Below are 72,089 nucleotides of genomic sequence, written 5' to 3'. Positions count from 1 at the left end.
ACAATATACTTAACCACAAACCATGGTTAACAAGCCACTGGCTTCATTCACCCACTACTTTGCACCAATCAAACTCTATTTTGGCTTAGCACATTGTGAGAAAATCCCCCACTTGATTGTCTTGTACTGATTTTGTTTCCAGCATCTATCATACAGTATATAATAGGTATCCTTTGAGGCTAATACTATAGAGATACTAGCATTTAGATTTAGTGAAGCAAAGGTTCATTACTGCCTAAATACTGTGTAAAAATTTGCATTACATTTCCTATCCAATTCCAGCAAAGGAAACAAGAAATAAGAAGCAAAAGAAAGCCATTCCCTTTTCTTGGGTTATAATTACTATTGGTTCTTATCCTGTTAGAAAGTAATAACAGGAAAATTAAGCAATTAACAGAATTGGGCAGTTAATTTTGTTAACTCGCGGGTCAAACATTGGTTTTAAAGCATTTACTTCCTTGAAACACTGAAAAAAGAAAGCCTAACCATTAACTAGGTTGAGATTGATGCTAATCATAGAAACAAATTCATTCACCTGGGGTCCTGCAACAATACAGGTAGTCCTTGATTTGTGACCACAATAAAGCACTAAATTCCTATTGCTAACTGAGACAGTTGTGATGTAAGTTTTGGCCCTTTTTACAAATTTGCTTGCCACAGTTGTTAAATGAATCATTGCAGTTGTTAAGTTAATCTGGCTCCCCCATTGACTTTGCTTTGTCAGAAGATCGCTGGGACATTGCAGCTATCATAAGTACATGCCAGTTGCCAAGCATCTGAATTTTGGTCACATGACCATGGGATGCTGCAACGTAGAATAGAATGAATGGAATGGAATGGAATAGAATAGAATAGAATAGAATATCTTTATTGGCCAACTGTGATTGGACTCACAAGGAATTCATCTTGGTGTACATGTTGTCCGTGTACATAAAAGATAGGTTAATCAAGTATAATAAATTAGTAACTGGTTCCTACTGGAACGGTAAATGATACTACACCGTAGTAAAGGTTGAGCTGTGCGCACACTTTGGGTGTCCTGAGTGTGTGCATGTACGTCCCAGCATGTTTTTGCTTCTATGCATGTGCTGAAGCAAAAAATCACAGAAATCCCTTCTGCGCATACGCAGAAGAAAAAAGTGGCCAAAATCTCACATGCACGCACATCTCCTCCCAAGATTTTGCTTTGTGAACATGCGCAGAAATAAAAACACACTGAGATACATCCACGCAAGCAGGACACCTGAAGCTGCGTGCGCGGTGCACCAGTAGCAGCAAAAACAGGAATCCGCCCCAATCATAATCATATTTGTAAATGTGAAAAACCATCATAGTTCATTTTTTTCAGTGCTGTCTCTAAATGAATAGTTGTAAAATGAGGACTATCTCTAGTATTTTTTAAATGAAATCAATTATTACAACCAGGGGTGGGCTACTGCCTGGATGGAGGTGGTGGTGGAATGCAGTAGGGTAGTAAAAATGGAGTTCCACCCCAGATCACCCAATTTGCACTGAAAGATGTTCCAAGAAAATGCAGGGTGTCCTGCATAAGCCACGCCCACAGTATGGTAGTAAAAATTTTGGTAGCCGTTCACTGATTACAACTTACAGAAATATTAAGAGAGCAATTCTAACATTGGGAACAGGAAGTTCCACAGACAATAAAATCAGCTCCAACCCTGACATATTTCTTCCTTCCTTCTGGATTTTATCCAGGAAATTGATTAATTATTTGATTGATTGATAATCCCACCTTTTTTCCTGGGACTCAAGATGGTTCTGTTTCCCCCAACATAAGACATCCCCTGATAATAAGCCCAATTGGGCTTTTGACTGCTTGGCAATAAGGCCAAGTGCTTATTTCAGGGTTCAAAACAATATAAGACAGGGAAAACATGGTATATGTAGCATTCCCTCCCTACATTTTTTCCCCACAGTCACAACTTCATGCAGTAGGTGCGGCTAAGAGCACAAACCCAAGGTTATCCAGGAGTCTTCCACAGCTGAAGGTGGACTTGAACTGGAACTTCCACAATTCAATCAAATGCCTTAATTGCAACCCTGTACTACCTTTCCTAGGAGAGCCAAGAAACCTCTTTGGAAAATACTTCTTTTTTGCAAACTCTTGCATCAAAATTCAATAGTGACTTCAAATATCACTTCAGTCATACCAAAAAAAGAAGGTGGGGCGGGAGCTAGACAAGTCAATTTTCTTGTTCTAAAGTGACTTAACAGATCTTGTTTCTAATTTAAAGGGAAGAGGAAGGGTAAACAAAAAGCCTTAGTAACCCCAAAATAATAAATGTAGTGCTTTAAATAAAAAGTATATGGTTCATGACATGGTTTTTATTTAGGGTTTTGGTGCTGCAGGAAAAGAAGAAATCACACAAGTTACAGAAGATTATCAAAATGATTCTTCAGGCATAATTATACCCTCAAATATTTAACAATGTCTAACCTAATAAATATTTAATTTATTATTTAATTATTAATAATTTGACCAATCAATATGGACATGAATCAGATAAAAGCCATCTTGATCTCGAATTTCAAACCATTACTTTTTCTGATTTAAATGAAGAAAAGCACAATTAGACTTTTACATTAAATAGGCTGGTCTCTTTTCTTACTTTAAAAGAAAGGGAAGTAGTCATAGAATCTAAAGAATCAGATAAATAGAAATTCAGCAGAATTTTTTTTCCTGGAGTGTTTTCAGTGAATCTGAGCTTATACAGTTTAGTAATCAATGTTTTCAGTCATTATTTCTTGCCCATCAATTAGCTGGTTTAGAAAGGAGGAAAGAAAGAACCAATTGTGTTTGGTGACTGTTTCCATGGAGATTCAGAAATTAACAAATAGAAAAGCACAGCATCAACCTGACCAGTGTCTCTTAATTTTGGCAATTTTAAAATATGTGGACTTCAACTCCCAAAATTCCCAAATCAGACCTTCATCTTGCACAATGCTTTGCATCACTCAAAGCTGCTTTAACCTTTACCTATTATGCTTATAAATGACATGATTTCTTAGAGACCAACAGTTGCAAATCACCGTAGTTTCTCCTCTCAAATTCTTGAGGGTTCCATCATTCCATTCAGCTATGATAGCCAACAATTGGTAAGACACATTCCTGTACATTTGACAAGAAAATACATGAAAATTATAAAGTAAATCCAAATGTTTATTTAAAAATATATATACTTCAAGAAATAGGCCATTCCTCATTGCAGTTTACACACACACAAACACACACAGTGTGTCCCCTAGCTATTAACAGGCTAGAATGCTGGTAGTAGTTGAATGTATAAACATTCAGCTTAATAGCAATATCTGGTTTCGTTAGTATTACATTTGCTTTATATCTTTTGCTTTTGCTGCAACAAACTAACATGGACAAGCCCTGGAAAGACTTTGTATTATGAAACATATAGATAATTGTGTTCTTATGAAAAAATATTAAAATGAAAGTATTTCTAATTTAGACGGGAATGTTGGGTTATTATTTAACAATAGTTAACAGTATGCATTTCTTGGGTATGCCCTTCTAAGATCCTGACTTAAAATAGTTGTATGAACAGTTTAATCTGTTTACAGATTAATGTTACATTTTCCCTTAATTGCCACACTGATTAATAGATGCAAGAATCAGTGAAAATAAAGTATTCGTTGACTTAATTCTTGAGGTCTGGTTCTATTTATAGCTGGCATACTTTTCTTTCACAATAATTTTTGAAGGCTTCCTATCTCCAAAACAGAAGGAAAATATAGAATCAATTTCAAATAATTTGTTTACCAGGAGCTGCGGAAAAGACTAGCATGGCATATTTAACCTTGAATAAACTATCTAATTCTGGAAGATGCAGTGGTACTGCTACTTAAGAACTTAATTTGTTCTATGACCAAGTTCTTAAGTAGAAAAGTTTGTAAGTAGAAGCAATTTTTCCTATAGGAATCAATGTAAAAGCAAATAATTCATGTAAAACCATTAGGAAAGAAATAAAAGTTCAGAATTTGGGTGGGAGGAGGAGAAAGAAGAAGAGGAGGAGGAGGACAGTCACTGGCAAAGGAAGAAGATGAGGTGCAGGGAATCAATAAAATCCAAAACTTTAAAGTTTTTTTTTTTTAAAGAGGGACTCTGAGGCCACACGAAGGAGCACGCGCCTCCCATACACCCAGTGCGAAGCTGCCTCCCATAGACTCCGCCATAGAGAGAAACGCAGGTGGGCGAGAGGGGGGAACCTCCCACTCCTTTGACCGGAAGGTGGCTGCTGCTGCTACCTGCTTCCTCTTCCTTCCCATGCTGAAGGGCTCCCTTCTCCTCTCGCTCGCTCCCTTTGTAGCCGGCGCCTTTCCTTTACTGTGGTGACTCCTCGGTTTGACTGAAGCCCAGCTGATCTGGCTGGGGCAAAGCACCACCTTTTGCCTTTCCACGCCCAGACGCTCCGGGTGGAAACTGTGCACCAGGTTTATGGGAGACAGCACAAAGCAGTCACCACAGCGAAGTGGTTTATTCCCTCTCCAAGCAGAGAAAGGAAAATGCTTCATTCTCTATGGACTGCCAAAACCTCCTTAAGCACCACCAAAAGGCTCCTCTGGCAGCCCAGAAAAGCCCGAGATGGTGGTATTAAAGGGGGAATGTCAGGAAACTAGGCAGGCCTTCGTGCCACTCTCAAATTTCCTGGGAATTTTTTCCAGGCTCAGGTTCTTAAGTAGAAAATGGTTCTTAAGAAGAGGCAAAAAAATTTGAACGCCCAGTTCTTATCTAGAAAAGTAAGTAGAGGCGTTCTTAGGTAGATGTTCCACTGTATTGAGGAATCAACAACAACAACAAAAAAGTCCAAACAATTGAATGTCTTTCTACATGTAAGTCCCACTATGTACCACTCTGCATGTATGATGTTCAAATATTTAGTTATACCAAAAAACATTTTTGCACAACTTTGTGGTTCACGAATGGAATCATTCATATCAAGACTTTGATGTACAAGCCCTATTGAAATGAACACGTATTTCTTCTATAACGCCTAGTCCAGCCTGACCACAGAATGACAGAAGAGAGACACAGAAAGACAGATAGTTCAACTGCAAAGAAGCCTGTAAATTGGATGCAGGCCAGAAGGTCAGCAGAGCACAAGAATGGATGAGATCATAATAGAGAGAATCATTTTTTAAGTCCCATAGCTGGAGGTGGGCTGTATTTTCAGGCTGGGCTTGCCCTTAAAGCTAAGAAATATTCCTCCTGAATACACTTCCAGAAAGTTCAGCATACATGTGCGAAGTCTAATAGACCAAGGATCTCCAACCTTGGAATCTTTAAGCCTGGAGAACAAAGAGCAAAGCTTGTGAGGGAATTCTGGGAGTTGAAGTCTGCCAGGCTTAAAGTTGCCAAGGTTGGAGACCTCTGTAATAGACCATCATATTTTCAGTTCAAGAGAAAGTTCTCCTAAAATTGGATTAGCCTAGAGGTCTCTTGTTTTCTCCTAAAGTGCTTCGGGTCCTTATTAAAAGTTTCACAATGTTTAAATGGTAAATGTAGAGAATTCTACTTAAGAAGGATTCTCAACTGCTTTGCTTTCAACTGTTCTGTGGTATATGTTTTATTGCATAAATCATGATGGTTAATTATGAAGAGATGGGTCATTTTTTCTCTGATGTGATATAGTCAACAATAATAAACACATTACCACAGCACGATGATGCTTTGGTGACATCAATTTTCCTGCTTGTCCTTATTTCATCTACAGCCCTTGAGTGAAAAAGACTTACGCTACCCAATATAAATGTGATATTTCCATCATATTGCCAACACCACCCGAAGGGAGTCCTGCGGTTTGTAAAATCTGTAATGCTTAATTACTTATGATCTGGAAAGTGGGGGCAGATGAGCTACTTTGGTGCAATCAAAGTTACATTTAGGGAATGTGAGAATGTGTGGACAAGCTTCCTCCCTTCTAGTCACATCTAATATCCATAACAACCCTTTTCCCTTTCAGCCTTTGCTTTTCTCATTAGCACTTTGTTTCTTGAATTCTTTTGACACTTGTCCTCTCCTTCCCTTCCATTTCTGAAATGAATTTCTTTCCAAGAAGAGAGAAGAAGAGAACAATCCTTCATTATTTCATTTGTACCCATTTCCCATTTTCCTGTCTTTATCAGTTTTAATGCCTCTCCTCTTCCCTCCCCATAGCTAATCCATTTGCCCTGTAGCTAGTCTATTCCTGATTTCTCCCTCTAAAGGAGCCAGATGCTTGCAGAAGCTTAAGATGGTCTATCTCCCATTTTCTCTTTAAGTATAGTGTTGGGCGAACCCAACGAAATTCAGGTTCGGCAGGTTTGTGTGAACTTTGTGGCTGGCTCGGGCAAGTTTGTGGAACCCGAACCCAAACCCGCTGAACCCTTCCGGGGGCGGGGCTTTGACATCATGGAGACATCACTTCCTGGCTTTCGGTGTGGAGGCTGGGGGAGTGGGGGTGGGGGTGGGGGATTCCCCTCTGCTTGCCACCGCCCCCCTCCCCTCGGAAGGAGGATGGGCGCACGGTGTGTGTGGGGAGCGTTTCTCCGTTGGGAAAGTAAGATGGCGGCAAATTTCTCGGTGCATTAAGGCTGCCGCCAAGGTGGTCCCCGCCTAGAAACTTGCTGCCGTCTTACATTCCCAGTGGAGAAACGCTCCCCACACACACTGCACGCGCCCATCCTCCTTCCGACATCAAAGGGGAGGGGGGCGGTGGCAGGCAGAGGGGAATCCCCCACCCCCACTCCCCCAGCCTCCCCACGATGGGATTCCAAGGGCGGGGCTTTGACATCACAGAGACGTCACTTCCTGGCCAGCTAAGGCGACCGAACGCCGAACGCGACCCTGAACTTTGCCCGAAGTTTTAAAAAAATTCGGGTTCGAGTTCGGCATGCCGAATACAGCAAAGTCCGCACAGACCCGAATTGTGCGAGTTCGGTTCGCCCAACACTATTTACATATCATTTTTCACATAATTGTAGACTTAGGCATATCTAATTTGCACTGAAAGATATTGAAATAAAATGCAAGGCATCCTATATAAACCACACTCACAGTGTGGTAGTAAAAAGTTTTGTAGTCCTTCACTGGCCGCGACCCCTTAATGCAGTTCTCACGTTGTGGTGATCCTGAACCATAAGTCAAGCACCAATTCTCCCAACAGAGATTTGGGTTTATTGGCAGGAAGGTCAGAGGGACATCCCGACTGCAAACACCTGATTAGTCAGATTGTAAAAATATGTTCCAAGGCACCAGAATAGAAGCTTTAGTTCCTAACACCATGGGAAATTTGCCTTTTCCCATGGTCTCAGACAACCCCTGTGAAATGGTCATTGGACCCCTAAAGGAGTCCCAATCCCCAGGTTGAAAACCACTGGTATAGTTCATGAACAAGTCAACAAACAATTGGGGTATGAACGTACCCGGTCAGGGGTCCACTTACCTTCTTCACCATGCTGAGTCTAATCTTTGGATTGATCAGAACTGGGATACCATGGGAGGATCCTGTGGTATTCAAATAGACTTGGTCCTCATTGCTGACGAGTGAGGACAACCCATCCTGACTACTGGCTCCTCCTGATGAGAAGAGACATATCAGGTAAGACCAACACCCCCTTTCCTCCAATGTGCCAGGCATAACAATGTTAAGGCTCCTGAGACCCAAGGCCAGATCAACATGCCGTAGCAATTGCAGGAGGGAGTGCTGAGAAGTTCATTGCCAGCTTGGTTGCCAATGTGACCTGTGATTAGGTAGGCAGTATCTAATCTTTAATTATACCAAAGCACAGGAATTATTCAGTGCTGGTTTCCCATTTGACTGTGCTGATGTGATGTACCCAATGAACAGGGTTTTTGAGATGTGATGTACCCAATGAACAGGGTTTTTGAGATGTGATGTACCCAATGAACAGGGTTTTTGAGAAAGCCAAGGCCTCAGAGTCTTGAATTGATTGGGAGCATTACTCTATTGGAAGAAATTACTGCCTGGGTTCCGTTCCAATTGGGGGGAAAGACACTGGAAACATGGAAGCTGTTTGGAAAGATGGTTTAATGGTGGATGGACCACATGATTTGAGGCCCTGGGAGAGAGAGGGAGAAAGAGAGAGGGAGGGAGAGGGGGAGAGAGAGGGAGAGGGAGGGAGAGAGAGAGATTTACTTTGGAGTTCCTGCTCCTGTGTAAGAAATGTATTCTTATTGGTAGACAAATTCCCATGGGGCCGTGCAGGAATAACTTTGTAGTGTCTTGAGTCCAAAGCTTGGTTGAATCTTGTTGAGTGATGTAATCTCCCCAGATGCCATGTGGTGAGTTCTGTTGCTAGATGGGTAGAGGGCTAATCCTATCATGTCTTGAGGGCTATGTCTATTTTGTTGTACATAAGCTGGCCTTTGTCTTGTAGGTAAGTTAGCACCAAAATATCTGCTGAGGTGCAGGGAGCTGAGATTGTGAGTTTGTCTTTAGAAACATGTTTCTCCTTTAGAGAAAATATAATATTCTGCCTTTTTAAACATTTCCTATAGTAGTTCATTTTTCTAGGAGAGGGTGGGTTCCTACAGAACCATGACAAATGGGATATTGAAATCAAACTAGAAAATATGGTCAAAGTTCTGGTCAGACTTTCCTCATTCCTACTGGAGCACCCCTGTTGATGGACGTTTCCTGTTGAGTTCCGATACTGAAGAGACAGGAGACTGGTAGAGGGATTTCAGATCTTAATTGGGTTACAGGGAGTGACTTCCAGCAGCAGTATACAAAAGGAAGGGGGTTTAAATACCAATCCAGCAGGGAAGCAATCAGAATTTTCCTCCTTTACTTCCCTGTCAGACTGGAGTGAAAACTTCCCAACTCCTTCAGGACATAACATTTTCCTCCTTGCCTTAAGTGGAAGAAGAGGGCAAGAAAGTCAGAGCCAAAACCAATCTTCAGCCTTTCAGGACAATACCACTTGGCAGAGATGCAGAATAGAAGTGGTAGCAGCTAGAGATTGGCAGCAGAAACCACATATGTTATTCTATCAATATTTTGGGCTAATTCAAGGATAGATTGATAGTGCTTTAAGTGATCCATGAAAAGAGACCCTTTATTTAAAATCAGCTTGGGAAGGAACAGAGTGATATATATAAACAAGAGCATCTATAATGCATGGACTGTCCTCCCCTTTAAGGTAGTAATTAATAACTAGGGGAAGATGTCTTCCTGCTTGTACTCAGTTAGCAGAAGTTTTACTATGTGTTCAATACAGGAGAAGATATTCTTGATACACTTGTACCAATTACATAATCCATCTTAGTGAACACTTTCTTAAATTAACTCAGTGCTCATGAGAATTTTGCTAAAGTTTTGAGTCTGTGGGTAGCTTCATCAAACAAGACACACTAAGAGAAAAAGAGAGAAACCGTAGCAGGAAGAATGGAGTAAAAAGTCCCTTGGATTGAAAATCAGCCTCTTTCTCCTCTTCTCTCATTAGTGCCTGATTATTAAAAGATCTGAGAAAGTTGCACAATTTGAATAAAGTGTATCCCTGTATCTGGAAGCAGGGATGGTCTCTTTGGAGACCCAGGCTCAGCTAGAAGACCACCAGTTCAAGTCCTACTTTAGACACAAAGCTAACTGGGTGGTCTTAGGCCAGTCATTCTCTCTTTTTGTCAGCCAACCATGGCAAACCACTTCTGAAGTCTTGCCAAGAAAACTTCAGGGAGCAGTCCAAGCAGTTGCAAAGAATCCACACCGATCTGTCTATCTTTCTAAATATCTCACCACTGTGCACCAAATTATTCCAAGTTCTGGAGCAGATTTCAGCGTGTTGCACAGAATGCTTTAGGCCCTGCCAAAACACCACTTTCCCTCATGGGAACACTCTGTAAATGAGCATGCTCCAAACAGACATCTGAAAAAACATGCATTATCACATACATTTTAGGTCATAAGTGAAAGACGAGTTTCATGGGACATCAACAATTCTATTTATTTAGGACAAGCATATAAATGTTACTGTATTGACAGAAACCTGGGACAATTCCACAACTGTGCTGTTTGAAGAATGGATATGGAAATATTTAATGACTATAGAGATGATTAAAATATGATGGAAAAATAAACTTTGAGGAGTTAGGAACTTCATTATGTTTAGAAGAATGTCAGGCTTTGAGCCAAATTGCCTCACTAAAAATTATCCTGGAAAAGTGATGCATCAAGCCTTTATGTCTCCACAGCCAAATCTGTAATATGTACTGTACTGTTAGAGTAAAGGAACAGTATTACAAATGGCTATACTCCATTACTTTGAATGAGTAAGTTAATTGAGCACTTAGTCTCAACTGCAAAAAGTCTTCTGCTACTGTTGAATATTCACAGTCAGAATTCTACAAACTTTTTTTCTTGCTATCAGCTATAAAGTTTCAGGTAAGGGCATGGCATTGCTTCTCAATTAAGCCACCAGTTTGATTGTCTAACTGCAATCAAGTTATGATTGCATTCTGTATTCCTGCATTAGAATGAGGAATTCTATTTTTTATAATTTTTGAGACAAAGTTAATTCTTGCAAAAAGCAAATGAAGGTGAAAGGATTCAATTAATGCAATTATTCTCATGTTTACGTAGGCTAGAAACATATTTTAAGGACATTAACCATGCTTAATAGCCCCCCCAAAACCAAATTTCGATTCAGACAATTTATTGATTATTTATATAACAAATCAGTGAATTGGGGTCTATTGAATCAGTCTTGAGAGTACACTAGGCAAGTATTTTTGCAGATCCTATAGATGATAGATGATGGATGGATGGATGGATGGATGGATGGATGGATGGATGGATGGAAGAACGGACGGACAGACAGACAGACAGACAGATAGATACTGTAGATAGATAGATAGATAGATAGATAGATAGATAGATAGATAGATAGATAGATAGATAGATAGATAGATAGATAGATGATAGGTAGATAGATAGATAGATAGATAGATAGATAGATAGATAGATAGATAGATAGATAGATAGATAGATAGATAGATAGATGATGGATGGATGGATAAGAGAAAGAGAAACAAAAAGAGAAGGAGATCCTTCAAGTTCTAAGAAGACTTGTGCAGTTCATCTGTAGAAGTGGCTTCGGAGTCAATGCCACTCTTGAAAGCCAGTGGAAACTTCATAGCACAGGACTCACCAGTGGGTTCTGTCTGCAGCTACAGCTTCTAGTCCCCTTGGCTGGATGTCAAAGTGGCATAGTTGTCTTCACAGTGTCTATCTCATCTGAGCTCTGAAGAATCAGAGACTCAGTGCTGATGGATTCCACATGAAACAAGCATTCCAAATTAGAAAGACATGGTCTTGCCAATGAATGCTGAGGATGGAGCAGAAAATATGCATGTGAAATTTCTCCAGCTGTTTGATGTAGCTTTGCTACAGAATCCAGGACTCACATTCATTCAGGAGGGAAGGAAGGAAGAAGGGAGGGAATACTCATGGCTTTGAAACCTTTTTTCTTTGTCAAGATAAGGATATTGCATTAATTGAGGGGTGTAGTTGCTTTGCTGGCCTTGCTGATCCTGGTGTGCATTTCTTTGTCAAAAAACCCATCACTCAAGATGATAATTCCCAAATCTTTGAAGCTGTTCACATTTATCAGGCAGGTGTCATCAATGCTGATTTTTGGTTTACATACTTGGTTGGCTCAGCCTTCCATCTTTCCAAGGTTGGTAAAATGAGGACCTGATTGTTGGGGGCACAATATGCTGACTCTATAAACCAATTAGAGAGGGCTGTAAGTAGCAATAGCAATAGTATTTGGACTTCATAGTGCTTTTACAGCCTTCTCTAAGCAGTTTACAGAGTCCGCACATTGCCCCAAACAAGCTAGGTCTACATTTTACCCACCTCGGAAGGATGGAAGGCTGAGTCAACCTTGAACCGGTGGTGAGATTTGAACTGCTGAACTATAGCTAGCAGTTAGCTGAAGTAGCCTGCAGTGCTGCACTATAACCACTATGCCAACCTGCTCTGAAAGCACTTTAAAGTGGTATATAAGTGCTATTGCTATTTGGCACAGACAAATAAATCACTTCATTTTTATTCAGGCTAATAGTCAGGGCAAAAAATTTAGTGGAATTGTAGATTACTGTTCTTGTGCACCAGGAGTTCACAGTCGCCATCAAAGAGGATTTCTTGAATGACTTTAAGAAGGCACTTCATCCATGCATTCAAACAGCAAACATTAAAGAGAAAGCCACCCAATTGATACCTCCCTTCTCCAGACCCTTGACAGCATGTGATAACGTGCAATTAAAAAATAGGTTGAATGGGCTATCAAACACCCCTGTTTGCTGGCTAGCACTAATGAAGTGACCGCCTTCTGCCGCACGAATCCCAGCGACCGGTTAGGTCCCACAGAGTTGGCCTTCTCCGGGTCCCGTTGACTAAACAATGTCATTTGGCGGGACCCAGGAGAAGAGCCTTCTCTGTGGTGGCCCCGACCCTCTGGAACCAGTTCCCCCCAGACATCAGAGTTGCCCCCACCCTCCTTGCCTTTCGCGAGCTCCTTAAAACCCACCTCTGTCGTCAGGCCTGGGGGAATTGAAATTTTTTCCCTTCCCCCTAGGCTTATAGAATTTATACATGGTATGCTTGTTTGTATGATTGGTCTCTTAAATTGGGGTTTTTTTAATTACTTTTTAATATTAGATTTGTTACATTGTTTTCTTTATTGTTGTTAGCCGCCCCGAGTCTTCGGAGAGGGGCGGCATACAAATCTAATAAATAAATAAAATAAATAAATAAATAAGATTTGGGCAATGAAAGATCTGGAAGAAAACAAGGAAGCTCAGAGACCACCAAGGACCCCTCATGTCAACCCTGTTTTATCCCATCAGAAATGCAATTGATGTGTCACCATTGTAAAGAATCCGTCCTATCATTTTGCTATGGAGTTTGGAAATCTATTCAAAATACCCTGCTCAAAAAAAATAAAGGGAACACTTAAACAACACAATATAACTCCAAGTAAATCAAACTTCTATGAAATCAAACTGTCCACTTAGGAAGCAACACTGATTGACAATCAATTTCACATGCTGTTGTGCACATTTAACTTTTTACAGAAACACAGTATTCAATGAGAATATTTCACTCATTCAGATCTAGGATGTGTTATTTGAGTGTTCCCTTTATTTTCTTGAGCAGCATATAAAAAGTAACAAGAAAAATAATGGACCTAGACCAGAGGTGGGTTCCTGCCAGTTCGGACCAGTTCAATAGAACCGGTAGCGGGAATTTCCCTCGCTCACTGAACCAGCAGTGATGGCCGGCTAGACACGCCCCTCAACCAGCTCACTCGGTTGCGACATAGGCCCTGCCACCTTGTTTTTTTGCTTCTACGCATGCGCAGAAACTGGGGTTTTAGCACTCTATGCAGCACATCAGGAAGCGAATCAGCAGCAAGTTAAGCCAGAACCCACCGCTGACCTAGACACATTTTATAACCTATCTACCTGCCCTCCAAAATCATCATAAGCCAACCCTTTGAGGATTTCTGGAAATGGAACAATATTCCATTTGTCTAAATTTCCTTTTCTTTTTCTTATCTCATTGCTTTAATTTTTATGGCTGACTTTTTCTTATCTGTGCTCTGCAAAGCATTGCTTATCCTGAAAGGGAATAATATGATGGGTATGAACAGATGATGTGCATTCTGATCAGTATAATTTTTTTTAAAAAAAATCTGGTAACATATTGATAAAATGGGGAGGGAAAAGGAAATAAAAGCAAACAAGAACGCATTTTATATAGAACTGTGCCTGTTTTCTTTGCTACAACTTCAAAATCACCATTTTATACGTTTTAAAATTCTGATTATACCATATGCTGATGTTTTTAACCAGCATTCCCCCTCTCTTCTTTTTAAAGCATTTTATTGCATATGTTTTAAAATGGTTTTCATAGTAATCCTATTATTTGATATATTCCAGATGAAAGCTGTAAAACAAAAGGGAAGTAAAGCAACTTAATGCCTTTCTCATGTGTTTAGAATAGACTTGTGTTTCTATTGCCCAAACCAAGCAGAAGCAACAGCAAGGTATCCTAGCTTGTTGTACACCCACATATGCACACAGATGTGTGTGTGCAAGCACACACACACACATCATAGATCCAGGGTTCAATAACATGGTAAACCACAAATACACCTTCCTCTTGGTTTCAATTTGTTCCGTTTTACTTTTATTTGCTCCAGCTTGAAGGTCAGTTAAGTGAGAACATCTAAGATCAGATTCATACAAAGTGGAAGGGGGGCAGCTAAAACAAGGCTGTAGGAATGAATATTTCCCAACCCATAAATTTATTTTATTTTATTTACTTAGTACACTTGGATTAACCCTAATATAATAGGGTTGACCTTAGCCTGAAATGAAAAGACACTAATCTGGATGGCACAGTAACACAAAGCCCAAGACAAATTAGCATTTCCGTAAATTATATCTGGGTTCCAACAAACGCATCTGTCACACTCACCTGGAGTTTGAAGCACTGTCTGGCCAAATGTCTATTTATAACATCAATACTCAGCACTTTCTCCAGAAACAGTGGTTCATTTCCAGTTCAACAAACAGGAAAGTACACTCTTACAAAGCTTTGAATTAAGGCCAAAGAAGAAGGAACGTAATTCAAGCTGTTTGAAGCCAAGCTGCAGTAGCTGCCCCGAGGAAAGAATTATTTCTGAATCACCATTGGCAGAAAGTATCAAGGTAAATATCTATTGGCAGGCAATTTGTGAGAAATGCTCTTTCTTGTTTGCTTTCTCCCTTTCTCCGTGCTCCCCCCCTCCCTTTGATTGTTCTTCCCTGCTCATTTCAGGATGGTAGTAACCATCTTGGCCACATTCAATACATCACGGCAGAATTCTTTCTGCTTCATTTCAAAATCAATGACAGCTGCAGGCTACCAGCACGGCCTTTGCTGAATATCCTCTAGAGAATGCGCTAAAGTCTAAAACCCCAGCCAGAAGCGACAAATGCATTCCCAAGTCAAGATGCTTCTTTTTTTACCCCCTTTTGTAGGACAGCATAAAACACGTAGCAGACGTGCCTGCCGCACTGATATTCCGGTTTGAGTGACCTTTCAAGCCGCAGTCTGGCCATCAAACTTTAATAAGGTGATCTGTTCGTACCTATGTCGGGAACAGATTCTATTTTAGTCTGGCAAGCTTTTGCAAAGGACCATCTAAAAAGGGGGGAAATACACTTTAAACACCACATAGGGCTTTGAATTGGTGTTACTGCCTTAAACCAAATCACACCATAGTCTCCTATCTTGTATAGAAGACCCTGACCTGGCGTTGCAGCATTGAATTATGAACCATATTACTTGCATCAATCGTCCCATGGGGGGGGGGGGAATAACAACCAAAGCAAATACTGTATCTCCATTGTATATCACTAGAGTATTTAAGAAAATTCTCTTGGAGGAGCAGCATCTGACAAGTAAAATAGTGAATATAACTGGAAATTGTTATATACGGCATTGTATGACCTTGCTGATATACTGCTCAAAAAAATAAAGGGAACACTCAAATAACACATCCTAGATCTGAATGAATGAAATATTCTCATTGAATACTGTGTTCTGTACGAAGTTGAATGTGCACAACAGCATGTGAAATTGATTGTCAATCAGTGTTGCTTCCTAACTGGACAGTTTGATTTCACAGAAGTTTGATTTACTTGGAGTTATATTGTGTTGTTTAAGTGTTCCCTTTATTTGTTTATTTTTTTGAGCAGTATATTATTCATAAATTACAAGCAAATGAGAAACAGAAATGAGACAAGTGCAGTGTCAGTTTTCTCACATTGATGATACGATAAAACAGGCGTAAGTTACAAGAGGTAAATTACACTGATTGTTACCTTGCTACCTTGGATTAAAAATGGAATGAAGATCTCACTCAATACCAGATACCACAGTCGAATTCATCATGAAAAGGAAAACTAAACTTGTTTATGTACCATATTATCTTAATTGCATAGCATGACAATTAACGTGCTTGAGATTGTGATAACGCCACTCTTCAACCAATTAATAGTCTTCTCCATTAAGCGCCTTATTGTTGACATGCCTGCTTATAGCATGTTTTTGTTCTTTATCAAAATCCATGGTTAAATATGCTAATGCCAAGAAAACAGTGATAGCAGTAAATCTACAGGCCCATCTTTTTTAAAAAATGATTTTTTATGTGACATAAATGATTGTTAATTTATTGAAGTCTTAAGGTCACATTAGCGACTTCTAGATTCATCAAATCATCTTTGTGCCAAAATAACAGTAATAAGAGCAATAATATATCATCTCAACAATGCCTTAATTTTCTAGGCAGGACTTGTTTCTTACAAATTAAATCCAGGCATCTTTATTATGAGTCATCATATCATGTATAATTCGTAGTTGAGGGAGAAAGGGAGGAGAGATATGTATCCATGAAACTAAGTCAAAGAAGGAAAGTGTACTGCATCTTTATTTGTTTGTTTGTTTGTTTGTTTGTTTGTTTGTTTGTTTGTTTGTTTGTTTGTTTGTTTGATTTTTTATGCCGCCCTTCTCCTTAGACTCAGGGCGGCTTACAACATGTTAGCAATAGCACTTTTTAACAGACCTAGGCTATTGCCCCCACAATCCGGGTCCACATTTTACCCACCTCGGAAGGATGGAAGGCTGAGTCAACCTTGAGCAGGTGATGAGATTTGAACCGCTGACCTTCAGATCTACAGTTAGCTTCAGTGGCCTACAGTACAGCACTCTACCTGCTGCGCCACCCCGGCTTAATGCAGATAGCCAGAACTTATATAGCAAAACGGTGAATTTGTGCATGGAAGTGTAAGTTTAATTATTAGTGAAGGAGCTAAATTATAGCATGTTAATTATTTCAGAATTACAGAAAGTATTAAGCCATCTGGATTGTTGTATATGAAAGTAAGGATCTATAAGTTGGCAACAGCTGCATGTTACACTCCAGTGAGCCATACTAACAAAAGAACCAGAGATGAATCTAGAAATAAGGTCTAAAGCAGCTCTATGTCAAGTATCATGTGATATTCCAGGCAACACAACAGAAATTCTGTCTGTCTGTCTGTCTGTCTGTCTGTCTGTCTGTCTGTCTGTCTGTCTATCTATCATCTATGCTGCCCAACTCCCTGGGGACTCAGGGCAGCTCACAACAAAAATAAGCATGGATCAATATAAAAACATTTCAATTTAAAATAATTGCAGCCATCCAGACATTCATGGGCTGACCTCGCTAGTAACCCTTCTCGCGAGGTCAATGGCCCCAGTCCTGTTAGAAAAGCCAGATCTTTACAGCTTTCTGGAAGATCAATAAGGTGGGGGCAGGGCAGATCTCAGGAGGCAGCTGATTCCAGAGAGTTGGGGCAACCACAGAGAAGGCTCTCCCCCAACATTGTTTAGCTGGTGGGACCCAAAGAAGACCAACCTTGTGGTATCTAACCGGTTGCTGGGAGGTATGTGGTAGAAGGCGGTCTCAAAGATACTCTGGCCATGAGCCATGTAGGGTTTTAAAGGTAATAACCAACACCTTTATTCCTTCTTGACCAGTTTAATACCTTCTATTGTCTATGTTGTGTTTGTTTAAAAATATTCGCAGAAAATCTGCGATTGGTTAAGACGCGGCTATTCAGAAAATAGCCGCGAAAGTTAAATGTGTGTCAGTTGGAAAAAGCCCGCGTTTAAAAGAGTATAAAAGGGCAACGGGTTAGCCGTTGCCCTCATTCCGGCAAACCTACCGTTTCCAGTTTTGTTATAACCTCTCTTGCAATGAATAAACCAGTTTGATTTAACTACCGGAGTCCTGACTTTTCAGTGGCGACGAGGAGGTCGAACTCCCGCTATCGCAGCCATGAACTCGGCCATGGCTCCACCGCCGCCTGTATTCAACTCCGAGACGGAAGCTTGGACCTCGTATATGTCCAAATTCACATTTTTCCTGAAAGCGAGCAATCTACATGACGCCGATGACGAGAGGAAGAAAGCTATATTCCTCGCTTATTGCGGCACAGAAGTCTACAGCCTAGCCTCTACACTCGTTGACCCAGACACCCTGGAAACTGTCGCATGGTCAACTCTACAAGCAAAACTTGCCGCTCATTACCAGCCGACGACTCCTGTCCGCGTATACCGCCATCAATTCGCTCTGATGAGGCAAGCGGACGGAGAATCCACCAACGATTTTATAACTCGGCTACGCGCACTCCTTCCGAAGTGCAAATACAAGGATCCAGAGGAACAATTAATTGACCGCCTAATTTTCGGTCTAACCAATATCACGCTCCAGAAGAAATACTTAGTTGATGAGGATGCCTCTCTCCAAGACATTCTTAAGGCAGCAAAAGCCTCCGAGGTATCTGAAACATCTGTTGCCGAAATTAAACGCGCAACCTCAACCGTTCATCACATTCCTGATGAATCACCTTGGCACGCCTGCTCTCCTGATGAAAAACACTCGGAATCCGCTACTCCAGACGACACCTGTCTCCAGATCCGAAGAACCTCCGACCATGACGCCAAAGACGCCGCCCGTGTAGACAGATGTGCCGGCTGCAACGGAAATCACCCTCGTTTTCGCTGCCATTTCAAGGACGCCTATTGCCGCCGTTGCCAGCGCCGCGGCCACATCGCTGAAGTCTGCCGTGCCGCCAACCCAACTCCAGCAACTCAGCAGAACCAACGACCCTATTTTTCACCGAGGAATCGACGACCACCGTTTTCACGCAACGTTTCCCGCCCGGCTGACAACTCGCCCTCTTCTACCCAACGAGGTAACTCCCCTTCTTCCGTAAACTGCAATTTCCCCGCTGCGGAAAACAAACTATTTGTTTCTCTTTTCCTCAACGGCCACCCCTGCCAAATGGAATTAGACACCGGTTCCAGACATTCCATAATGCCTTGGGAAAAACTTAGATTATATTTACCTCGTGTAAAACAAACTGACTTGCAACCTTGGGAACCGGGTTTGAGTGATTTTCAGGGCCATTCAATTCCAGTATTAGGATGTTTACATGTTCCTATTGCGTTTAAAAAATTTCAAGGGTTTTTACCTCTGTTAGTGGTTGACGGTCCTAAACACACGTTACTGGGACTTAGATGGTTACGACCTTTAGGCATTGAAATTTCAGGGGTTAACAATGTATGTGACTCTTTTGACCCAAATGATTTGTTGAAAGAATTTCCCGAAGTTTTTTCTAGCACTCTGGGTAAATATACAGGCAGCCCCATATCGTTTAATCTGGACCCAAATATTTCGCCTATTCGATTAAAGCCCCGCAGAATTCCCATTCCACTTTTGCCTAAAGTGGATGAACAATTGGACAAATTGATAGCTCAGGGCATTTTAGTTCCCACTGATCATGCCAAATGGGAAACCCCTATTGTAACACCTGTTAAGCCGGACGGCTCTATTAGAATTTGCGCAGATTATAAAGCCACGATTAATAAAGCACTACAGCATAATGCCTATCCAATCCCAGTAGTGCAACAACTCTTGCACACCTTAGGTAATGGGTCCATCTTCGCGAAGTTGGACCTGGCACAGGCATATCAACAGCTCACCGTAGATCAGGACACCTCTGAAGCCCAGACAATCGTAACTCATAGAGGTGCCTTTAAATGCACCCGGCTCCAGTTTGGAGTCTCTACCGCCCCAGGTATCTTTCAGGGTCTGATGGAACGCATTTTAAATAATATTCCTGGGGTCGTTCCATATTTCGACGATGTATTAATATCAGCCACATCCAAATCTGAGTTATGGGACAGAATCAGGCGCGTTTTAACTAAATTTAAAGAAACAGGACTCCATTTAAAAGCAGACAAATGTTCTTGGGCTGTGCCCAAAGTTGAATTTTTGGGTTTTACCATAGATCGTTTCGGAATTCACCCCACAAATGACAAAGTTGATGCCATAAGGAATGCCCCCACCCCCTCAGATAAGACAGACTTACAAGCATTCCTAGGACTCCTTAACTTTTATTCCGTCTTTCTTAAACAGAAAGCGACGGTGGCAGAACCGCTTCATAACCTCCTAAAGAAAGACTCTGCCTGGACGTGGGGACCAAAAGAACAAGCCGCTTTCACAGCAGTAAAAAATTTACTTTCCTCCAACAGTGTCTTAGTACAATATAATGTAGCTATGCCTTTGTCCCTAACATGCGACGCTTCACCGTTCGGCATAGGAGCCGTTCTCAGCCATAACTTCCCGGACGGCACAGAAGCCCCAATAGCCTATTATTCTAAAACTCTTTCGGCAGCTGAAAGGAATTACTCCCAGCTTGACAAGGAGGCGTTAGCCCTTGTCGCTGGAGTCAAACGATTTCATTATTACCTTTGTGGTCGGCCCTTTACGTTAATCACCGACCATAAGCCGCTTTTAGGTATTTTGGCGGGAAACAAACAAACTCCCGCCTTTCTTTCCCCTCGCATGACTCGTTGGACTATTTTCTTAGCCGCTTACAATTATACATTAATCCACAGGGGGGGGAAAGAGATAGGAAATGCTGATGCATTAAGCAGGTGCCCCCAAACAGAATTAGTCAATGATCCAGCCCCTGCCTCAAGCGTTTTATTAATTGAAACTAGTAAACAAACGTTATTAACAGCAACAGAAATAGCCAATCAGACACAAGTAGATCCAATTTTGAAATACATTAAACAATGGATATTAAAGGGATGGCCAATTGAACAACAACCAAACCAATTTCAACCTTTTAAGAATAGACAGTTTGAATTAAATGTGTTAAAAGACTGTATATTATGGGGAGACAGGGTTGTTATTCCTAAATCCTTACAGAAGCAAGCATTGCAGTTATTGCATATAGGTCACCCAGGAATAGTCAAAATGAAGAATATTGCCAGAAGTCATTTATGGTGGCCAGGTTTGGACAAGGACATAGAGTCATGGGTGGGTGGTTGTGTACCCTGCCAGAGAACAAGACCCAACCCACCAAAAGTCACACCATCAGAGTGGCCAACACCAAGAGGGCCCTGGTCTAGAATACATATTGACTTTGCAGGACCAATCAGGGGCCAATCCTTTTTACTGGTTGTGGATGCATACTCCAAGTGGCTGGAAATTGAACTCATGGCATCCACAACTACTAGCGCAACTATAAAGGCATTAAGGAAAATGTTTGCCACACATGGTATTCCAGATATTTTGGTATCTGACAACGGGCCTCAGTTAACAGCCCGTCAAATGGAACTATTTCTTGCAGACCAGGGCATAAAGCATGTGCTCACTCCACCTCATTTTCCCCAAGCTAATGGGCAAGCAGAACGAATGGTTAGAACCACAAAGGAAGCATTAAACAAAGCACCATTAGGAGATTGGCAACAACAAATTGATGAATTTTTAACCATTCAGCACATTACGCCGTCAGCGTCCACAAACAAAAGCCCGGCAGAACTTTTAATGGGCAGAAACCTCCGTTCTAAATTAGACAGAATTCACCCAAATTACCAAAATGACCAAAAGGAAATAAAAGTGCAAAGTGAGAGACAGTTTAACATCGGGGATTTAGTTTATGCAAAAGACTTTGATTCCAACGATAAATGGAAAGATGGAACAGTACTAGATAAAACAGGTTTAAAAACATACATCGTAATATTAACAGATGGGCGCAGTTGGCATCGGCATGTCGACCAACTACGCAAGAGAATGAAGACTAACCCAGACATTTTGCCTACTGTAGACAAACCAATAGAGGACTTACCAGAACCACCTCGAGAATCCAGCGATGGCTGCTTGTTGCCCCTGGCGGCCGGCGAAGATCAAAATGCATCATCGCAACCAGGCCCGTCAGAGACTAGCCTTAGCGGAGCAACGGAGCCAGCCGTCCAGGCAAGCAGCTCCCAGCAAAATGAACTGCGCAGGTCCCAGAGATCTGTAAAGCCACCAATCCGCTTGCAGGACTATGTGACGTGGATTAACACGTAATCATGGTCTCAGCCAAAGAGGGAGGGGTGTTGTGTTTGTTTAAAAATATTCGCAGAAAATCTGCGATTGGTTAAGACGCGGCTATTCAGAAAATAGCCGCGAAAGTTAAATGTGTGTCAGTTGGAAAAAGCCCGCGTTTAAAAGAGTATAAAAGGGCAACGGGTTAGCCGTTGCCCTCATTCCGGCAAACCTACCGTTTCCAGTTTTGTTATAACCTCTCTTGCAATGAATAAACCAGTTTGATTTAACTACCGGAGTCCTGACTTTTCAGTCTAAGTTCCTGTTCCTTAGCAGGCAGGCATTTTGACTTGGATGGAATTAGATAACAGACTATTTGCAAATTAATTGAGATTGTCCCACTTATCTACAATTTGTTGAATAAGTAGAAGTCTTAAAATAGGCCTAATATACTTTTGAAAACAAATGGGGGGAAAAATTCTCACCAACCGAAGAGGACCCTATTTGGAATCTTTTTTCCACTTATTGTTGCCCTCAGTTTCCCAGCACCCCCAAAAGATAAGTATAGTATGGGCCTACCACCGTACTTCCACTCAATTTCCTACTTAACAAGGGGATATTTACATTAAAGTAAACATGGGAGGCATCCATATGATGAGAATAATGAGCCAGCAGTGTGTGGCAGCAGCCAAACAAGCCAATGCAATCCTAGATTGCATTAACATAGGACAGAATCAAGATCATGTGAAATATTAATACCATTGGTATAAATACTTCACAGGATCTTCATTCTATCCCCATGTTAATGCAACCAAATAAGATTAGTAAGGCAACCCACATTTAGAATACTGCATCCAGTTTTGATCACCATATTATAAAAAAAGATATTGAAACTCTGGAAATAGTACAGAAAAGAGCAATGAAGATGATTAGGGGATTAGAGACTAAAACATATGACGCAGATATCTACCATGTCTAATTTAGAGAAAAGGACCAGGGCAGAGGTGGGTTCCTCTTGATTTGCCCAAACTGGTGGGCAAGCCACTGGTGATGTCACAATGACGTCACGGAAGCAGTTCAGTTGATGCCAGTTTGTGGGCACCGCCATCATTTTAAAAAATATCCAGTTTTTTTTCTTTCTAGCACTGTGCTTAGGACACCATCTTGTTTTTGCCTTTTTTTCCCACAATTTCTTTGATTTATTTTTTTTTGGCACAGCACATGCGTGCGTGCACAAAGCACCCAGACACCCACAAGACGTAACCACACAGCACAGGAGGAAGTGAACTGGCAGCAAAGTAAGTTAGAACCTACCCCTGGACCAGAAGTGACTTGATATCAGTGTTCCGATATTTGAGGGGCTTCCACAAAGAAGAAGAGGCATCAATCAATTTTCCAAAGCACCAGAAGGCAAGACAAGAAGCAATAGATGGGAACTAATCAAGGAGAGAGCCAATCAGGAATTAAAGATAAACTTCCTAACAGCGAAAACAATTAACCAGTGGAACGGCTTACCTTCAGAAGTTGTGGGTGCTTCATCACGGAGGCTTTTAAGAAGAGACGGGACACTCACTTGTTTGGAATGGTACATGGCAGTGATGGCGAACCTTTTTTGGTTCCTGTGCCATAAGGGTGTCTGTGTGTGTGTGTTGGCTAGCATGCATGCACCTGCCACACCCATTCCCCCACACAAATGTGCACCCCTCCCCTCGCTGACCCCTACGCATGCACAAAATCACCCACCCCCACCCCTTCGCATGCACTCAGGCCTCACACAAGCCTGGGACGGTGAAAAAAACAGCCAATGGGCAAAACGGAAGTTTGAAAAACAGACATTTTGTTTGCCCATTGTGAATTTTTTGCACCCCATAGGCTTCAGGGTGGTGATGGGCTACCATAATTTTTACTACCACACTGTGGGCGTGGCTTATGCATTTTGTTTCAACATTTTTCAGTGCAAATTGGGTGCTCTGGCGTGGAGCTCCAAATTTTGCTACCAGAACTGAGTTCCTGACCGTTCCCGTAGGAGCCCATCACTGCTTCAGGGAAACAGCCTTTCCTAAGGCCGAAAATCAGCTGACTAGCACACATGCACAGTGGAGCTGACATAAGGCAACGCCTTGCTTGCCCTCCAATATGGCTCCATGTGCCACCTGTGGCATGTGTGCTATAGGTTCTCCATTATTTGTATATGGTCTCCTGTTTGTGTGTTGGGTTGGACTAGAAGACCTCCAAGTTCTCTGCCAACTCTGTTATTCTGAATTTGTAATGTAAATACAAGCTAGAACTGGAATGCAAGCTGAAGGATAGGGCCTAAACTTTAGGCTCTTTCTTCTCCGTCAACAGAAGACAGCATTTGAATAAAATCTCTAGGGTGCAGTATACAACTTCTCAACTTTAAAGAGCTTACAATCAAAGCAAAGCATAAAAGGCACTCCGACTGAAATAAAACTGCTTCAGACTCAAGCAGTTAAATTCATTTCAAGCTCTTCTTTTTCAATTTGCTTTATTGATCTTTGCATCCAACTGAAACCTAAACAGAACTGTGTTTATAAATGAGATTATAAAAGAAAAAATAACGGGTCTGCTTTAGTGTCAAGGGAGATAATGTGGGAAGGGGTGTGAAGATATCCATGTGTGCAGACATCTGGGAAAGCCAAAGAATACCAATAGCATTTAGACTTATATACCACTTCACAGTGCTTCTACAGCCCTCTCTAAGTGGTTTACAGAATCAGCATATTGCTCCCAACAATCTGGGTTTTCATTTTACCCACCTTGGAAGGATGGAAGGCTGAGTCAACTTTGAGCCAGTGGTGAGCTTGATATCAGATAATAGGAAGGCACCAGGCAAACAATTCTCAAGAAGCTGACCTGACCGAGGCCATTTTGAGGCTTCAGTATTGCCACATTGGAGCTGAGGGATAGGGAGGGCATAATAGAGACAGCTAGGGTTTTGTAGCCAAATCAAAATACTTTCCCCTTGAAACTAAGGACATTCCCACAGGTAGTCAGAGAGAGGAGGAGTGAAGTTACCAGGCAACTAGACAGAAACCTGATTGAACAATTTGACTGATAGTTTGGGAAAGGGAGAAAACTTTTACTTTTAATTAAGTGAAGACCACAGGAACATTCAGAGTCATTTTTATCAATTAGGGCCAATATGACATATCCAAATAAACTATTATTTGAGGAATCTACCTGCCTTGGAGTTTTGTTCACTATGAATGTATTACTGTACTTGGAACCTTGACAGCTCTCTTAGCTTGGTTGTTCTCTTGTAGACATTTAATTACCTAACTAGGCAACATCATCAGTGCTAGAAGGGAGTAATGTTCTCTCTGTGTCAGTGTTTGTGGGAGTGTTCTTGGTGGTTCCTCCATTAGGCTGACTTTACTGAGCTGAATTTACCGAGATGATGGTTTCTTGCCTGAATATTGTTTACTGATTGGTGTTAATCTCTACTTATCTGAGTACCAATTGCTGGCCCAGAAGTGTTGTAGCCTTTTAGCTTTTTGATCATCTCTTTTGAATGATATCTAATGTATAATCTCTATGTGTCCATTTCAAGATGTCTTTTGCTGGCCATATAGACTCGTTTCTGCAGCTGCTTTCTGGAGAGCAAAGCATGAGTTATTGTGATCATCTGACTCCATGATTCAAAGCAAGGCTGTTGAAATCACAAGAATGGCACAGCAGTTGAGCCTCAACAGGGAAAAATCTAAACAATATTCAACCACTTCCCTTATTGTATTCAAAAAGAAATCTCCCACAGACTATATTCAATTTAGACAGCCAATTTAATAATGTATGTTCTGAGCAAATTTCATGGAATTCTGAATTTTTTGAGCAGAAGCTTGCTGGTGGTAAAAGAAAATAATTAAAGGATTTCTGCCGTTATACTATCATTTCATAAACAAAAGAATTAAAATTTTTAACTGCCCTAAAATAGCAGCAACTAGGTGCCCATTGAATAATCTGCCTTCTTGATTCCGGAAACATTTCAACACAAACTATGTCCATTTTTATCAGAAAGAATGCCACTTTACAAACTTTCCTCAAAGGGATTTGATTACAACAGCCCAGCATGTTTCATATCATTTGCTTCTAAATGAGACATCTGTGATATTGTTATAAGCTTCCTGTATGGGGCATCCAGTTACAAGCGGATCGTTTGTGATATACAGAAAGTGACTCTCTGCCAAGGGTGAAATGCTCCCAGTTCACTCATGCCTGTGGGTCGTTGGAGAGCTTGTTGCAAAAGGAGCATGGGGCTCCACCCACCCACCCAAACACCACCATTTGGGTTATTTTATCCTCTGTGCATGCGCAGAACGCTTTGCGCATGAACAGAGGGTAAAACAACCCAAATGGCAGCATTTATTATTTTTATTGATTGATTGATTTTGTCCAATACACAATGAGGGTTTTAGTGGGCATATACATAGTAAAATACATGATGAAGGTTATAGAGGAGATACTCATAGTAAAATATATCTAAGAAATAATAGAAGAGAAGATATAGAAATAAAACATATCAATGAAAGAATAGAACAAGAGATATAGGAATAGAAGACAGGTATAGGAGATATAGGAGAGCAATAGGACAGGGGACGGAAGGCACTCTAGTGTACTTGTATTCGCCCCTTACCGACCTCTTAGGAATCTGGATAGGTCAACTGTGGATAATCCAAGGGTAAAGTGTTGGGGGTTTGGGGATGACACTATGGAGTCCGGTAATGAGTTCCACACTTCAACAACTCGGTTACTGAAGTCATATTTTTTAGAGTCAAGTTTGGAGCGATTAATATTAAGTTTAAATCTGTTGTGTGCTCTTGTGTTGTTTTGGTTGAAGCTGAAGTAGTCACCGACAGGCAGCATATGATCTTGTGGGTAATACTTAGATCTTGTTTAAGGCGTCTTAGTTCTAGGCTTTCTAGGCCCAGGATTGAAAGTCTAGTCTCGTAGGGTATTCTGTTTCGAGTGGAGGAGTGAAGGGCTCTTCTGGTGAAGTATCTTTGGACATTTTCAGGGGTGTTAATGTCTGAGATGTGATATGGGTTCCAAACAGATAAGCTGTATTCGAGGGTGGGTCTGGCGAAAGTTTTGTAAGCATTTGGGCAGTTGGGTGGAGTCTTGCACTCCCTTCGTGGCCGCCTCTCCGAAAACTCACAGGCACGAGCGAACTGAGAGCATTTTACCCCTGGTCTCTGCCCTGCAATTTACAGGGAATTTTGTGGTCACTAGAAATTCAGTCAATGTATTGGAGTACCTGTAAACTGCTGAAATGAAGCTGTGCATTTGACAAAACAGGAGTTCATGACTGCTGTGCTCTTAATAACTTGGTCTGTGTAAGTGAACTCAAAGGGCCAGAGATCAAATGAGAGGACAGAGAGTGAAATGGAAAACAGACACTCTACATTTGAACTCTGTCCCCTATTACTCAAGCAACAGAATTTAGCTTCATTATCATAAGACCGTTTAGAGAACGGACTAATTCTCTTGTCACAAACTTTAATACAAAGATGGGCGCCCTGTGGTCCTCCAAAAAGCCACCACCAAAGGTTGCCACCACACTGAACTCTGTAATACAGAAGAGAAATCATAAATACATGAGGATTATTATTAGTATATTTCTTTCTTTCTTTCTTTCTTTCTTTCTTTCTTTCTTTCTTTCTTTCTTTCTTTCTTTGTATGCCGCCCCTCTTGGGGGCAATTCTAATCTCCGGGGGGAGTTGGTTCCAGAGGGCCGGGGCCGCCACAGAGAAAGCTCTTCCCCTGGGCCCCGCCAAACGACATTGTTTAGTTGATGGGACCCGGAGAAGGCCAACTCTGTGGGACCTAACTGGTCGCTGGATTCGTGCAGCAGAAGGCGGTCCCTGAGATAATCTGGTCCGGTGCCATGAAGGGCTTTATAAGTCATAACCAACACTTTGAATTGTGACCGGAAACTGATCGGCAACCAATGCAGACCGCAGAGTGTTGGTGTTACATGGGCATATTTGGGAAAGCCCATGATTGCTCTCACAGCTGCATTCTGCACGATCTGAAGTTTCCGAACACTTTTCAAAGGTAGCCCCATGTAGAGAGCATTACAGTAGTCGAGCCTCGAGGTGATGAGGGCATGAGTGACTGTGAGTAGTGAGTCCCGATCCAGATAGGGCCACAACTGGTGCACCAGGCAAAACTTACAAATTATATACAGTTGTATACAATTGGGACAGACAACACCACCACTAAGTGACAGTGTTTAAGCAATATATCACATGGCTGCAGCAGGCTAATGACCTCACTTTTGCCTCTTGTTAAGTGAGACATCACATGACCACAACTTGCAGGATGGCTTCTCCATTGGCTCAGCTAGTTAGAAGCTTGCTATGAAGCATGCAAATGATGGTCATGTGATAATGTAAAACTGCAACAGCACTTGAATCTCATCATGTGATGAAGAGATGCTTCAACAGTCATAAGTGTGAGGACCAGCTGTAAAGTGACTTTTTCAATACTAGTTACAACTTCAAACAATTGCTAAGAAGGGCGGTTGTTAAGACAGGATTACCTACAGATTCAAATTTAAAGAAATTTAACTTTCACTTTGACTCCAAAAACATCCCTGGATTACAGACTTCAAAAAAGAAGACACAATAACAATAACAACAGAGTTGGAAGGGACCTTGGAGGTCTTCTAGTCCAACCCCCTGCTTAGGCAGGAAACCCTACACTACTTCAGATAGATGGTTATCCAACATCTTCTTAAAAACTTCCAGTGTTGGAGCATTCACAACTTCTGGAGGCAAGCTGTTCCACTAATTAATTGTTCTAATTGTCAGGACATTTCTCCTTAGTTCTAAGTTGCTTTTTTCCTTGTTCAACTTCCACCCATTGCTTCTTGTTCTATCCTCAGGTGCTTTGGAGAATAAGTTGACTCCTTCTTTGTGGCAACCCCTGAGATATTGGAACACTGCTATCATGTCTCCCCTCCTCCTTCTTTTCATTAAACTAGCCACGCCCGGTTCTTGCAACCGTTCTTCATATGTTTTAGCCTAATCATTTTTGTCGCTCTTCTCTGCATTTTTCTAGAGTCTCAACATTCTTTTTGCATCATGGCAACCAAATCTGAATGCAGTATTCCATGTGTGGCCTTACCAAGGCATTATTACACTTCACGTGATATTGATTCTATCCCTCTGTTAATCCAGCCTAGAACTGTATTGGCTTTTTTGGCAACTTTTTTAGTATCTCATTTTTAGTATCCCCAATTCTCATACTTATGCATGATGTATAAACTTCAGCTGTTAGATTCATATCATTTCCCCCCTATAAAATGGAATATTATTTTGACAACAATTGTTTACAAGGAGGATCAGTGTTTTAAATTCAGTTGTTCCTTGGATCCAAACTGAGTTAAGTTCTGGGGAAATGAATTTGGAAATTTGTTGTGGTAACAATGGGAAGCGTGCCAGCTACGACTGCATCCTGATCGCTCTGATTTCTGATCTTAAGGTAAAAACCTTCTGCAATTGCAGAGTTTAGGAAGTGATGCCTCCTTCCTGAGCCAACCCTTCCATCAATGTGCTGAAGAACTGAGTAAATAGAGGAAAGAAAATGGATCCCTGAAGGTGTAATCCACTTAAAGTTTACTATATTAAGCCTCATTGCAATTATATCCAGCCTTAAATAGGATTATTAAGAGTTTGGCCATATACTAGATTGTTTTAATTCTTTAATAAAAGGGAGGGATGACTTTTCTCATCCAAATTGTTGTCAGTGAAAACAAACAAACATACCCTAATCTTTCAGCAGAGATGGTTGGAAGACTTAAAAATACTAATTTAGTTGCCAGAACTTGAGTTTGATTCATAGGTGAAACTTAGAAGCAAATGATACAATTCCTACTTTCTATTTTAAAAATACAAGTCATTGTTGAGTCTGTATCTATCACCATTAAACTCACCAGTTTCAAAATGCCTATTCTGCTGACTCTATTGAGATCAAATGTTAAGGAATGTTTTCAGGAAATGGACATAAATGGGACCAACTCTAGAGATGGTTGTCAGCAAAAGCAGATAGAGTGGTACCTCTACTTAAGAACTTAATTCGTTTCGTGACCAGGTTCTTAAGTAGAAAAGTTTGTAAGTGGAAGCAATTTTTCCCATAGGAATCAATGTAAAAGCAAATAATGTGTGCAAACCCATTAGGAAAGAAATAAAAGCTTGGAATTTGGGTGGGAGGAGGAGGAAGAAGAGGAGGAGAGTCGCTGCCGAAGGGAGAAGATGAGGTGAGGAGAATCTAAAAAATCCACAACTTTAAGGCTTAAAAAAAAAAAGAGGGACTCTGAGGTGGCAAGGAGAAGCACGCGCCTCCCATACACCCAGCGTGAGGGTGCCTCTCATACTCTGCGCCAGACAGAGAAACCCAGGAGGGGAATGGCAGGAAACTGGCCAGGCTTTCATGCTGCTCTCAAATTTCCTGGGAAATTTTTCCAGGCTCAGGTTCTTAAGTAGAAAATGGTTCTTAAGAAGAGGTAAAAAAAATCTTGAACACCCGGTTCTTATCTAGAAAAGTTCTTAAGTAGAGGCGTTCTAAGGTAGAGGTACCACTGTATTGGGCCAGAATAGGAAAATTCAGATTCCCTTTGCATAGGATGGCAGCCTAATCAAGGATTGTTTGTTTGTTTGTTTGTTTGCGTTTGTTTGTTTGTTTGGATTTGTATGCCACCCCTCTCCAAGGACTCGGAAAGTGGTTTTTCTAGCCTAACAATCTACCTAAAGGTTTAAGACAGTGATGGGCTCCTACAGGTACGTCAGGTATGCAGATCCATTAGAAAAAAATTGAATGATTTTCTTTTTTTGCCTTCTGGGCATGTTTTTCCTATTTCAGTAAATGGGGTTGAATGTTTATAATTTTCAAAGAGGGGTGTGTGTGTGTGTGTGTGTGTGTGTGTGTACATACACATACAGTTTAATAGATAATGTATATTTTTGTGTGCCTGTGCATAATATGTATGTACACATATGTATATATACATAGAATTAAATAATATATTTTGGATGTTCAGTAATAGTAAATAGACAGGGAAATTGTATCTCTTTGAGGCAAGGAGAGGCCAGGCACCCTAACTCTAAACCAAACCCTTGATGTGAGTGATGTCAAGTTGGCCACCTTTAAGCCAGTCACATGACCTTTAAGTCACCCCCGCTCATATGATCAAGCCACTCCCACCTGGTCACAGGACCAGCAAGCCATACCCACAAAATAAGCCATGCCCGCAGTGTGATAGTGAAATGTTTTTCAGCCCCTCACTGGGGGTCAGCAACCCATGGCTCTGGAGCAGTGAAGGGCTACCCAAATTTTTACTACCACACTGTGGGCGTGTCTTGTGCAGGATACCCTGCATTTTCTTGTAACATCTTTCAGTGCAAATTGGGTGCTCTGGGGGGGAGCTTCATTTTTGCTACCCCACTGCGTCCCATCCCCCTGTCCAGGCAGTAGCCCACCCTTGCTCTGGAGCCACACATGGCTCTTTCTTCCTTCTGCTATGGCTCCCTGTCACCAGCCGGTTCCACAATTGATAGGGCTTTTGGTTAGGACAGGTAAAGGAAAAAGGATGCTGTGCTAGGAGGAGACACTATGGTGGAGGAGCTGGACTTACGGTCAGCTCCAAAATTGAAATGGGGGGGGGCCTTCCGGTTAGGGGCTTTGTGGCTCTTTGAGTGCTTATGGTCCTGGTCTAGGACATGATCTGGAAGAAAATGTTAGTCTTGCCTCCCACCACTTACCTATCAGGACTGTTCCTTTGGGATAAAATAAGGGGGAGTTTTATTAAGTCTCATTAAGTCACTCTGGAGGGAAGGGATATAAATCTAACACACAATTGGAATGAATGCAATAATCTATTAATCTCTCTGCCGTGTGTGTTGCTGTATTTGCATATTGTATAGACACAATATCGTCTTTCTTTTGTTTTTGTCTAAGCTGTTTGTTCCTGAGACTGACATTAAACTATCTCAGGTTTCTTATCTGAGGAATTGCAGTTACTCTCTCGCTCCATGTTACTCTCTCATCCTATGTTTCCAACAGAAATTCTGTTTGGTTGAATTAGTGATATGAAAGTATATGAGCTCTAAGTAAATTCCTCTGCTATGGACACAGATCCCTTTCTAGACTAATTATTGGTATAAATCTCCATGGAGATAGTAAGTAGAATAATAAAATCTGTCTGCCCCAGGCATCTAATGAATGCAGTTTGAAACTTAATGGGACTGCCCCCTTAATTTATTCCAAAACAATAACCCTGTGGGACAAATTAGGCTGAAATTTAGCCAAAGACATCTAGTGAGCTTCCATTGCTGCATGACCTAAACCTGTGTCATCCTGGGCTTGGTCCAATAATTTGTTAGACCACACTGGCTTTCAAGCAATTCCTAAATGCACTTCGACATTCCATTCGTCCCCTTGCAGGAAAAAGTTTAAAAAATTTTCTTCAGCCAGGCTTTGCATCAGCTTAATGGTTAAAATGTAATATTTTACAAAATGATCAGCATTGGAGAGTGGGGAGGTTCCACTGTTAGGATGGAGTTTTTGTGTTGTTTTGTTGTAAAGACAGGAACGGCAAGATATAAGTAAAATGAATTCAAAATAGTTATTAATGTGTAACAAAATAATGTCCAGACCTTCCTGGAAACTACAATCATGAATCTCCACCATGTCTGCCCCTTGTATATTCTTTATAGAAGACTGACGTCAGAAATGTTTCTGTTATTTAGAAACATATGTTTCTATGTTATTTAGTCCAGTTGTCTCTATAACTATTCCAAATGTCTCTTTTCATCTCCTTCCATTTTTCTTTCCCTTTCTAGCATGGTCCCTCGTAAGGTGTTCTGTCCTGAACATATGATCCCAATATCTCGATTTTCTTTGTTTGACGTCCTTTATGAAGTGACAAGATTTTATGTGTTGCAACTCCAAGGGCTTCCAGAGATTCTCCTTCAAATCTACCTTTCAAAGATGTTCAGCCTGGTTTTGGCCTCAGTTTGCTGCTTGTTTCCTAAAATACTTAGATGAATTCCTCCCACTGCATGGAGTCATCATGCTGGGCTTGTTCCTACCTCAATTCCCTAATACAGCAAAGCTCAGCAGGTTGAAGCAACATCACAAGGGTTAACCAAATGTGAAACAGAGCCTGGAGAAAGAAATGTGGAATAGCAGTAGCTCCACATCTCCAATTACTTCTAATTAAAGCTAGGGCAACATTTTGCCTGGATGAGAATTTGCTACTTTTTTTATTCTTTGCACCTTTGAAAACAGAGATCTGCGGAGGCAAAACACTAATAAAGGTAGCAACAATTACAATGCATCTCAGCAACAGAAAATGATCCACTGAACAACCCATTATTTTCCCATCATTAGCTTTTTTTTTTCCAGGGAAGTTTCTTTAGATATTTATTTTGCATGGGGAGTTTAAAATATAAGCAAACTACGGTTGCCATCTAGTGGAAATGGGAATTACAGCAGTACAGTGTTACGTTTCAATATTGTAGTCAAAGGATGTCCAGTCTTACAACTGGTTTATGCAAATTTATGAAACTTCTGGAAAAACAGGTTTAGAATTGAAGGAAAGATACACATTAAACACTGTCTCTACTAAATAATATACAGAACTGTTGATTTTCATCTGCCTGCCTAGCCTAGATGGCTCTTTGGCTCTATGCACACATTACATAAATCTCATATCCTAATGAATAATAATTGTGTCTAAGAAGATGCTGCTTTTGGTGGCTCCTAAAGTCTGCAGTAGAATTTCCTTTCCATCTTCAATCTATCTGGTACAACCTGCATGAAATGAAGTGACAAAGAGAGACACTGGAACATTATGGCAGAAAGCTCAGAAGTGTAACCGACTTGATACTGTTAAATTGCTTTTAAAAACATAAGCAGTACCCTGTGGGATTGGATCCCCACTGTTATCTCAGTGGCACAAGAAGGCTCCCAGCAGATAGCCTTCAAAGGCTAATAGCCATTACTTCCATGAATTGGACCAGCTGTTTTTGAAGCCAGTTAAGCCAGGAGCCAGCATCACTTCTTATGGTAGCAAATTCCAATATTGAATTATGTTATATATTTAAAAATCCTTTTCTATGTCTTGCTTCTTTCAGATTTCGATTTCATGGGGCAACCTGCAGATAGTAGTTTGCAAAGAACAGTTTCTCTTTAACTATTTTATTCATACCATACGTAACTGTTCATCATTATTACAAAATTTCTTTCCACTGTTACATCTGATTCCATTAGTTAGTATGAGTGTTAAGATTTTGAGCAGCAATGTACATCACTTTAAGCTTGAAGGACATCTGCCATTTTGACAACCATTTCATTTGGAGCTCAGCTCTTTTGTTTTTAAGCACCCTGAACAATTTTGTGTTGTCAGCATACCTGGTTATTCCACTAGTACGCCTTATTCCAAATCATTTATGTTTAGTCCTAGAATTAAACCCTGAGGGTCCTCGCTACTTACATCCTAGAAATCATAGTGGCTACATTTCCTCTTCAAGTTTGAATCACAGATTAATTCACAGAGTGCTGGATTGACCTAGCAGAACTAACCTCTATTTCATTGAACCTCTATATTATTGAATTAATTAATTAATTAATTAATTAATTAACCTCTATATTATTGAATTAATCACAGGGCTGACTATATGGAGCCCAATAAAGTAAAACTTAAATTATTTACAAATCAGAATGATTTGGTTCATACAATATTCAAGTAGCAAAATGGTTTAGTTGATTTTTGACTTAAGATATTATAAGATATTATATTATTATTTGTTTTCTTAATGGCAGATCCTGCTTGCATTCAACTGAAAATTGATTCTATATACACACATTTAAGATTGCAGTCTGAGATGAGGAGGATAAAGAGGAGGAGGATCATGATATCACCCACTCATTGCCAAGCAGGTTAATCTACCAGAATAGGGGAAACTGAAGACTGGTTAACATCTGGCAAAATCTATCTGATATTGAAGGATTCAACTAGTACAAGTTATTTCCACTTGAACTTTCCACTTTTCACTACGGTTGGCTGGTTGTGAAACCAACCATAACAATTTATTGATTAGCTTTTAGCCATATCAGTATACACTATAGTAAAATAAAATACAGCACAATCTCTGTATTTAAATCTCTACGGTTTCTCTGTTGCTGGATTGGTGGAAATAATTCTAATTGGACTGAAATTGGATATTATACTTAAATCTGCAACTTGAGCTTCATAGCTCCTGATGATCTCAATTATAGCTATTGTTTGCTGCTTTATTGTTTCTAATTCTTCCTTAACCTTTCTCATTTCTAGGTGATATTTCTTGATCAGATATTTCCTGAGGTTCTTATTCTTTTATCTGATTTTTTCTTTCATCAGTTTTAGCTGGCATCACCTACTCTTAGGCTGATCTTATTTTCCAGCCCGATCATCCATTGTGGTGATGCGTTGTTTACCCCCAGTTCCCAGCCCCAGATTTTGCACCCCAAGTATTCAATTGCAATCATGCTGTACATTTATTGGCTCATTTCTTGCTGGTGCTTTTATTTGACATATTTTAATATTTATACTAGCTGTTTCTTTGTGACAAGCTTAAATGCAAGAATGTGTATTCTGTTTTTATGCTATAGGCCAGTTATTCTTTGTTTCAATTCTTTTTTAGAATTGAATGTTTTGGTTAGAGGCCTTTATTCTTTTTGAGAAAGCAGAGGAGAGAGTGCTTGGTTTGAGAATGAAAATGATTCAGTAGCTATGTTGGCTTTCTCTATTGGTGACTTCCTTAGTTTGCCTTTACAGTCTGAGCTACTTCTGGCAAAGCTTTGATTTCTTTGTTCTGAGTAGAGTTTTGCTATTCTAGTTTTGTTTCCATGAATATTTCACATTATAAGACAAGATTTATCTACTAGATTCTATTCTTTTATTTCTGATTATGGATATTTATTTTCAGAACTGGTGTATTTTTTCCAGATATCCTCTTCTCATTGGACTTGATTTGTAGAAACAGAGCATCATTTTTTTTGTTTTCAAACTTGGTATATTTGCAGGAGATAATTTCTTCCAGTGGTGCTGCAACTGTTGGTCTTGGTTGCTCGGGCAACAGATGTGAACCCTGTAGTTCATTTGTCATCAGATGTCCAGGAACTCCAATATCCAATGCGCTCCAGGTTGATAACTGATCAGGTATGGGTTTCTGTAAATGACATCACACCATCTTGTTTATGGGAGAGACACTCTTTGTCTGGTTCCTCTGAAGAGATCTGTCCAATATAGCTAAACCTCTGGCATAGCTCCCATCTTCTTCAGAGTACATAAACCCCAAAACCAAGTTAGGTTAATACCTCACTGGGTATTATTATTATTAGTAGTATTTATTTTAGTCATTAAACATGAAGCTCAGTCAACTGGATATTTTAAAAAGTGTGACATCACAAATACCACTGACTGGTGTTAATGGTTGATACAGATTGCTGCCAGTGTCCTATGTATCAACCAAATATCTTCTTAAAATATATGATGTTCCAAGTTGAGTTTTTTTGCACTTCTGCTGGTGTTATTGCAGGAAGTTGTAATTTCTTGATGTATTTTGTTAAATTTTTGGACATGGTACCAAGTGCCCCAATGACAATGAGTATCCTTGTTACATATTCCATCCATAGCTGTGTAGTTTCAATGGCCAGGTCGCAATACTGTATTTCATAATTTTTTCCAGTTTTCTTTGACTCTGGCATCTCCTAGTACAGCGATATCAATAAACTGTACACTTTGGCCCTCGACAACTGTGATATCTGGTGTGTTCTGCTCCAAATGATGATCTTTCTGTATTTGCACGATTTTGCTGCACTCACATGTTAAGTGTGAAACAGTTTCAACTTTCTCATTACAAAGTCGGCAGTTTGCATTGTCAGTGGATTTTTATATCTTCGCTTTCATGGCATGAGTTTGTAGTGCTTGCTCTTGAGCAGCGAGTATTAAAACTTCCCTTTCTTTCTTGATGGTTCATATTTTAAACCATACCCACGTAAGGTTGTCATCCCATTTTCCTTCAGTATTTTTCAAGTGATGTCCATGCAAAGCTTTGGTTCTGAATGTCTCCTGCTTGTCTTTCTCTGTTTGAATTCTAAAGTCCAAGAGCTTATTAATTATTATCAGTAAGAATAATAACTGCAAGTGAGGCAGACAGTGGAAGAAGAGAAGCATGCATTAGCTGATTATGTGAAGGAGAGCAAAAAGCATTGATAGAGGTCAACAATAGGAAGCTTCTCAAGGTGAACCAAACTAAGGACCAGTACAGAAAAACTGTAACTCAATGTCGTATGGACAGCTGGCGGAACAAAGCATTGCATGGCCAGCTCTTGGAGAAAATTGAAGGCAAAGTGGATAAAGAAAAGACCTGCTCATGGCTTGCAAGTGGAAAACTCAAAAAGGAGACAGAGGGGCTAAATACTGCTGCACAAGAACAGGCCATTAGAATGAAAGCTGTCAAAGCCAGAATTGAAAAATCAACAGATGATCTGAAGTGCAGACTCTGTAAAGAACCAGATGAAACAATCAATCACATACTCAGCTGCTGCAAAAAGATTGCATAGACTACAAACATAGACATGATGCTGTAGCACAGATGATCCACTGGTACTTGTGCCAGAACTACCATCTACCAGTGGCAAAGAACTTGTGGGATCATAAGCCCAAAAAAGTGGTCAAAAATGAGCAAGCAAAACTACTGTGGGACATCCGACTTCAGCCTGACTGAATTTTGAAACATAATACACCAGACATCATTATTGTGGAGAAAAAGAAAGTATGGATCATCGACATCGCAATCCCAGGAGACAGAAAAATTGAGAAGAAGCATGTAGAGAAAATTTCAAAATATGAAGATCTAAAAATCGAGCTGCAACAACTCTGGCATAAGCCAGTAAAAGTGGTTCCAGTGGTCCTTGGCACACTGGGTGCAGTGCCAAAGGATCTTAGCAGACATTTAAAAACCATCGGAATGGACAAAATCTCCATCTGTCAATTGCAAAAGGCTGCATTACTGGGATCGGCACACATAATTTCCCGCTACGTCATGCAGTTCTAGGTGCTTGGAAAGCACCCGGCTGGTGATGAAATACGAAATTCAGCATAGTGATCTCATTTGCTGTGTTATATTATTATAATAATAAAAATAATAAAAATAAAAATAATTAATAATAATAATAATAACAACAACAATAACAATAGTAGTAGTAGTCATCCTTAGAGGGGTGGCCTATAAATCCAATAAATAAATAATAAAAATTATCATTATTATTATTATTGTTGTTGTTGTTGTCATCGTCTTTGTTATTAATTATTATTATTATTATATCTGATTCATGTTTAATGTTTATATATTATGTATATTACTACTATTACTACTGGATGAAACCATTGACAAATTGTGAACTCTAATCTACCATGCTGTCATGCTGTTCCAGCTGGTAGAGCATGCTTTTTTTTCCCCATCTTTTTTTTAAATTTCCCAGCGTAGCCTGAGAAAGGCTGACGGTCTCAAAGTCACCCAGCTGCTTTCTTTGCGCTCTCCCACGTCCTCGTCCAATTATCTTAACCACAATTCCTCACTGAAGTTGTTAACAGGGATAACGGCATTACAAATACAGAAGCCTCGTTTCAGTAGTATCTTTCCTTTTAAAAGAGTGCTTTTTGCCCCACGTAAATTCCGCAATTCTGCACTCCGCACACGAAGGAAGACGTGACGCAATCCATTCAAGCGGCGCTCGACTAGATCCTGCCGAGCCCACTCCAGGCTATCGTCTAAGTGGAGCGCGATTAATCTTCCCTTCCTGAGTTCGTCGTTCTTTCTCGCCCCACCCACGCCCAAGCCACTGCATCATTCGTTCCGCCTGTTTCCCAATCCGGCGGACGAAAGCAATACAGTATTATTTCTCACCTTCCTCTTGATCGATGAGCGCGGTAATCGACCAGCTTCCCTGGGCCTTCCATTTTTCTGGTGACAACAGATGCCGGATAGCTAGTGGTAAGGAGACGGGACGCTTCCTTTCCCCCCCTAAACGCGCTCCAATTCTTTTCTTCTCGACCCCTTCAGCCCCACTCCTCCGGTGACCCGGCTTATCTTTTGCCAGCCTGCGAAATGCTCCTCTTTTATAAACTACCGCCGCCCTAAGAAACTCTGCTGTTTCACTTAGGGACTAGCCACTTGTGTTCTTCCCAACCTCGATCCCACCCGGAATTCTCAAATTAGCTCTATGAATTGGGGGAGGGGGGCGACTCACTTGAACCGTCTTGCCAAGGGGTAAATAATGGGAGGGGAGTGAATCCCTTTTGTTGATTGCTGACGGTTTAAAGGAGCGCCCCGCCTAAGAAGAGAAAGAGATCCCGAGACGATCTCTCCTTTTCGGGAGACAGTTCCGTGGACAGCGACGCAACTTTCCTTCGGAAGGGACAGCCAACCTGGAAGAGAGCCTCGCCTCGGAAATGACAACTGGGAGATACTCGGGGGGCTATGGATTATGGGAGTTGCCGGTAAACCCCATAATCCACACACACATACCCCAGTATCTCCCAGTAAACATCTCCGAGGCGAGACTCTTCCAGGCTGCAGGCCGGAGGATTACAAGTCGAGGAGGCTCTTCTACACTCGGAGGCTTCCAACCTTGACTACTTTTTTTAAGACGTGGACTTCAACTCCCAAAATTCCCCGGCCTTGGGGTTGGAAGTGCACAATTAACTACTTTGACCGGCAGCGCTGGTTGGGGGAATTCTGGGAGTTGAAGTCCGCAGGTCTTAAAGAGCCGCCGAAGGTTGGACTCTCCTATGTCTAAACCAGGGGGTCTCCAACCTCGGCCACTTTGAGACTTGTGGACTTCAACTCCCAGAGTTCCTTAGCCAGCAAAGCTCTCAGGAAAACTGACAGGAATTCTGGGAGTCGAAGTCCACAAGTCTTAAAGTGACCGAGGTTGGAAGCTCCTGTTTCTAAGGCGATGCGCGGGGATGGCCGCGTCACAGAGTTGAGCGGGAGGACGAAACGCGGGATTCCGCTCAGGTGCCACCGCCGTCTCCTCGGCATGGGACGTTTGGGACTTCGCAGGAGTTTAAGTTTCCAAGAGAGGGACTGCCTGATTACAACTTCTAATGCGGTTGAAAGTCTTAACTCCGTCCCCCAGTATGTCTCGGCGATGCGTTAGGTCTGCTCTTACGTCTACCTTCCACAAAGGTGTCAAGGAAAAGCCCGCCTTTGCTACAAGAAAAGCCCGTTTGGGGATTGGGATTTAATGAGGATGGCAATTCCCCCCTCCCCACTAAATGCAGGCGCACATTGATGGGCAAATTTTAAGACTTGTGGACTTCAATTCCCAGAATTCCTCAGCTAGCAAAGCTGGGAGTTGAAGTCCACAAGTTTTGCTGGCTGATGAATACTGGGAGTTGAAGTCCACAAGTCTTAAAAGTTGGAGGCCAAGGTTGGAGACCCCTGACACAAATAGGTTTTCTGGATAACTTTTGTCTCCAGCTTGGTCCTCTCAAAGATGCCTTTTCCAAAAGGTCCCTGGATTTCTTTGCTTTCCTTCCAAAAGGCAACTAACTGGACTTTCCAAAAGTGCAACTGCCTTTGGAAAAGGTGGCATTGTATTTTTAAAAAACATTTGGCTTCTCATCTAAAGAGCTTCACCAGTCAGAATTAAGCTTCTGTTTTGGAAAAAAAACACCATTGGGACAACCATGACCTGGATGATTGAGAATCTCTATAGACCTCTGACCCGATCCTTTCAACTCGTTGCCACTGTAATGAAAACCATCCATCTTGCTGTTAGTCGTCATCTTTTTCTCTTTCCTTCCATCTTTCCAGAGGGCTTAGAGCTTTCTCCAGGGAGCTGGGTCTCGGCTTGCCCTGCTAAAAAACAAAAAACTACATACCTGATTGTGAATACAACAAATTGTTAAAAGGAGGCTTATCTGCTTCTAAATATTTATTAAATGTGTATGCTGCCCATCTCTGTACCAAATGATTTGGCAATTTAAGTATATTAAAGCATTTTGGATTATCTAGCCATTTGATATTATGAACTTTCTCTTGTGAGTCCTTTCTTCAATTTGGTGATGATTGGAGCTCTTATATATGTATATGTGGAAGTCTCAGATTGGGAAAGGCCATAGCAAGAGGAGAAAAAGATAAATACAAATAAAAAATTAATCACTTTCCATGGGATGGGTGGCTATACAGTATACATTTGATTAATAAAAATAAATTTGAAAGGATGGTAGAAACTATGAAGGAACCTCATTTGACTATCCCAGATGACCTCTTTCTTAGTAATTATGTAAATCATCACTCTCAAATTGCCTACTTAAAATACATTGTTTGACCATACAGTATGAAGCCTGATACCTGTTCTCAGAATAGTTCATTAGTTCAACTAATGTTTAAAAGAGAAAATAAAGCAACCACGATCCTATTTGTAAAATGTTCAGGAGTTGTATCCCGCCCTATTGAATCCACATGAGAGCTTAATGTGCCTGCTTCTCCAATTATAATAGTAAACTGAATCTCATGCTGATGAAGGCTGTTCAGATTTAATCATATTTCAATGGAATAACTTATTTTTAATATGTAATACTCTCTATGATTACTAAATCACATTTCAGGCCCACTCTTCTATATACTTCTCTGTTTCAGAGTTTCTTTAAACGAAGAAAAGTATGGAAATGGCAACTGTAAGTAGTATAATTTTTATTATACTAGATAGGTATATCTGTATGTAAAGATTTTTTTTAATATTTTGGGTGATCAATAACAATGAAGACACACTAAAAAGGTTTATATAGGTGTGTTTGTTTGTGTGTATGTGTGTATGTATGATTGGAATTAGTATGTATTTAACATACCTATTATAAAAATGTCACACATTATTTTTGATTCAGATAAGTATAATAAGAAAGCAATGTGTACAATTGTTAATACTGTTTTTGATGCATCGACAAGTAATTGCCATCCTCTATATTAATATACTAGCCCATTCTTTATGGAGAAAAAATAAGCCTTTTTTTTCTTTTGCCCTTTATTGGAGCATGTGCACCTTGTGTGTGCAATTACACTTGGCCAATAAGAATTATATTCTATTCTATTTTAAAAACCCTTTATTATTTTATGTGGCAATCAAAATAATAGCTTATAGTTGTAATTTTCCACCCCCATGTTTTAATTAAAACTTGACTAAAATTCCATTGACAAATGTATAAATAGAAATAATACATTGGAAATAATAAGATCAGAACTTTAGTTGATTGTCAGCCAAATGATCAATATTTGTCATTAGAGTAAACTACACTGAGGTGGTACCAGTCACCTGCGCTTTATTGATTCAGTTCATTTTCAAATTAAAGAAGAAAAACAGGATGTGTTTCCATTAGTTTGTGTTCTAATAATTTTCTGACCTTGTTCTTAACAGACTTTTGAGTTTAGGAATGTGTTTGATTAAGGTATGCAGGAAGCTGGGTTAAACTTTCTGCCAGTATAAAGAATGGTGGAACACTATAATCGACTTATAAAGTGGCCTGCCAGTTTAGTAATAAGAAATGTGCTGTCTCCAGATAAACCAGTTTAACTAACTTGTCATCTATCCTATTTAATAGCTTTGCCAGAGGAAGAACTGGCATGTTGCATGCATATGTATTTTTTTATATAATTATCCTTTATTTGCAGATAATTCCATCATTTTCATGTACAGTTATTCCATGATTAACAACTGCCTTGTACAGTGACCATTCACAATTATGAAGTTGTAAACTTTACCATCACTCCTCACTTTTATGATTTTTAAAGCTGTGTAAAGCAAAGGAAAACTGAAGTAGCATCATAAGGACCATCACTGTTTCACTTGGCAACTATTTCACTTAATGACCCAGTTGTCAATTCCATTAATGGTTGCTAAACGAGGATTAACTATATGTGCTTTAATATACTCTTTAAAAATACTTAGATGTAGTAACTATATAGTAAATCTTGCATAAAAGTCCATATCTAAAAATGTTGGTTTTTATTAATACATTTGAAGTTATTTTTAAAAAAAATTGCTAATAGAAGAAACTAACAAGCAAAATTCAAGGATGATGAATCCTTGTTGTAACAGTTCCTTTGGAGAGATGTCCCTTCTTCTCAAAGATTTGTTAAATCTGAGATGTCATTAAGTTCATTTCCATTATGCATGTAATGATCTCCCTCACCCGGAGTATTACAGATGTGGAGGATTCATCTGTTACTTCAGTGGAGTGGCCAGGGGGAAATTTCTTCCATTGCCTCTCTAATCCACTGGGAGCCAATTCAATCATGACTTCATGGTAACATGTTCCAACGCTGCACCAGCTGTTGTGGAACAATACTGCATGTGCTAAGCCATCATATTCATACACAACCTGTGCTGCCTTCCATTTTCTTTGTTTCCCCTTTATTAGGTACTTTGTAACAGAGCTAGACTGGTGACATACCTGCCAGGATTTTATTCTTTGGTTAGAAGGATTATAACTCCCAAGACTTTTTCCACAGCAGGATCCTCTGGCTCAGATGAGCCTTCTGTTGCTGCTGCACCTCCTGATATATGTAAGGAAAATTCCAATTTTCTCACATTAATGATCATTAAAGCCATCTCCTTATAGAAAATCTGTTTCCCCCACCCTTTGTTCCATTGTGTCTTTTTCTCAGAAACCGCCTGCATAAATCCCTGCAATTTTCTTAGCAAGGGGGGGGATTTATATGTGGTTTGCCATTGCCTCCTTCCTAAGATTGAGTTAAAGTGACTGGCCCAAGGTTATGCAGATGGTTTTGTGCCCAAGGCGAAACTTGAATTCATGGTCCTCTGATTTCTAGCCTGATGCCTTAACCACTACACCAAACTGACATCGTATCTATTTTAAGTAATCTAAACTTTAAGTTAGGCTAAATGCATTTACAGGCATAGTTCCCTCTAAGCTGAGCAGTGAGCAATCGCTCACTTAAAAATCATCATCAACTCAGAGTTTACCAAACCTGCCCAGAAGCCGAGAGGGAAAGAGTGAGAGGGAAGGAGAGAGAGAGGAAGAGAGGAAGAGAGAGCAACAGATAGAAAAAAGAGAGGAAGGAAAAGAGAAAGAAAAAGAATGGGAGTAAGGAAGAGAGAAAGAAAATCAAAATCTAGTTTGAAACTAGCTCAACTATTTAAGTGGCATTTTGATATTGATAGAGTTGCCCTATTATGAGCTCACTGTTATAGACACACAGTACAGTATTTTATTTTGAAATTCTCTGAGGCAAAACAGGGTGGGTTTTTTGTTTGTTTGTTTGTTTGTTTGTTTATTCATTCATTCATTCATTCATTCATTCATTTATTATTTCTGTGCCGCCCAGTCCCAAAGGGGCTGCCACTCAGACACTATACTTTTCCGCCCACCTCCCAAAAAAATTAGAGGGAACACTGTTTACAGGTATTAACTAAATTCCAATGAGATCAATGGGACACACTTTTTCAGCTATTAAAGTATGTACACTTCCACATTTAAGCAGCAAGTTTCAAAAAGCAACGTCCTTTACTGCTGAAAACAAATTCTGTATATGGATGCTTTACAGTGACACAAACTTAATTTTTTTATAGGTCCAAAAACTGTGTGGCCAGATGAAGCGATGGGTCCTTTTGGCCCCCAGGACCAAAGATTTCAGCTGCCTGGTAATATAGGTTTTGACTGTCACCTAAGTGGGACGGCACTTCAAAAGACGAGACAAGTTCATAAAAAAATTCCTGATCTATTAATGGAACCCTTGGCAAGTGAAAGGCACGAATTTGTGATGGCCCAGTACATCAATGAGTTCCAGGTAAGTGTACAACTCACCTGGGAAGGTGAGATTCAAATCTAGAAATGTATTCACTGCTTCCTTGGCACAAGAGGTCCTAGATGCATCTTTAATGTAGAGTTCAACTTGCACAATAATTTATCATCCACATGGCAATGGCTAGACCAGAGATTCCTTGCAGAGTTCACATACAAGTCAAGAAATTATTTTCTAGTGGATTCAATTTGATCCCAATTTATCATTTGGAAGTATTTCAGCCTTATTCTCTAAATGTGTCTCATTGGCTAAAACCTAATTTTCTGAATAATGAATACTTCTCTGTTTACAAAAGCCAGCAGCACCCATGGTATCCATGTTGTCTACTGGAGGGAATGGAAGACAGGAAGCCAAAATCTGTATCAGTAAATATATTTAGTAGTAAATATAAAGTATAAAGCAAAAGGCATATATAGATCAGAGTTTTTTCTGGTAAAAAAATGTTTGTTGATTATTCTAAAATGTATTAAGGAAAAAAAATCTGAATAGATGGTTGATAGAATTCATTTTAGAATACATATATATTCTGACTGGCAATGCCAAAACTAATGCCATCCTTTTGGAGATATAAGTTCCTTGGTTGACTTTAAAAAGTAAATCAGCTGGCTGTCCTTACTATGCTGGAATTCTAGATGTTCCCACCAACTTCTTTCTGCTATATAAAACTGCAGATCATCTAGATCTTAATTAAAATAGAAAACTTGCAATATATAAGTAGCTTTGCTCATTAAACATGACATATGACATGCAGTATACATAATCAGAGCTGGCTACAGTGATACCACAAAACCTTCATAGATAGGTGGTTGTGGGAAGAGAAGAGATTATTTTTCTGTCCTCCCTATTTTGGGGATTATGTTGCAAGAACATCTAAATCAGTGTTTCTCAAATAGTGGGGCGCGCCCCCCTGGGGGCTCAGAGAATGCCAGGGGTGGGGCATGGTCTGTAGGCGCTGCCATCTTTTTTTGAGAATTTTTGGTGAATTTTTCAATGCCTGGATGGCTTCTCTTCCGTGGCTTAAAAAAGAGCCTTCAGCTGTGTTTCAAGCTGAATTCTGCTACTGAGCATGCCTGGAAGTGAAATTGCACGGGAGGAATGCGCACAAAACATCACAATGTTTTAATGGCTGGAGCTAAATGTCCAGAGCCTGCAATGTAAAGAAGGTGGGAGCCAGAAGTGTCTTTTGTTCTCTCTCTATTGCAAGAGGTGATGTCTTGGACTTTTCTTGGCTATGGTTTGGGATTTGGAGAGAAAGTCCCCAAAGACAAAACTTTGCCTTTTGCCACCACACCCACCTTCTCCCCCCTCCTGTTCAGAAAGTCCCCAGTGCTAATTGACTCCCCAGAAAGCTGTCCTGGATTTTCCCAGCACAAAGAGAGCTGCATTGAGACAGCTGATAAAGGGCTCTGAGCCCAAAGAAGGCTCTGGTGGGTGGGTGGGTGGGTGGGTGGGTGGATGATTCAATGATTACAATTATGTGCCACCCATCAGAAATGACTCTGGGTTCCTTACAAACATTAAAACTAGTACACATTAAATTATTTTCAAAAAATAAGAACAATAAAATTTTTGAGAGCTGTGTTAAGATTTGCTCCTAGGTTCACAATCGGGCTCACCTCTATAGAAACATAGAAACATAGAAGTCTGACGGCAGAAAAAGACCTCCTGGTCCATCTAGTCTGCCCTTATACTATTTTCTGTATTTTATCTTAGGATGGATATATGTTTATCCCAGGCATGTTTAAATTCAGTTACTGTGGATTTATCTACAACGTCTGCTGGAAGTTTGTTCCAAGGATCTACTACTCTTTCAGTAAAATAATATTTTCTCATGTTGCTTTTGATCTTTCCCCCAACTAACTTCAGATTGTGTCCCCTTGTTCTTGTGTTCACTTTCCTTTTAAAAACACTTCCCTCCTGGACCTTATTTAACCCTTTAATATATTTAAATGTTTCGATCATGTCCCCCCTTTTCCTTCTGTCCTCCAGACTATACAGATTGAGTTCATTAAGTCTTTCCTGATACGTTTTATGCTTAAGACCTTCCACCATTCTTGTAGCCCGTCTTTGGATCCGTTCAATTTTGTCAATATCTTTTTGTAGGTGAGGTCTCCAGAACTGAACACAGTATTCTAAATGTGGTCTCACCAGCGTTCTATATAGCGGGATCATAATCTCCCTCTTCCTGCTTGTTATACCTCTAGCTATGCAGCCAAGCATCCTACTTGCTTTCCCTACCGCCTGACTGCACTGTTCACCCATTTTGAGACTGTCAGAAATCACTACCCCTAAATCCTTTTCTTTTGAAGTATTTGCTAACACAGAACTGCCAATACAATACTCAGATTGAGGATTCCTTTTCCCCAAGTGCATTATTTTACATTTGGAAACATTAAACTGCAGTTTCCATTGCTTTGACCATTTATCTAGTAAAGCTAAATCATTTACCATATTACAGACGCCTCCAGGAATATCAACCCTATTGCACACTTTAGAGTCATCGGCAAATAGGCAAACCTTCCCTACCAAACCTTCCCCTATGTCACTCACAAACATATTAAAAAGAGAATAGGACCCAGAACAGACCCTTGTGGCACACCGCTTGTAACCTGACTCTGCTCAGAATACTCGCCGTTAACAATAACTCTCTGATGTCTACGCTTCAGCCAGCTGCAAATCCATTGAACTATCCAGGGATTAAGTCCAATCTTCACTAATTTATCTATCAGCTCTTTATGTGGAACCGTATCAAAGGTTTTGCTGAAGTCCAGGTAGGCAATATCCACGGCACCACCTTCATCCAACACCTTTGTGACATAGTCAAAGAAATCAATGAGATTAGTCTGACATGATTTGCCTTCAGTAAAGCCATGCTGATTTGGGTCCAATAAGTTATTGTTTTTTAGGTGCTGATTTATCCTCTTTTTGAGTAGAGTCTCCATCATTTTAACTACCACTGATGTCAAGCTAACTGGCCTGTAGTTACCAGCTTCTTCTCTACTGCCCTTCTTGTGGATAGGCACAACACTGGCCATTCTCCAATCCTCAGGAACTTCTCCTGTTAACAAGGATTGGTTAAACAAATCAGTCGGGAGTAGCAATGACAGATCTGAGTTCTTTAAGAACTCTGGGGTGGATGCCATCTGGACCCATTGCCTTATTTATCTTTAATCGTTCAAGTTCTTCTAAGACATCGGCTTCTAAGATCACTGGAGCTGAATCCGTACAGCTGGAAGCAATGCTATATCCCTCCATAGTATTATTTTGTAAGGTGTCTTTTGAGAAAACTGAACAGAAGTAGCTATTGAAATGGTCAGCGATCTCCTTATTCCCATTAATGCATGTATTATTCCCGGTACTAAGCTTCGTGATGCCGCAGTTTTTCTTCTTCTTATCACTAATATATCTGAAGAAGGTTTTATCCCCCTTCTTTACTGATTTGGCAATTTCTTCCTCTTTTGAGGCTTTAGCAGCATATATTATCTGTTTTGCCTCCTTCTGTCTCATTTTATACACCTCCCTATCAGCTATACTTCCAGACTCTTTATACCTCCTATAGGCAGCCTTTTTTTCATTGACTATAGCCCTTACATCATTGCTAAACCATAGTGGTTTCTTCTTCCTTTTACCTTTAGTTATTTGTCTTACATACAGTCCAGTGGCTTTTAAGATGGCCTTTTTTAATACAGTCCACTGGGTGCTCACTCCTGCCAATTTATCCCTCCCCTTTAATTCATTATCTAAATATTCCCCCATTGCATTAAAATTTGTTTTTCTGAAATCCAGTACTTTGGTTGCATTATAGGATTGCTCACAATGAGTTTTTACATCAAACCTTGACCTCTGAAACCCAATTCCCATTCGTAAAAACTAAATCTAGAATATTCTCCCCTCTAGTTGGTGTCTTAACCAGCTGTGCCAGAGCTGCTCCTGTAAAGGCCTCTACTATATTCTTACTTTTGCATGTAAGGGCACTGGGGATATTCCAGTCAACATCAGGCATGTTGAAATCACCCATAACCACAATATCTCCCTTTAGTGCCATTTGGGTAATTTCATCCACCATCTTGTTGTCATATTCCTCAGATTGCCCTGGAGGCCTATAGATCACCCCAATTCTAATGACAGAACCTTCTTTATTTTGCATGCAAATCCAGAGAGTCTCCAGATCTTGACATGTATTTTGAATTAGTGTTGTTTTTAGACTTTCTTTAACATAAATGGCTACTCCACCTCCCCTTCTCTCTATTCTATCCTTCCTATACAGTGTATATCCTGGTATGGATATTTCCCATTCATTAGAATCCTTAAACCATGTCTCAGTTATGGCAACCAGATCCAAATTATCTCTAGATATTATGGCCATTAACTCACAGAGCTTGTTGCTCAAGCTTCGAGCATTCGTGCACATTACCCGAACAACATTATTTTCATTATTAGTTTGCCCCTTATCATCCACAACTACATCTATTTTATTTGCAGCTCCCTTTTCATAAGCTTCCAAAAACTGATTTATCCTCATTGGTCGGGGACAGAAATCACCCACATCAGTTACATCTCTGTCCCCTTTACCTAGTTTAAATGCCTGTCCAAGAAAGTTCTGAATTCCTCACCGAGCACCTGGGTACCTCTGTATGATGGATGCAAACCATCCCTGCTGCCCTGCTCTGCCCTATGTATCATTTAAAATTAGAATAATATAAGGCTTGTGGATTCTTGACCAAAGGAACTTCTGATGATTGAAATGTTAACATCAAATGATAGCTAGCACTTGGTATCAGCCAGATGTTAGTGAAGATGGTACTTGCTGTTATTAAGTACAAAATAATTTTCGTATAAGACTTATGTGATGGATTTGACTTGAATTAGTTTCTGCAAAACTAGTCTCTTATTGAGGCAAGACAGAAGAATTCTCCAGAGAAGGAACAGGATCTTATAACAATTTTATAGACAAATGATTTTATTTACATTTGTGGTGGAGAGTTGGGGTATGTGAAATGTTTATTCTTCAGGAGGGGGGGCACAGAAAATAATTCAAAACCATTTACCTGAATCAAGTCAGCATGATACTTGTAGATCACCAGTTATTTCCAAACTCCATATTTTAAGAAAATATCTGCCCTTTGGTAGCTTCAATATACTGGGGAGGATTTAAAAGATTTGTCCTAATTCATTGGTACCATGGTACTCAGCTGCTTTCAAACTCATTAAATTTGGTACTCAACACACAAACTAGAACTTCTTGTTGTTGGTTACATTGTGATGCACTACGTTATTAAATGGTATTCAACATTTTTGGTAAACCCCTTTTTTAGTATTCTTTTCACTGGGGAATGCATCACAAGTTTTTGAAGCAAAATTTGAAAAATCAGTATTAAAAATCAGTATTAAGTCCCTCTAAACCAGTGTTTCCCAACCTTTTTTGAGCCGCGGCACATTATTCGTATTTTCAAAATCCTGGGGAACACTGAAGGGGGGGGGGGGGGTAAAGAAAAGTTTGGACAAAAAAACCCTCTCTCTTCCTCCCTTTCGCTCTATTTCTCCCTCTTTCTCTCTTTTCCTTCCTTCCCTTCATTCTCTCTCTCCATCCCTCTTTCTTTCTTTCTTCCTCTCTTTTTTGCTCTCTTTCTCTCTCCCTCCTTCCCTTCCTCTATGTCTTTCTCTCTCCCTTGCTCTCTCTCTCTGTCTCTCTTGCTATCTCTTTCTTGCTTTTTTCTCTCTCTCTTGCTCTCTCTCTCTTTCACTGTCTTGCTATATGTCTCTTTCTTTCTCTTTGCCTCTCTTGCTATCTCTCTTTCTCTCTCTGTCTCTCTTGCTATGTCTCTCTTTCTCTTTCTCTCTCTCTCTGTGCCTCTCTTGCTAAGTCTCTCCTTTTCTCTTGCTATGTCTCTCTTTCTTTTTCTCTCTCTCTGCCTCTCTTGCTATGTCTCTCTTTATCTCTCTCTTTCTCTATCTCTCTTTCTCTGCCTCTCTTGCTGTCTCTCTTTCTTGCTCTGTCTCTCTTTCTCTGCCTCTCTTGCTATGTCTCTCTTTCTCTCTCTCTCTGCCTCTTATATGTCTCTTTCTCTCTCTCTCTCAGCTGACTGCAAGCGGGAGCCCTGACGGTGGCAGCTGGACGTGGTGCTGGACACCGTATATGCCAGGCACGCAGCGCCAGCATGTACGACGTCCAGCAGCACGTCCAACCGCCACCGTCAGGGCTCCCACTTGCAGTCAGCTGAGAGAGAGAGAGAGAGAGCGATCCCTCTCGCCGCCGCCATCTCCCCCGACTGCCTGCAGCCGCTGCGGCCACCCACCCCCCCCGCTCCCATCGGACACTTGCCGTCGACGCCAGAGGAGCTCCAGCTGGGCGGGGCGCTGCCGGTACTTCCGTCCTGGGGCTCCCGCTCGCAGCTGTCCCCCGCCTCCTGCTCGATGCCGCGGTTTTCGGCGCTCTCCTGCTGGGCCCCAAAGAAAGAAGGCGGGAAAAAGGTGCAAAGAACGGAGCTCTCCTTCTTCCTGCCTTCCTTCTTTGGGGCCCAGCAGGAGAGCGCCGAAAACCGCGGCATCGAGCAGGAGGCGGGGGACAGCTGCGAGCGGGAGCCCCAGGACGGAAGTAGAAACATAGAAACATAGAAACATAGAAGACTGACGGCAGAAAAAGACCCCATGGTCCATCTAGTCTGCCCTTTTACTATTTCCTGTATTTTATCTTACAATGGATATATGTTTATCCCAGGCATGTTTAAATTCGGTTACTGTGGATTTACCAACCACGTCTGCTGGAAGTTTGTTCCAAGGATCTACTACTCTTTCAGTAAAATAATACTTTCTCATGTTGCCTTTGATCTTTCCCCCAACTAACTTCAGATTGTGTCCCCTTGTTCTTGTGTTCACTTTCCTGTTAAAAACACTTCCCTCCTGAACCCTATTTAACCCTTTAACATATTTAAATGTTTCGATCATGTCCCCCCTTTTCCTTCTGTCTTCCAGACTATACAGATTGAGTTCATTAAGTCTTTCCTGATACGTTTTATACTTCAGACCTTCCACCATTCTTGTAGCCCGTCTTTGGACCCGTTCAATTTTGTCAATATCTTTTTGTAGGTGAGGTCTCCAGAACTGAACACAGTACTCCAAATGTGGTCTCACCAGCGCTCTATATAAGGGGATCACAATCTCCCTCTTCCTGCTTGTTATACCTCTAGCTATGCAGCCAAGCATCCTACTTGCCTTTCCTACTGCCCGACCACACTGCTCACCCATTTTGAGACTGTCAGAAATCACTACCCCTAAATCCTTCTCTTCTGAAGTTTTTGCTAACACAGAACTGCCAATGCAATACTCAGATTTAGGATTCCTTTTCCCCAAGTGCATTATTTTACATTTGGAAACATTAAACTGCAGTTTCCATTGCTTTGACCATTTATCTAGTAACGCTAAATCATTTACCATATTACAGACCCCTCCAGGAATATCAACCCTATTGCACACTTTAGAGTCATCGGCAAATAGGCAAACCTTCCCTACCAAACCTTCCCCTATGTCACTCACAAACATATTAAAAAGAATAGGACCCAGAACAGACCCTTGTGGCACACCGCTTGTAACCTGTCTCTGCTCAGAATACTCGCCATTAACAATAACTCTCTGATGTCTATGCTTCAGCCAGCTTGAAATCCACTGAACTATCCAGGGATTAAGTCCAATCTTCACTAATTTATCTATCAGCTCTTTATGTGGAACCGTATCAAAGGCTTTGCTGAAGTCCAGATAGGCAATATCCACGGCACCACCTTGATCCAACACCTTTGTGACATAGTCAAAGAACTCTATGAGATTAGTCTGACACGATTTGCCTTCAGTAAAGCCATGCTGATTTGGGTCCAATAAGTTATTGTTTTTTAGATGCTGATTTATCCTCTTTTTGAGTAGAGTCTCCATTATTTTAACTACAACTGATGTCAAGCTAACTGGCCTGTAGTTTCCAGCTTCTTCTCTACTGCCCTTCTTGTGGATAGGCACAACACTGGCCATTCTCCAATCCTCAGGAACATCTCCTGTTAACAGGGATTGGTTAAACAAATCAGTCAGGGGGGGTAGCAATGACAGATCTGAGTTCTTTAAGAACTCTGGGATGGATGCCATCTGGACCCATTGCCTTATTTATCTTTAATCTTTCAAGTTCTTCTAAGACATCGGCTTCTAAGATCACTGGAGCTGAATCCGTACAGCTGGAAGCAATGCTATATCCCTCTATAGTATTATTTTGTAAGGTGTCCTTTGAGAAAACTGAACAGAAGTAGCTATTGAAATGGTCAGCGATCTCCTTATTCCCATTAATGCATGTATTATTCCCGGTACTAAGCTTTGTGATGCTGCAGTTTTTCTTCTTCCTATCACTAATATATCTGAAGAAGGTTTTATCCCCCTTCTTTACAGATTTTGCTATTTCTTCCTCTTTTGAGGCTTTAGCAGCATATATTATCTGTTTCGCCTCCTTCTGTCTCATTTTATACACCTCTCTATCAGCTATACTTCCAGACTCTTTATACCTCCTATAGGCAGCCTTTTTTTCATTGACTATAGCCCTTACATCATTGCTAAACCATAGCGGTTTCTTCTTCCTTTTACCTTTAGTTACTTGCTTTACATAAAGTTTTGTGGCTTTTAAGATGGCCTTTTTTAATACAGTCCACTGGGTGCTCGCTCCTGCCATTTTATCCCTCCCCTTTAATTCATTATTTAAATATTCCCCCATTGCATTAAAATTTGTTTTTCTGAAATCCAATACTTTGGTTGCAGTATAGGATTGCTCACAATCAGTTTTTACATCAAACCACAAACATAGATGGTCGCTGCAACCTAAATTTTCTCCCACCTTGACCTCTGAAACCCGATTCCCATTTGTAAAAACTAAATCTAGAATATTCTCCCCTCTAGTTGGTGTCTTAACTAGCTGTGCCATAGCTGCTCCTGTAAAGGCTTCTACTATATTCTTACTTTTGCGTGTAAGGGCACTGGGGATATTCCAGTCAACATCAGGCATGTTGAAATCACCCATAACCACAATATCTCCCTTTACTGCCATTAGGGTAATCTCATCCACCATCTTGTTGTCATGTTCCTCAGATTGCCCTGGAGGCCTATAGATCACCCCAATTCTAATGACAGAACCGTCTTTATTTTGCATGCAAATCCAGAGGGTCTCCAGATCTTTACATGTATTTTGAATTAGTATTGTTTTTAGACTTTCTTTAACATAAATGGCTACTCCACCTCCCCTTCTCTCTATTCTATCCTTCCTATACAGTGTATATCCTGGTATGGATATTTCCCATTCATTGGAATCCTTAAACCATGTCTCAGTTATGGCAACCAGATCCAAATTATCTCTAGATATTATGGCCATTAACTCACAGAGCTTGTTGCTCAAGCTTCGAGCATTCGTGCACATTACCCGAAGAACATTATTTTCATTATTAGTTTGCCCCTTATCATCAACATCTACATCTATTTTATTTTCAGCTCCCTTTTCATAAGCTTCCAGAAACTGATGTATCCTCATTGGTCGGGGACAGAAATCCTCCACATCTGGTACATCTCTGTCCCCTTTACCTAGTTTAAATGCCTGTCCAAAAAAGCTCTGAATTCCTCACCGAGCACCTGGGTACCTCTGTATGATGGATGCAAACCATCCCTCTTAAACAACTCCCTATTAGACCATCTACTGACATCATGACTTACATAACCAAAACCTTCAGCTTTACACCACTGCCTTAACCACACATTAAACTCTCTGATACAACTTGTTTTACCCTCCTGGCCACAAACCGGTAACACCTCTGAGAAAGTCACTGAATCAGTTATTTTACCCAGCTCCACACTTAGACTTTGAAAATCTCTTTTTACTACATTAACATTTCTCTGGGACAGATCGTTTGTGCCAAGATGCACCACCACATCAACTTTATTACCTTTACTCACAGCCCTGACAATGTTTGTAATCCGCCTCCTGTCCCTGTGGGCAGTGGCTCCTGGAAGACACCTCATCACCTTCACCACATCCTTCCTCTGTCCCAAATCAACACCTCTGACAATCGAGTCACCCACAAGAACATGTGTCCTCTCTTTATTTCTACTAACTGGACTTGGTTTGGTGACACTATGTTCCTCATTTACAACAACTTCTCCTTTGAACATCCCCTCATTCTCCGCCTGAGGGGCCTTGCTAATATCTACAACATCCTTACTATTTAAATCCGCAAGAACATTATAGGAGTTGGATACAGAGAGACCAAAATTGTTATGTTTTTGTTCAACTGCACGTAATCTTCCTGAACCAACAGTTGTCCAAACAGCCCTCCTCCTCGGGGGGCGCTGTGGAAGTGGAGGCTGCACACATGGCTGCATTACAGCATGTGGCTGGGACAATCTTTCCACTTCTGCCTGCAAGCTACAAACTAAGGACTGCAATCTAGAGATCTCGCCATCTAACCTAGATGTCCTAATGCAAAGAGGGCAGTACCCCAAGTTCCACAAGGTACTACGGAACACAACAGCCAAACAAGTGTTACACTGTACCAAGCCAATCATCTTAAGAATGTATTGGAATACAGGTACTTAGCAAGAAAATGAACCCCTATTGCTACCAAACTTTGCTGATTTTGGTTTATAGTTATATAATTCGCGCGCCGCCAGGCGCGCGGGCCACTATTTTCCTCTCCTCTTCCTCTTTGTTCTGAAAGTGCAGTTTAAAATGGCTTTTCTGACCCTTTTATACTTCCCAATCTAGTCCCCTCCTCCCTGAATTCAATAACGCAATCAGTCAATGAAATTTCCCCTTTCAGCCAGCTATATCCCCTCCTCCTTGAATTCAATAACACTATCAGCCAAAGAAATTTCCCCTTACAGCCAGCTATATACCCTCCTCCTTGAATTCAAGAATACAAACTGTAAACAGCACTATTTTCCTCTCCTCTTCCTCTTTGTTCTGAAAGTGCAGTTTAAAATGGCTTTTCTGACCCTTTTATACTTCCCAATCTAGTCCCCTCCTCCCTGAATTCAATAACGCAATCAGTCAATGAAATTTCCCCTTTCAGCCAGCTATATCCCCTCCTCCTTGAATTCAATAACACTATCAGCCAAAGAAATTTCCCCTTACAGCCAGCTATATACCCTCCTCCTTGAATTCAAGAATACAAACTGTAAACAGCACTATTTTCCTCTCCTCTTCCTCTTTGTTCTGAAAGTGCAGTTTAAAATGGCTTTTCTGACCCTTTTATACTTCCCAATCTAGTCCCCTCCTCCCTGAATTCAATAACGCAATCAGTCAATGAAATTTCCCCTTTCAGCCAGCTATATCCCCTCCTCCTTGAATTCAATAACACTATCAGCCAAAGAAATTTCCCCTTACAGCCAGCTATATACCCTCCTCCTTGAATTCAAGAATACAAACTGTAAACAGCACTATTTTCCTCTCCTCTTCCTCTGTGTTCTGAAAGTGCAGTTTAAAATGGCTTTTCTGACCCTTTTATACTTCCCAATCTAGTCCCCTCCTCCCTGAATTCAATAACGCAATCAGTCAATGAAATTTCCCCTTTCAGCCAGCTATATCCCCTCCTCCTTGAATTCAATAACACTATCAGCCAAAGAAATTTCCCCTTACAGCCAGCTATATACCCTCCTCCTTGAATTCAAGAATACAAACTGTAAACAGCACTATTTTCCTCTCCTCTTCCTCTGTGTTCTGAAAGTGCAGTTTAAAATGGCTTTTCTGACCCTTTTATACTTCCCAATCTAGTCCCCTCCTCCCTGAATTCAATAACGCAATCAGTCAATGAAATTTCCCCTTTCAGCCAGCTATATCCCCTCCTCCTTGAATTCAATAACACTATCAGCCAAAGAAATTTCCCCTTACAGCCAGCTATATACCCTCCTCCTTGAATTCAAGAATACAAACTGTAAACAGCACTATTTTCCTCTCCTCTTCCTCTGTGTTCTGAAAGTGCAGTTTAAAATGGCTTTTCTGACCCTTTTATACTTCCCAATCTAGTCCCCTCCTCCCTGAATTCAATAACGCAATCAGTCAATGAAATTTCCCCTTTCAGCCAGCTATATCCCCTCCTCCTTGAATTCAATAACACTATCAGCCAAAGAAATTTCCCCTTACAGCCAGCTATATACCCTCCTCCTTGAATTCAAGAATACAAACTGTAAACAGCACTATTTTCCTCTCCTCTTCCTCTGTGTTCTGAAAGTGCAGTTTAAAATGGCTTTTCTGACCCTTTTATACTTCCCAATCTAGTCCCCTCCTCCCTGAATTCAATAACGCAATCAGTCAATGAAATTTCCCCTTTCAGCCAGCTATATCCCCTCCTCCTTGAATTCAATAACACTATCAGCCAAAGAAATTTCCCCTTACAGCCAGCTATATACCCTCCTCCTTGAATTCAAGAATACAAACTGTAAACAGCACTATTTTCCTCTCCTCTTCCTCTGTGTTCTGAAAGTGCAGTTTAAAATGGCTTTTCTGACCCTTTTATACTTCCCAATCTAGTCCCCTCCTCCCTGAATTCAATAACGCAATCAGTCAATGAAATTTCCCCTTTCAGCCAGCTATATCCCCTCCTCCTTGAATTCAATAACACTATCAGCCAAAGAAATTTCCCCTTACAGCCAGCTATATACCCTCCTCCTTGAATTCAAGAATACAAACTGTAAACAGCACTATTTTCCTCTCCTCTTCCTCTGTGTTCTGAAAGTGCAGTTTAAAATGGCTTTTCTGACCCTTTTATACTTCCCAATCTAGTCCCCTCCTCCCTGAATTCAATAACGCAATCAGTCAATGAAATTTCCCCTTTCAGCCAGCTATATCCCCTCCTCCTTGAATTCAATAACACTATCAGCCAAAGAAATTTCCCCTTACAGCCAGCTATATACCCTCCTCCTTGAATTCAAGAATACAAACTGTAAACAGCACTATTTTCCTCTCCTCTTCCTCTGTGTTCTGAAAGTGCAGTTTAAAATGGCTTTTCTGACCCTTTTATACTTCCCAATCTAGTCCCCTCCTCCCTGAATTCAATAACGCAATCAGTCAATGAAATTTCCCCTTTCAGCCAGCTATATCCCCTCCTCCTTGAATTCAATAACACTATCAGCCAAAGAAATTTCCCCTTACAGCCAGCTATATACCCTCCTCCTTGAATTCAAGAATACAAACTGTAAACAGCACTATTTTCCTCTCCTCTTCCTCTGTGTTCTGAAAGTGCAGTTTAAAATGGCTTTTCTGACCCTTTTATACTTCCCAATCTAGTCCCCTCCTCCCTGAATTCAATAACGCAATCAGTCAATGAAATTTCCCCTTTCAGCCAGCTATATCCCCTCCTCCTTGAATTCAATAACACTATCAGCCAAAGAAATTTCCCCTTACAGCCAGCTATATACCCTCCTCCTTGAATTCAAGAATACAAACTGTAAACAGCACTATTTTCCTCTCCTCTTCCTCTGTGTTCTGAAAGTGCAGTTTAAAATGGCTTTTCTGACCCTTTTATACTTCCCAATCTAGTCCCCTCCTCCCTGAATTCAATAACGCAATCAGTCAATGAAATTTCCCCTTTCAGCCAGCTATATCCCCTCCTCCTTGAATTCAATAACACTATCAGCCAAAGAAATTTCCCCTTACAGCCAGCTATATACCCTCCTCCTTGAATTCAAGAATACAAACTGTAAACAGCACTATTTTCCTCTCCTCTTCCTCTTTGTTCTGAAAGTGCAGTTTAAAATGGCTTTTCTGACCCTTTTATACTTCCCAATCTAGTCCCCTCCTCCCTGAATTCAATAACGCAATCAGTCAATGAAATTTCCCCTTTCAGCCAGCTATATCCCCTCCTCCTTGAATTCAATAACACTATCAGCCAAAGAAATTTCCCCTTACAGCCAGCTATATACCCTCCTCCTTGAATTCAAGAATACAAACTGTAAACAGCACTATTTTCCTCTCCTCTTCCTCTGTGTTCTGAAAGTGCAGTTTAAAATGGCTTTTCTGACCCTTTTATACTTCCCAATCTAGTCCCCTCCTCCCTGAATTCAATAACGCAATCAGTCAATGAAATTTCCCCTTTCAGCCAGCTATATCCCCTCCTCCTTGAATTCAATAACACTATCAGCCAAAGAAATTTCCCCTTACAGCCAGCTATATACCCTCCTCCTTGAATTCAAGAATACAAACTGTAAACAGCACTATTTTCCTCTCCTCTTCCTCTTTGTTCTGAAAGTACCGGCAGCGTCCCGCCCAGCTGAAGCTTGGCGGCACACCTGGCCATGTCTCGCGGCACACCAGTGTGCCGCAGCACACCGGTTGGGAAACGCTGCTCTAAACAATCATTCCAAGAGTGGAAATGCCTTTATGGTTTGTTTTTTTATATAAAAGGCTTTATGTGTTTTATGGGTTAATGTTTATTGTACAAAATGTATATGCTGCTGCAGTCTTGGAGTCTGGACAGTTAAGAAAAAAAGTTACAAAATCATGAAAGCATAAAAATCATAAAAAATTGAAACTATGTACAGATGGACTGTCACTGGTATATTTACAGCAGTGCCTTGAAGCCTGACAAGAATTCAGATGTATTTCACATGCCTAGAAATTAAATAATGTATTTTTGCAGAACCTTGGAATTTCAACAACTGGAAAAAAAGACTAAAATAAATGTAAAGTTTTTTAATCATTAGTATGCATTAGGTTCGAAACTTATCTTTTTTTTTTTAGGGTAATAATGCTGTTCATAAGCAAGACATTGCTGACGCCAAAAGTTACTTTGAAACTGCCAAAGTAGAATGTGTGATACAAACATGCCCAGAATTGTTGCGCAAAGGTATGGGTTTCTTGCACCTGCACACACACACACACACACACACACACACATCATCCCTCCACGGTGTTAATTATTTTTTTAAAAGTGTATAAAATTGTAACTTGAAGAAAAAACATGCACAGATTGGCAGTTTAATGTTTTGCTTCTACCAGTAGCATAGTAATTTGGTTGATTTTCTTAGAATAGAATAGAATAGAATAGAATAGAATAGAATTTTATTGGCCAAGTGTGATTGGACACACAAGGAATTTGTCTTGGTGCAGATGCTCTCAGCATACATAAAAGAAAAATATACATTTGTCAAGAATCATGTGGTACAACACTTAATGATTGTCATAGGGGTCAAATAAGCAATGAAGAAACAATCAATATTAATAAAAATCTTAGGATACAAGCAACAAGTTACAGTCATACAGTCTTAAGTGGGAGGAAAAGGATAGGAATGATGAATAAAACTAGTAGAAGAGAAGTGCAGATTTAGTAAAAAGTCTGACAGTGTTGAGGGAATTATTTGTATAGTAGAGTGATGGCGTTCAGGAAAAAACTGTTCTTGTGTCTAGTTGTCTTGGTACATTCAATCTATATACTCAGTATATATAATGAGTATCAGTATACAGTACTCAGTACATTCAAATCAATTTTACTTTTGAATTAACTTCCTTTTGCCTTCTTTTTAATCCTAGACCAGTTTTCTATTTGAGCAAAATATTTAGTGTACCTGTTAAAGAATAGGCCTTTATATAGTTATATAGTTTATTAAATTTGTATGCCGCCCTTCTCCATGGACTCGGAGCGGCTCACAACAAAGCAATACAACGTATACAAATCCAATATTTAAAAGCAATTTTAAAAACCCTTATAAAAAGCAATCATACAACTCAAGCAAGCCATACATAAACCCCAATAGCTAAGGGGTATATTAATTTCCACATGTCTGGTGACATAGGTGGGTTTTAAGGAGTTTGCGAAAGGCAAGGAGGGTGGGGTTAGTCCTAATCTCCAGGGGGAGTTGATTCCAGAGGGCCGGGGCCGCCACAGAGAAGGCTCTTCCCCTGGGTCCCGCCAGACGGCATTGTTTAGTCAATGGGACCCGGACGAGGCCAATTCTGTGGGACCTAATTGTCCGCTGGGATTCGTGCAGCAGAAGGAGGTCCCGAAGGTATTCTGGTCCAATGCCATGTAGGGCTTTATAGGTCATAACCAACATTTTGAATTGAGACTTGAAACTGATCGGCAGTCAGTGCAGGCCGCGGAGTGTTGAGGAGACATGGGCATATCTGGGAAAGCCCATGATTGCTCTCGCGAATGCATTCTGCCCGATCTGAAGTTTCCGAACACTTTTCAAAGGTAGCCCCAGGTAGAGAGCGTTGCAGTAGTCGAGTCCTTTAGGGAGCAAATGTCTCTTCCTCCTGGTTGCTAGAGGCCGACTACAGGTAATCCTCAATTTACAATGGGTTGTTTAGCAACCAAAAATACAACCAAATTGCTTCCCCCCCCCCCAAAAAAAATAACTAATTAAGATGGTAACAAACATCTTTGGTTTAGCAAACTTTTAGCAACCAAAGTTACACCCAAATCGCTTTCCCCCCAAAATAACTAATTAAGAGGGTAACAAACGCACATAAACACCATAAGTCACATGACCACATTTTGTGCACTTGGCATGGAAAAGTTATTTAAAATATTTATATCTTATTTTTTATAGATTTTGAGTCAATGTTTCCAGATGTTCTTTCTAATAATATAACAGTACTAACAGTAACGCAGAAAACTATAAATGATATGACTGGATGGAGTGAAGAAGTAGAAAATGAGCGAGAAGGCCTCATTGAAAATGTAAGTCATATTGGCTTTAGGAGGGTCAGATGTTATTACTTTCCACTATGTGTGTGTGTGCGTGTGTGTGTGTTTTATATGTGGGTGCCCAAATATATGCATACATTCCTAATTTAGGGTACGCTAAGAAAGCAAAGCATTATTTACAAATGTAAAGCGTATTTGAAATGACAGTGATTTTATTAAATTGTAGAAATCAAAAAGAAGTACCTAGCTATGTCCACAGTCATCAAAAATCAAATTCAGTTCTGAAAAGACATATTTTTAAACTGTTAACCAGCCTCCTTTACATGCAAGCATATACACCTGTACCCATATCCATCTATACATGATTAACTGAAAATTATATTGATTTTATATTAATTAAAATTAATATAATTTTAAATTAATTATGTTAATTTTGTATTATATTAATAATTCTATATTAATGATTTTTCACAAAAAGTATTAATCTTAAAAAATTTATATATACCCATTCTTAACATGACATAATAATGACATTCTAATGCTTTTCATTATTTATAATAAATTAAGGGTTTCTTCTGAAAGCTTGTCAGTACTTGCTTAAATAAAAATTACATTTAGCTCTGTCCATGTGTAAAATTACCACTAGGGGTCATTCCCTTTCCAGACTCACTTTTAACCACTTTGGCTTTAAGCAGTCGGTAATTATGCTCCAACAGATGTCAGTATTTACTGCTGGTATTCTCCATAAAATGTTATTTACTGAATATCTCTGGTTAAAAGAAAAGTTTACCATTTCTGAATAATTGTAATGAAACAATAGCTTGTAGTTAACAACTGGAAATAGATGCTTTAATTTCAATTTAAAGCATTTAGAGCTGATTTCTGGCTTTTAGATAATGGATCCAGAAGAGTGGCTCATTTAGGGAGAGAATTCCTGTCTGAATGCATAGCTTTAGAGATTCCACATGAATAAAGCAATAATACTTTACTGCATAACTTATAGATCAAGGAAATGGAGCCCCTCCCTTATGAAACCACATTGCAACGTCTTGGTCTCTTCAGCCTTGAAAGACAGAGTTTAAGGGGTGACTTGATTGAAGTGTATAAGATCATGCATGGGATAGAAAAGGTGGATAGAGAAAAAATCTTTTCTCTATCACACAATAAAGCCTCATAGGTAAGAAAGTGAGGACAAATAAAGGGAAATATTTCTTCACCCAGAGGGTCGTTGGTTTATGGAATTCATTTCCAGAAGAGGTCATGACAGCTGTCAGCCTTGATAGCTTCAAGGCAGGATTAGACAGATTTATGGATGCCAAGTTTATCGGTGGTTATTGAAATGGATGTCCATGTGCCGCCTCTACTTTGGTTGAGACAGGCAGGATTCCCTTGGATACCATTTGTTGGGGGTCAAGGGAAAGTTTTGCCTTCTCTTTCTGCTTAAGATCCCCACGTACAATTGGTGGGCCACTGTGTGACACAGAATGCTGGACTCGGTGGGCTTTGGCCTGATTCAGCATGGCTCTTCTTATGTTCTTAGATTGGAAATTGATGAATTAAATATTAAAATAAACCAGGATAGTTGAATTTAAAATTCAGCATATATGTAGCTTCTGTGTGTCTTTGTTGAAAACTACTGTTTTTCAACTTGTATAAGTATTGAGTGTAAGTCTTTTTTATATTAGAATAATGTAACTTTAGATTTAATAATCATAGTAATTAACATAAGAATAATAAAAGCAACTTGGCAAATTCTATTCTTAATTACTGTTTAAAACTCTTATTTAACTTCCTTTGAATATACATAGTTTGTATGTTGACTAGACCAGTGTTTTTCAACCAGTGTGCCGTGGCACACTAGTGTGCCGCAAGACATGGTCAGGTGTGCCGCGAAAAAGGAAGCTCAGGTTCCAGTCTCGCAACTTTTTGCTGAGAGAGAGTAACAGAGAGAGAGAAAGCAAGAGAGAGAGAAAGAGAGAGAGAAAGTGTGTGTGTGAGAGAGAGAGAAAGCAAGAGAGAGAAAGAAAAGAAAGAGAGAAAGTAAGTGTCAGAGAGAAAGAAAGCAAGAGAGAGAGCGAGAGAGAGAAAGAAAGCAAGAGCGAGAGAGATAAATGAGCAAAAAGGGAAGGAAAAAAAGAGAAATGAGAAAATGATTGAGGCAGAGAATAAGAGGAAAGAGAGAGAAAGAAAAGAAAGAGAGAAGTGACTCTTGATTTAAAGCATATGATAAAAAGCACCCAAAGAATAAGAGAGAAAACCCCCCAAGCCCTCACCTGTTTTTGGAAATGGTTCAAGAGTGTGTATACACACACACACACACAAGGGTGGGGAGGAGACAGGGATGGAAAAAGAGAGGAAAGTGTCTGAGGGTGTCATTTTGTGTCATTTTGGTTGGTGGTGTGCCCCAGGATTTTAAAATGTAAAAAATGTGCCGTGGCTCAAAAAAGGTTGAAAATCACTGGACTAGACAATACATAGTCACAATGTGTTGGAGACAATAGCTCCAAATTGCTGCTTCTATTATTCTATGATAAATTTCTATCTATAATCATGCTTGAAACAATTCAGAATTCTTGATAATTTTATGGATTGTAAATAGTGTGATAAAGCCATCTTTAACATGTAGCAGAAGATTCAGACTTAACATCATTCACGGTTTTTTTTAATCTTGTACTTGGGTGTCAATTTAAATGTATTTTAATTTAATATGAGATAATAAGGCCAATATCAAGTATTGATTCTTTGAAGATGTTGCGGGGGGGAAAAGTGAGAGAAGTATTGAAAACAAGTTAAGCCTTAATTAGTATAATTTCCCATACATTTCAATTGGGAAACTATGGTTTATTTCTGAACTTAAAATACTAACTTGTTCTAAAACTGACAACTTGTACTTTACTGGGTTAGATAAAACTGGACATTGTGTGTAGATATTTGATTTTTAATTTTTGCAATGCACATTTGGTTTAACAAACTATGTGTTTGAAATCTATCTAGATATAGTCAGCTTTTTCTTGAAGTATCTGATCCTATGTGTTCTTTTCATTAGGCTTAATTTCAATATATCATGCTCCATAGTGCAAAAATTAATCATAGATGGCATGAGCCTTAATCATGTTAATTGCAAATGGCTGAAGCCACTGCTAAATTTTACCATAATATTTTACATTAGATATTCTTTGGGATTTGGGGAAAACATCCTTTTTTCCTACATAATTAAAGGTCCCTTTGGTTTTGGCTTCTCTGAATTGATACAGTATACTTTGGAGTAGGATATTACTTCTGCATGTACTCTGAAATTCATTCATTCATTCATTCATTCATTCAATTTAATTTACTCGACAAGGGTTTAGAAAGCTTCCTTACTAGCTTTTAAAGCTTAAATTGAACTAGCTTTTTAATTTTCTTATCAAGGCAAAATAATAAATTAACATGAGAAAAGTAGGATAGATGATATGTGGTTATTTCATTTTAATTTAGATGCTGTGAAATTTAAGAGAACAAAGAGAACATTACAATTCAAGTAAACAACGAAAGCAATCATATTACACAGACCCCCGTGAAGTATTAATTCTTTATTGACTAGCGCCAAGATGTCCGTATATACTTTACGTGATCCTGATATACTGTAGCTTAATAGTATTAATCCAGTTAGTAAAGCTATTCAAGTTAATCATTTGAAGTTCTGAGCATTTGCTCTTTGATTTTAAAGTGATTTTGTGCTTGATGGGGAAAAAAATCTATTTTGCATTTTTCTATTTTCTCTCTTAGTTTATCAGCGGTGCTAAGGAAATTTGCTATGCTTTGTGTGCTGAAGGCTACTGGGCAGACTTTATTGATCCAACATCAGGATTAGCAGTAAGTATTTATGTTAAAATGTAGTAAAGAGGATTATCATGCTCAGACTTAGGCAAACTAGCAGTAGAGTATAAATCCTCCATCAGTTATTTATTGCTGGTTGCCATTAAAGGACTAAATTGTTTTTGTTTAATAAGTGTATTGGCATGGTATGTCCTATCTATCGTAGGAGCTCAGGAGTTCTTCCTGTTTCATACTTGGTGACAGAAGAGCCTTCTGATATACAGGCAGTTCTCATTAATCATATTCAAAGTTCTAGCGGTGCTGCATAAGTTGAAGTTAATGGCTGGCCTTTAGAGTTCTGGCTGTCCCAACACCTCCATGATCATGCTGTTGTAATCCCGTCATTTAGTAATCTGTTCAGCTACAGCAAAAACACTTAGACTTAAATACCACTTCACAGTGTTTTACAGCCCACACTAAAGCACTTTCCAGAGTCAGCATATCGCCCCCAACAATCTGTGTCCTCTTTTTACCGACTTTGGAAGGCTGAGTCAACCTTGAGCCAGTGTGAATCGAACTGGCAACAGCCGGCAGTCAGCAGGAGTAGCCTGCAGTACTACATTCTAACCACTGCACCGCCATAGTTACGGTTTCGATGGTTGAGCATCCTGCAGACAAGGGTGGGTTCACACACACACACACACACTGTGCAATCTCACTTCAGTGCATGCTCAGCAACAGAATTCAGCCCGAAACACAGCTGAGGAGCTGATCAGCTGTGCTTCAGGCAAAGAAATAAAGGTCAGTATTAACCCGGGGATGGGCGGAAGGGCTCTTTTTCAAGCAGCAGAAGAGGAGAAGCCATCCAAACACAGAAAAAAATCACCAAAAATTCTTGAAAAAAGGTGACGGCACCCACGGACCAGCACCAACCAAACTGGATCCGTGAGGCCATTGTCACATCGCCAGCAGGTCGCTAATGGTTCAGGCAATCTGGGCCGAACCGGGGAGAACCCACCCCTGCTGCAGACTTATAATCATCACCTGCAATCTTCCTGGGAGTTTCCCATCAGCAAATTAACTTCCGCCCTCCCCGCCCCCGAGGGAAACTCCATGAAATAAGAGACTTCTCCTACCCATAGCATACAGTTTGGTCTCATTTGCATTTCATAGCAACACACACTCTCGAATCTGCACACTATTTCACGGCAACCTATTCCTTTTTTCTTTTCTTTTTTTATATTTTTATTAAATTGCATAGACAAACATGACATACATAACATGCAACACTTAATGGAGCTACAGTCGCTCCGCTCAGAGTAGAAGTCATCTTTACATTTAAACGTGGAAAAAAGTGAAAAGAAAAAATCTTGTCGTTATTTAACACCGTCTATAAAATACTTAGAAATATCAATTATAAAGTGGTAAATAGAAACACATCTAAAATATTTAGCAACATATGTAAAAATTTAAAATTCTAACTTAAATTGAGCTAAAATAAAGAAAAAGAAGGAAGGGGGAAAAAGAGTAAAGACAGAAGAAAAAAGGAATTCATATTTATATTGTGAATAATCAACATCTACTACAATATAACTACTAAATACTAATATGTTTAAAATACTATAACAATAAAACTATCTCTTTTTCTTTGTATCCCACCAAATATATACCTTTTGCCAAACCTCATAGAATTCTGATTCTTCTTGGTTATTTAACCAAGGTAACCTCTTCCAGTCTTCCCACATTCCCAGTCCACTTGTTTCAGTAATCCCACCCACCCCCAGCCCACCTCTCTCCTTAATACTTAACCTACCCACTGGCCCATTTTCAGGCTGCCTGGAAGTTGCAACCTCCTGCTGGTTTCTCCATTGACTTCTGGGAGCCCAGGAGAAAATCCCAAGTCACTTGTTATAGGAGGCCCTCACTTAATGACCCTCAATTGTCATCACATGACATATCGTGACTTTTTTTCCCCTTTGCTAAACTGTGTGTGACCATGGCATCTGGCCCGCGGGCAGGGGTGGGCTGCTACCTGGATGGGGAGAAATGCAGTGGAGTAGCGAAAATGGAGCAGCCAATTTGCACTGAAAATTGTTGAAAGAAAATGCATAAGCCACGGCCACAGTGTGGTAGTAAACATTTTGGTAGCCCTTCACTACCCACAGGCCACAAGTTTGACACCCCTGCTTTACTAGATGACAAAACTTTTTCACCTATAACCTTTATTAGTGGATACCGACTGTATTTAGAGATCCCTTTTCTAGTATGGGCTGTGGCAACATATTGTTGATTCATTAGATCTGTTTTGTTAATGTGGAAATTAAGAGCATAATATTAAAATTAAGAGCCAGGGTGGTGCATCTGTACTGTAGAGTGCTGTACTGTAGGGTAGAGTGCTGTACTGTAGGACATTGAAGCTGACTGTAGATTTATTATTTATTTATTTATTTATTTATTTATTTATTTATTTATTTATTTATCAGATTTGTATGCCGCCCCTCTCCGCAGACTTGGGGCAGCTCACAGCAATAATAATACAATGTAAACAAATCCAATATTTAAGTTTAAGTTAATTTAAAACCCCAATTTAAAAACCAATCATACATACTAACATGCCATGCATAAATTTTATAAGCGTAGGGGGAGGGAAAGTCTCAATTCCCCCATCCATGACGACAGAGGTGGGTTTTAAGGAGCTTACAAAAGGCAAGGAGGGTGGGGGCAACTCTGATATCTGGGGGGAGTTGGTTCCAAAGGGTCGGGGCCGCCATACTGTAGATCTGTAAATCAGCAGTTCAAATCTCATCACCGGCTCAAGGTTGACTCAGCCTTCCATCCTTCCGAGGTGGGTAAAATGAGGATCCAGATTGTGGGGGCAATATACTGGCTCTGTTTTTTAAAAAAATGTTATTGCTAACATGTTGTAAGCCTCTCTGAGTCTAAGGAGAAGGGCAGCATAAAAATCAAATAAATAAATAAATAAATAAAATATTGCCGATATAATATCAACTCATTCCGATAATGCCTCATAGAAATAAAAAGTACCAAATGTATTTACTTAAGCAGGAATTTAATCAAATCGATTGTTTTATAATACTCGATGTTTCATTCTTTTTCTCTCCTTACAGTTCTTTGGCCCTTACACAAACAACACTCTTTTTGAAACAGATGAACGCTATCGCCAGTTAGGATTTCTTGTGGAAGATCTAGGCTGCTGTAAAGTCATTCGGCATAATCTATGGGGAACTCACGTTCTAGTTGGAAGCATATTTACCAGTGCTACACCTGACAGCCCTATCATGAAGAAACTGAGTGGGAATAAATAGCACATTTTCACTTAGAAGTTGGTTAATAAACATTGTTACACAGTAGATGATTAAGTAATGCTGATTTAGAGATAGGGAATGTTCTATTATTTATTCTAGGTTTTGTAGTACAGTATATTGATTTATATATCAATACAACATTTTATTTTTGAGATCATATGTGTGTGTGTGTGCGTGTGTACAAATACACACACACATATGTCTCTGAAATCCTGAGCTCATTCATGGAAATGAAATGAAATACCCTTAGCAATTTTATTTGAGAGTACAAATACTCAACACACTCACCTTTGGTTATAACATTGAAGAAGAAAAATGTGGTTGCACAATTGTCTCAGTAAAAGAAAATAATTAACTCAACTATCTTCATTTTTACCAGAACCAGTATTACATGTTGTTTGAATATTACCCAAATAGCTCAACTTGATTATTGAAAAATTGTGATCCACTTGAATTCTCTTGCAACCGATGATAAAACATAAAGCAACACACCACCATTGTGTGTTAGCATGCAATGTTTGAGGTGCAATTCAACCTCTTGAATCTACTTGCCACATTGTGGCTCACTCCTTCAATACAAGTATACATTGAATTCTTTTAGCAAATAATTATCATCTCTTGAGACACTACAGGAGATCACAGATGCTATTTTTTTTCTAAGTACATGGTACATTGAAATTGCCTGACACATCAGTTTATATTGAATATTTTTAGTTTAACATTCCTTGACTGGATTTGGGTTGTTGTATCAGTTGAATGCAACAGCTGTCAGTGAGCTACAATAATTCATGGTTATATTGATGATTTGAGATTCAGGTCAGTCTGCAACCTGGCTGGAGAGAGATGTATAGTATCAATCTTTGTATATATGTAAATGTATCATTTGAATTTTTTCTCTGATTTTGTTTACAATAGTTGAAGATGCTACACAAGAACAAACAGTTCTATAGGCTAACGCTTGGTTTATGGATGCTGTAAAATAAGGAAATGATTTGATTGGGTTGGATATTTTATATTGAAATTGAGGATTAAAATGTTTTAAATCAACCAGCTGCTGTGGCCTAAAGGTGGTGCTCTTGCCTCACAATCAGGAGGTTGTGAGTTCAATCCTAAGTAGAAGCAGAGACAGGGTTGGACTAGATGACCTGCAAGGTCCCTTCTATCTCTGTTAATCTGATCTGATCCTTACAAGCTGTATGAAAGAGCAAACAACATCCGTTTATGCAGCAGATCTTTCCTGCCTGACTTCCTTCACACTTTCAAAGAGCAAAGCTAGGTTGAGACAATCTGTTCATTGTCAGAGGCCATTCCAATAATGGGGTGAAGAAATCTTTCTTGTGCCCTCTGATCACTTCATTGCCTCAACCTGCCTTCAATTTCTTAGCAAGCACTTGTAGTAAAATTGTTCCAGATGTTGCATTACGAACAATTTGCATTAGTTTGGCATGTTTTAAATCACATTCTAGGGCAGATGTGTATTATTACTGATTGTAGCATCATGGGAAGCTGACCTTGGGAGCTGTGGTATTTGCAATTCTGCTCATTTGCCTTTAAGGGGAAAAGGCTCTGCAGGAAGGAAAGATCTGGGAGTTTTTTCTTACTTCCGTATTTATGTGGATAAGATAGACAAGAAAGAGAAAGATATCACATGTCATACAGTTGCTGGAAAATGGTCAGGAAAAAGCAGATCTTTGCCAAAATCAAATATTTAAAGCTATCCATTTCTTGAAATAAACTTTTATTTATTTTTATTTTATTTTACAACTATTGGTAAATTGCAATTGGGACAGCTTTATGAACTGTATATGTAGGTATAATTTAAAATCATCTATGTGTACACCTATTTTTATACTGAATAAATGCTGGAACAAAAAACATGTAAATATTTATTAGTCCTGAAATAATTTCTAAGTTGTATATTGTAACTAATTTTAGAAATAAAGTGGGAATTCAATATTGTGGGCATAATGTTGCTCTTTTAACTCTCCTGTTAACAGTTAATTTTTAATGCTGCCAGTATGATTGTGATATAGGAAAGACAAGTGACTGAAGTATAAATTAGTTGTTGCTCTATTTTTCAAAAGCAGCAATTCCTCCTGTAATAATATATCACTAAAATTGTTTTAAAGTATTGTCTTATCTTTCTAATTCACGCTAGAGGGGCTGTTTTGTGAGTGATTGAATGAAAGTGCGTTATATCCTTGATTTATAACAGTTCATTTAGTGACAGTACAAAGTTATAACGGCACTGATTAAAGTGACCTATGACCAGTTTTCACTCTTACAACCATTGTAGCATCCCCATGGTCATGTGGTTTACATTTGGATGTTTGACAACTGATTCACATTTATGACGATTGCAGTGACCCAGAGTCACACGATTCCTTTTGTGAATTTCTGACAAGCCAAGTCAATGGGAGAGCAAGATTCACTTAACAACAGTTTGTCTAATTTAACAATTGTCATGATGCACTTAACAATTGTGGCAAGAAAGGTAACAAAATGGAACAAACTCACTTAACATATGTTTCACTTAGCAACCGAAATGTTGGGCTCAATTGTGGTTGTAAGACTAGAAATGTCTATGGTTCTAAATATTTCCTATAATAGGAAAGTGAACACAAGAACAAGGGGGCACAATCTGAGGTTAGTTGGGGGAAAGATCAGAAGCAACGTGAGAAAATATTATTTTACTGAAAGAGAACAAACTTCCAGCAGACATGGTTGGTAAATCCACAGTAACTAAATTTAAATATGCCTGGGATAACATATCCATCCTAAGATAAAATCCAGGAAATAATATAAGGGCAGACTACTGTAGATGGAGTCTTCAGAGAGGGGCGGCATACAAATCTAAATAATAAATAAATAAATAAATAAATGATGGCTTTCTGCCGTCAATCTTCTATGTTTCTATAATATATCATAGTGAACTGCTCTTTTAAAAATTATTTTATTCAAAAGATTAAAAAGCAAAATCCAAGGGAAGAAAAGAAAGCAGAGATAATGCTTTCAAAACTACACTAACATTTTAAAAAATAGATGAAAACATATATCTTTCCCGTACCTTCATACAATAGTTGAACACTATTGTAACAGTGAAAGCTTCCCAGCTTGCAAAGTAGATACAAAATTTATAAGCTATTTATTTGCAACCCAATTTATCTGTTGTGTGTTACATATATAAAAGTTTATACATAACAGATTAAACAATCACAAAGTTAAAATTCAAAGGACTCTGCTAACAGTCACAAAGGTGCTTTTTCAAGAGGCAACTGGACTTTTCTAATTTTTTCTTTGAAAACCTTTCACATCTCCAATAAGCTTCTTCAACTTCAGAGAAGAATAAGAAAGTCCAGTTGTCTCTTGAAAAAGCACCTTTGGGACAACTATGACCTGGATGACTGATAAACTCCATTTTAATAATCTGTTGTAATTTACTCATAGAAAGTCTACACTTTATT

General features: G+C 39.9%; 1 protein-coding gene across 2 annotated transcripts; it reads left to right on the top strand.

Annotated features, from left to right (window-relative positions):
- Positions 1 to 38,894: 38,894 nt before the first annotated feature.
- Positions 38,895 to 70,579, top strand: MMADHC (metabolism of cobalamin associated D). Of its 2 annotated transcripts, none has more exons than XM_070731506.1 (8): positions 38,895 to 39,011; positions 41,667 to 41,704; positions 43,442 to 43,586; positions 44,614 to 44,831; positions 59,593 to 59,698; positions 61,404 to 61,534; positions 65,270 to 65,356; positions 68,428 to 70,579. In XM_070731506.1, exons 2-8 carry the CDS (start codon positions 41,690 to 41,692, stop codon positions 68,623 to 68,625), a joined length of 900 nt encoding a protein of 299 aa, XP_070587607.1. In that variant the 5' UTR covers positions 38,895 to 39,011; positions 41,667 to 41,689; the 3' UTR covers positions 68,626 to 70,579. The 2 variants fall into 2 exon arrangements, with proteins under 2 accessions (XP_070587607.1, XP_070587608.1); XM_070731507.1 differs by lacking the exon at positions 38,895 to 39,011 and adding an exon at positions 40,108 to 40,157.
- Positions 70,580 to 72,089: the final 1,510 nt, after the last annotated feature.

The sequence above is a fragment of the Erythrolamprus reginae genome, chromosome 1, assembly GCF_031021105.1.
Source record: "Erythrolamprus reginae isolate rEryReg1 chromosome 1, rEryReg1.hap1, whole genome shotgun sequence".
Classification (NCBI taxonomy): domain Eukaryota; kingdom Metazoa; phylum Chordata; class Lepidosauria; order Squamata; family Dipsadidae; genus Erythrolamprus; species Erythrolamprus reginae.
The sequence above is the reverse complement of the archived record's forward strand: the minus strand, read 5'-3'. Positions and strand labels throughout refer to the sequence as shown.

Bases quoted from the DNA above. Each gene is read 5' to 3' on its own strand.
- MMADHC (XM_070731506.1), top strand. The intron at 44,832-59,592 runs GTAAGTGTACAA...TTTTTTTTTTAG, and splicing joins AGTACATCAATGAGTTCCAG to GGTAATAATGCTGTTCATAA. The intron at 59,699-61,403 runs GTATGGGTTTCT...TATTTTTTATAG, and splicing joins CCCAGAATTGTTGCGCAAAG to ATTTTGAGTCAATGTTTCCA.